This window comes from Heptranchias perlo, chromosome 16, assembly GCF_035084215.1.
Source record: "Heptranchias perlo isolate sHepPer1 chromosome 16, sHepPer1.hap1, whole genome shotgun sequence".
NCBI lineage: Eukaryota > Metazoa > Chordata > Chondrichthyes > Hexanchiformes > Hexanchidae > Heptranchias > Heptranchias perlo.
Window position 1 is genome coordinate 19,146,193 of NC_090340.1, and position 70,630 is coordinate 19,216,822.

The 70,630-nt window shown below is 44.3% G+C and overlaps 1 protein-coding gene across 1 annotated transcript; it reads left to right on the top strand.

Annotated features, from left to right (window-relative positions):
- The first annotated feature begins 20,836 nt into the window (after positions 1–20,836).
- On the top strand, positions 20,837–45,924 carry LOC137333410 (uncharacterized). The gene is made up of 8 exons (XM_067997562.1): positions 20,837–20,895; positions 21,529–21,568; positions 36,532–36,648; positions 36,739–36,769; positions 40,717–40,870; positions 41,942–42,092; positions 42,958–43,101; positions 45,919–45,924. Exons 1-8 carry the CDS (start codon positions 20,837–20,839, stop codon positions 45,922–45,924), a joined length of 702 nt encoding a protein of 233 aa, XP_067853663.1.
- The last annotated feature ends 24,706 nt before the right edge of the window (positions 45,925–70,630 follow it).

Here is a 70,630-nt window from a genome sequence, read left to right on the forward strand (position 1 = left end):
AGCCCCAACCAACCATTTACACTCAGGAAGCTTCCTTCTCTTAAAAGCTGGGCTGCAGAGATCTGGTTTACCAGTAAGAGAGGGAGGTGATCTTACCTGCTGGCAAGGGGCTTCCTGCTCCTGTCCACCCATGCTCTGTGACTCATCACTTATGCTGCCTTCCTGCTGGCTATCTAAACCTTCGGGAGTGGATGTATTGGAGTTACTGAATGGTTAGGGTAAGTGCAGTGTTGTGACGTTAGGTGAGCGCTATTGATGCTACCGCTTCTTATTGGGCTGTTTTTAAACTAGTCCTGGGGGGAGCCAGTTCTAGAAACCAGAGGCGATTCCACAAAGGCACAAAAAGGGCAGTAATCCAAAAGAAGCCTAGAATAGTAATACTAACATGGTGCAGCCAAGCATTTCCCATGGTCCTGCTCCTGGATAGTCTGATAGGATGTTAGTGCACAATGATCTGGAAGGAGCCTTGGGATAAAAACCCATTTAAAGGACGTGCCCTCCTGTTTCTCCACCTGCCACAAACTCCAGGATTCAGTGTCCCTGGAAGGCAATGGCCCAGTCCTTAAAGGGGTGAGGTCCCTAATGGCTGTTTCCCCGTCTCCGGTTGCCAAGCTCTGCTTTCTAATGTGGGCTCCTTTCTCCTATAAGAAGTTAAACAGGGATGAGAGTTATTACGTACTGAAAAGTAACAGGTACAAAGCACATTGTCAGAAGGGAGATCGGGGCTGGTGAGAAAGTGAAGCGTGTCCTGACGATGAGGAAGTAATCAAGCTTGGGAGCTTTACTCAGTGGGCATTCTTGTGCTATCGGAATGAGTACTGTTCAAAGAAGATGTAGAAAGGTGAAAACAGGTGGGTTTCAGGACCCACACAAAACCACACAGACTGTGAGGGACAATGTGAGATGCACACAACAATCACCATTTCCTTAGTGAGAAGCATCGCCAGCCAGTGCCCTATAATCCTCCTTTCTAGTGAATTTCTTTTGGCACTGTATCCATGTGTACTGGAAGGTACAGTCACAGTTCAGTTCCACGGCAATTTGCTGCCACGCATTGCATCCAGCTGTTTTAGAGATTTTCCAGCCTGAGGAGGAGTACAGCACTGCCCTGCACCTCTCTCAGCCTGCAGCAGTGCATCCGTGCTTGTCTTATCAAATGGAGATGGTGCTGATACTATCCTATCCTGCCAGAGAACTAGAAAAACAGTATCAAGAGATGGAATATGAAAATCAGCAGGAGCACTTACAGCAAGAAAGACTTGAATTTATATAGAACCTTTCACAACCTCAAGACATCCCAAAGCATTTAACAGCCAATCAAGTACTTTTTGAAGTGTAGTCACTGTTGTAATGTAGGAAATACAGGAATTAATTTGAGCACAGCAAGGTCCCACCAACAGCAATTAGATAATGACCAGATAATCTGTTTTAGTGATGTTGGTTGTGGGATAAATGTTGGCCAGGACACCGGGGAGAACTCCCCTGCTCACCTTCAAATAGTGCCATGGGATCTTTTATGTCCACCTGAGAGGACAGATGAGGCTTTGGTTTAACGTCTCATCCAAAAGACAGCACCTCCTACAGTGCAGCACCCCCTCAGTACTGTACTGGAGCATCAGCTTAGATTTTGTCTCGAGCCTCTGGAGTGGGGCTTGAACCCACAACCTTCTGACGCAGAGGCGAGAGTGCTACCACTGAGCCGATGTGCTCCCAATCTTCCTGTCAGCTGTGAGCTCGATACCAATGCTGCGCCTCCACATGTACCGGAAGACTGCATTCATTATGCTGAAGAGAGCCACCAGGAACTTCCGGTGCTAATTCCCTTCTTGGGGCGCAGTACACTTCTGGTGCGCTGAACTCCTGTTGCCCACAAGCAACGCCTGCCCAAGAAAATCGGTCCTCATAAATGTCCAAATTATTTTAGCGTTAGTTGTACAATGGGATATATTTTCCTTTTGATAATTCTGGTGAAAAGTCAGTGTGAGTACAAAATAGCATTTCCTGACTTTTTGCTAACATCAATGAACCAAGGAAAACTTGCTTCAGTATCTTTTTTAAAAAATTAATTCTTGCGATATGTGAGTTGCTAGCAAGGCCAGCATTTATTGCCCATCGCTCGTTGCCTTTGAGAAGGTGGTGGTGAGCTGCCTTCTTGAATCGCTGCAGTCTGTGTGGTGAAGGGACTTCCACAATCCTGTTAGGTAGGGAGTTCCAGGATTTTGACCCAGCGATGATGAATATACATCCAAGTCGGGGGATGCCATGTGACATATGATCCCATGCCTCTGCTGCCTAGGTGATAGAGGTCGCGGATTTGGGAGGTGCTGTCGAAGAAGCCTTGGCGAGTTGCTGTAGTGCATCCTGTAGATAGTACACATTACATCGGGGAGAGCGGTACCTGAGTTTGCTGGGTCTAATGGTTAGAGTGAGCATGGATGGCCATGATGGTCTTTTCCCATCTTTCTTTTGTACGTACATATCTCTAAACAACTCTTAAGATTGTGTGACAGGATGAATATATAATATCTTACAAATGTTTTCTAGCATTAGGCCCAGCAGAGGGTCCAGCTGGTGCCAGGGTGCCTCCAGGACCTGCTAATGGCAAAGGACAGGAAATGTGGCCACTCCTGGGCTTGCATGTGGAAGGGAACTTTGAGTGTATTGTGGGAGCTTTTGCTTCAAATCCTGAGCAGTTTAGTTCCAATTTCAAGTAGGAATCTTCATTATAGGCCAAATCAAATTATGCTTATGTAGAACATGTTAACATATTTGCATTTAAAATAAATTTAAGTATTTTATATAATACCATAAATACAGATTATATCATGACAAGGACTGAAGTGTGATAAATAAGTATCATATTTGGAAAACTTGCCCAGAAAAGGCCAAATGGTGTAATTATTGCTGCTATGACTTGCCACACCCTCCATCAGCATAACACGTCACAGCAGTGGTGGAAAGTCAATGGGGTAGATTTTGACTTTGTCCGATAGTGTAAAACGGGTGATGGTGAATCAGCAGCCCGTTTTACATCTTTCCCGTTTTACACTATCACACTAAATCCACACTAATGAGTGACTTTATGTTTTTATTATCCGGCACAGTGTTAACTGTCTGTTTTATTTTACAGCCTGGAGTCCTCTCTACATAAAGTGCTGATGAAAATGGATCTTTCAGAGAACTATAAAAACTTTGTAACTCCGAATGTCAAGGCTGCAGTTATCAAAATGGATCAGAACAGCAATTCAGAATTCGTTGTTTCTGCCAATTTCTCTTGGGTAAGTGTTTCCACGAGGTGGTGATTAAAAGTGATGGAGAAAGAAAATGTTACACTGCGTGTCTGGTGAATCTATTTCTTGATCAGTTATCCCATGGGCAGGGATCACACCACACTTTGACTGCAACCTTAACAGCAGACTCCATCAAACAATTTAAAACTGGATCATTTTTAAAAAAGAACAATAGTTAGAAGAAAAGTGCTGTGATGAGCTCTGACCCTACAAGGTTTTTTGAATTGATACGAGAACGTGCATGTATATAAATAAGCACCACTAATAAAGAAGAATGTCCTGAGGACCTTCAGAGAGGGATAAAGGGAAAAAAGGACACTGCATGAAAGGAGATATTAGATGGGGTGACCAAAAACTTGGTTAAAGAGGTGGGTTTTAAGGAGACTCATAGGAATCACGGGAGGTGGAATTGCTTAGGGAGGGAATACTAGAGCGTGGAGTCTAAATGACTGAAGACACAGCCGCCGTTGGTGGGTGACATGAGGGGAGTTCACAAGGCCAGAGACAGAGGAATGGAAAGTTCAGGAAAGGGGTTTTAGGGCTGGAGGGGGTTACAGAGATAGGCAGGGCTGAGGCCACGGAGGGATTTAAACAGAAAGATGAGAATTTAAAAGGTAATGCTGCAAGGAGTGGGTGTAATGATTTGGAGCCAATGTAGGTCAGTGAGGACGCGTGACGGGCAAGGTGGACTTGGTGTAGGACAGCGTACGGGCAGCAGAGTTTTGGATGAACTGATGCTTACAGAGAGTAGAGGATTGGAGAGCATTGAAGTGATTGAGTCCGGCAGTGAAAAAGGCATGTCGGATGATTTCAGCGACAAATAGGCTGATGTAACCACAAAGATGGACAATGTTCGGTGTTTTTTTGTCATGGAGATGATATACAACAACAACTTGCATTTATGTAGCGCCTTTAACAGAATGAAACGTCCCAGGGCACTTCACAGGAGCGTTATCAAACAAGATTTGACACCGAGCCACATAAGGAGAGGTGACTAATAGCTTGGTCAAAGTAGTAGGTTTTAAGGAGCATATTAAAGGAGGAGAGAGAGGTAGAGAGGGGGAGAGGTTTAGGGAGGGAATTCCAGAGCTTAGGGCCTAGCCAGCTGAAGGCACAGCCACCAATGGTGGAGCGATTAAAATCAGGGATGCATAAGAATTGGAGGAGCGCAGAGATCTCAGAGTTGTAGGGCTGGGGGAGGTTTCAGAGATATGGAGCGGCGAGGCCATGGAGGGATTTGAAACTAAGGACCAGAATTTTAAAATCGAGGTTTGGAAGCTCAGTTCAGGGTTGTGGCAAAGGTGGATGATGTTACGGAGATGAAAGTAGGTGGTTTTTGTCATGGGGGTGATATGGGATTGGAAGCTCAGTTCAGTGTTGAACAGGATGCTGTTGTTGTGAACAGTCTGGTTAAGTCTGAGACAGTAGCCAGGGAAGTGGATGGAATTAATGATGAGGTTATGACGTTTTCAGAAGGGCTGAAGACACTTGTTGATTTCTGCCAGGCTCCAGAGCAGTGGTGGTGGGAGAGGTGAGCAATCCTTCAATAGGCAGACTGAGAAACACTTTATTGAGAAGGGGCTGGTGCGAATTGTTAAGCTGCTTCAGTTTACAGATAGATAGTCAACATACAGAATAATAGGAGTGCGATTATACAACAGCACAGATTTGACCGAGAGTCAATTCTACTACCTTGGAAACCAAGAGAGTGCAGCAACATGCACAAAGGCAACACCTGACCTGCAAGTATCCACATCACAGGGTCTACAGACTATGGAGGACCGATCTGGATTTTTCCTTTAGGCAGTGTCAGAGCCTACCGAGTGGCTGAATATTTGCCTTTCCTCCACCCATGGCCATTCTTTGCCTCTGGTTGTGCACGTGTTTCTCCGTTGCATATAACACAAAGATTTAGACATGCTACAGACTAATTCACCATGTCTGTTCACTTAGGTGTCTGTAGGCATTCCTGTGTGAACATGTGCAGGCATTGCAGCAATCTCTTCACTTCTCTCTCAAACACTGCAGAGAATGTGATATTATCTCCACCCCAGCCTCTGAGAATCTTGGGACCTTGGTCATTGCCGATCCCTCATGTGGTGCTTCTTCTTCCGCCATCACTTGTTCAAGTCCAGGTCCAGCTCTCTTTCTGTGTCTATCTCCCCCCTGCCCCCCCTCCACCTTCAGAGGATTCTGATGTGATTGTGGCCATTTCAGCTGCAGCAGTCCTTTAACTGCTGCGGTGGAACTAAATATCGGAGGGGCATATAATAAGCAGCTGATGCGATGCCGCCCTCTCAAGATGAATTTCTACAGCACAGTGTATGAGCTGGACAGCTAGCTCAATGAGTGATTCACCAGTAGGACAGCGTGGGAGACAAGAGTTGCATCCACTGATCACCTAGAGAGATATTTACACAAGAACTTCCTGGGTCGGTTCATTTACATAACCATCGGCGTAGTAATAGGTGTAAAAGCTGTACAAAATGGGTGTAATCTGCTGGGGTGCATGGAAAATAGAGTGCATCTTTTAAAAAGCTACTTCTGGCTGAAGATTGCTCCAGCAGTCTGAGGGAGCAACAAGTAGAATTACATAGAATGTACAGCATAGAAACAGGCCATTCGGCCCAACAGGTCCATGCGATTGTTTATGCTCCACACGAGCCTCCTCCCTCCCTACTTCATCTAACCCTATCGGCATGTCCTTCTAAGTAAGATAAGTAAAGAATAGTGCTTGGCTCGATCAGCTGATTGCCAACTATCTTGACTGCATGTCTCTTGACTGTTTTTGTACAACATTACAAGAATGTCAGACACAAAACAACCTGGCAGAGGCAGGCAAACAAGGGACAAAGGCAAGGTGTAGAGGCAGAGAAGATACCATAATTTCGCTGAGTATGACCTGCAAAACCTCCTCAATGAAATAGAACACAGAAGAGACAGGGTGCGGGGTGTCCGTGATAGGAAACCGACTAAAATGGTCACTCATGCTATGAGGAGGGAGGTGGCACTGACATTGAGGGCCAGAGTGACCTGACCAGAGCAGGCAAGGTAATGTACCGGATACTCTTGCTTTCCTTTGAGCAACAGCACACTCTTTGCCATATAAAAGTAACAGCTGTACAACTAACTCTTTACTGTGCACTGTGCTTAAGGGTGGAAATAACTTGGAATCTTACAGAATGGCTACCCATCTCCCCTAACAGTAATTAATTGCATGCACAACCCTAGAACCCTTTCCTCCACTTTAGCAGGGTGATACTATCACATCTCTTACTTCAGCTCTCTTCTGCCACTTTGCACAACCCTTTCAACTGCTAGACTTAAACCAATTTACTCAATCTTGTTGCAGGACAAAGTGATGCACAATGCCCACGAGAGTTAAGTCACCAGAGAGGGCAGCACCGACCTGAAACACAGCCAGCCTCAGAGGAGCAGGCCATGGAGCCGATGAGCAGGCATTGTGCTTTTGATGTGTGAAATACCCAGGCCCTCCCACCCCTTCGTTATGTCCTTAATCGCAAGGGGGTAATGCTCACCCATTCTTAACTAGTACCCTCCTTTCCTCATCAGAGAGACTTTCAGTAATGTCTGATCATATTAAATCTATACAACATCTGTAATAACCAGGATGCTCTTCACAATTTAAACCTACAACAGCCCACTCATCATTAAAGGCAGACGGTCAGTGAGGTTCCAAGTCCGCAAACATCTTTTTCTATTCTGTTTCCAACAAAAAAATCATAATTTTATACACCTCAATTAAATCTCCTCTCAGCCTCCTTTGTTTCAAAGAAAATAACCCCAGCCTATCCAATTTTTCCTCATAGCTAAAATTCTGCAGTCCTGGCAACATCCTTGTAAATCTCCTCTGTACCCTCTCCAGTGTAATCACATCATTCTTGTAATGTGGTGACCAGAACTGTATGCAGTACTCTAGCTGTGGCCTAACCTGTGGCTTATACAGTTCTAGCATAACCTCCCTGCTCTTATATTCTATGCCTCGGCTAATAAAGGAAAGTATCCCGTATGCCTTCTTAACTACCTTATCTACCTGTCCTGCTACCTTCAGGGTTCTGTGGACATGCACTCCAAGGTCCCTCTGTTCCTCTACACTTCTCAGTATCCTACCATTTATTGTGTATTCCCTTGCCTTGTTTGCCCTCCCCAAATGCATTACCTCACACTTCTCCGGATTAAATTCCATTTGCCACTTTTCTGCCCACCTGACCAGTCCATTGATATCTTCCTGCAGTCTACAGCTTTCTTCCTCACTATTCGCCACACGGCCAATTTTAATTTTTTTTATCATCTGCAAACTTCTTAATCTTGTCCCCTACAATTAAGTCTAAATCATTGATATATACCACAAAAAGCAAGGGACCTAGGACTGAGCCCTGCAGAATCCCAATGGATACAGCTTTCCAGTCACAAAAACACCCGTCGACCATACCCTTTGCTTCCTGCCACTGAGCCAATTTTGGATCCAACTTGCCACTTTCCTTTGGCTTTTACTTTTCTGATGAGTCTACCATGTGGGACATTGTCAAAAGACTTGCTAAAATCCACGAACACTACATCAAACGTGCTACTCTCATCAATCATCCTTGTTACCTCCTCATAAAATTCAATCAAGTTAGTCAGACATGACCTTCCCGTAACAATTCATGCCTACTGTCCTTGATTAATCCGTGCCTTTCTAAATGACTATTAATACTGTCCCTCAGAATTTTTTGCAATAACCACCGAGGTTAGGCTGACTGGCCTGTAATTACTCGGTTTATCCCTTTCTCCCTTCTTAAACAACGATACAACATTAGCAGTCCTCCAGTCTCCCGGCACCACGCCTGTAGCCAGAGAGGCTTGGAAAATGATGGTCAGAGCCTCTGCTATTTCCTCCCTTGCTTCTCTTAATAGCCTGGGATACATTTGATCTGGCCTTGGCAATTTATCTACTTTCAAAGATGCTAAATCCCTTAATATTTTCTCTCTCACTATGTTTATCCCATCCAATATTACACAATCCTCCTCCTTAACTACAATGTCTGCATCATTCCCCTCATTTGTGAAGACAGATGCAAAGTATTCATTAAGAACCATACCCACATCTTCCACTTCCACACACAGGTTACCATTTTGGTCTCTAATAGGCCCTACTCTTTCCTTACTTATCCTCTTGCTCTTTATGTATTTATAAAACATCTTTGGGTTTTCCTTGATTTTTCTTGCCATTATTTTTTTTCATGCCCTCTCTGCTTTCCAAATTTTCTTTTTAATTTCACCTCTGAACTTTCTATACAGCCTTGTGTTGGTTCTATCTGGTGCAGGTGCAATCTGGCTGCTATGTCCTTCAGCATTCGGTCAGCTTGGTCACTCCTGGTTGTGGTCCTTTAAGTTACATGATACTTTGCAAAGTCTACATCTGCATTTTTCTGTTCTGAGAACTGGTTTGGACATTGTCAATGGGCTGGTGAAAGTGGTGAATATCTCAGCAGTAACTGGGACTGTTACAGCCAGGTAGGGCTGGAAGAGCATCTGCTTTGTGTGGTTGACGTGTCTTCTGATTATATACTTATATATATATATGTATATGTATATATGAGAGATAAAATGTCTTCCTGCCACAGCACTATGTGGAACGATGTATGTCCTTTTTATGGTATATATTATTGGAATTTCTATTAAATATTTTTCATACCACATGAAACTGACATGATACCACATTCTAATCAAAAGAACATTCAAAGGATGAATCTTCAAAACCCACATTTCACGACAAAAAACTAATGAGCACTTCAGCTGCATTGATCCAATCCAGAGAGGAAGACTGTGCACCGTTCAACACAAGTTTTACCTAATTACATTGGCTTGATTACTTTTTGGTGTCTGGGGCAAATGGAATATATTCTTCCTAGATGCCTCAGTTGGTAAAGACACAATGGATTCGATTTTCCTCTGCAGTCCTACCCTAAATCAGACAGGGTGGCAGTGGAAAAGGCGAGAAAATTGGGCAGCGAGGCCTATCACTGCATTCCCAGCCTGAACTCAATTTGCCTCCCCACGTCCCAGCTGGGAAGGTTGCCGTTGCCTCTTCGCCTCCCATCACACGTAAATGCCAGCTTGGAGATGGGACCTAGCAATCTGTCTAATTTTCCCTGCCTTTCACCGCTACTCCTCGCCAATCCCAAGGATCATCATGAAAAAGTGTTGGTGGTCCCTGGGGCAGGGGCAGATGGCCCATTGTGCCCTTTTTGGAGGTAGGGGGCCCAGCAATGGGCTCAACTCATTCCCCTCAGGCCTCAGTGACAGGCCCAAACTGAAGGCCAAAAAAATTCCCTCCCCCATCTTCAGGACTCTTTTTCCAAATGGGTTGTGGCCATGGTTGGATTGGGGCAGCAGGTAAAAGTCTCACCCACTGCAATACCACCAACAGGAAGAAAATCCAGCCCAATGTAACTGAGCATATAGACCAGAAGGTCTCAGGTTCAATGCCAGGTCTGCGCTGAGTTAGTTGACCTGAGCAGAGGTGGCAGATGGGGTATTGTAACTGGACTCAGCGCTGGAGGAGGAGCATTGACCAAAGTGCCTGCTCCTGATGACCATCTGTTGACCTGCTGAAAGGCGATGTTTGCATTTCGCATAAGGACAAGATCTAGTTTGACTATGATGGTCCCTTAGACCGCTAACACTTTTTGTCCAGGCTCATAAATTAAGAATAAATACTTGGTTGAAGTATTAGAGATTTGCAAGTAGACCTATACTCTAATATGAGTTAGGTCCTTCAGGAGGATAGAAAACTGACACTAATAATCAGACTATATTCTAAGGACCCGCAGGATGAAATTTATATCCCACTATTGGTGGGCACCATAATTCACATATAACTTTGGTTGTGATTTTTCAACAGCCACTAATGGTATATGAACCCAATCTGAACAGTTTTCAGAATATCTCCCTTCCGTTTTCTAACCCTATAGGAACATAGGAACAGGAGTAAGCCATTCAGCCCCTCGTGCCTGCTCCGCCATTTGATAACATCATGGCTGATCTGTGATCTAGCTTCATATACCTGCCTTTGGCCCATATCCCTTAATACCTTTGGTTGCCAAAAAGCTATCTATCTCACATTTAAATTTAGCAATTGAGCTAGTATCAATTGCCGTTTGCGGAAGAGAGCTCCAAACTTCTACCACCCTTTGTGTGTAGAAATGTTTTCTAATCTCACTCCTGAAAGGTCTGGCTCTAATTTTTAGACTATGCCCCCTACTCCTAGAATCCCCAACCAGCGGAAATAGTTTCTCTCTATCCACCCTATCCGTTCCCCTTAATATCTTATAAACTTCGATCAGGTCACCCCTTAACCATCTAAACTCCAGAGAATACAAACCCAATTTGTGTAATCTCTCCTCATAACTTAACCCTTGAAGTCCGGGTATCATTCTAGTAAACCTACGCTGCACTCCCTCCAAGGCCAATATGTCCTTCCGAAGGTGCGGTGCCCAGAACTGCTCACAGTACTCCAGGTGCGGTCTAACCAGGGTTTTGTATAGCTGCATCTGTTCATTACACTTCAATGATCTATGTACCTGAACCCCTAAGTCCCTTTGGACATCCACAGTTTTTAACTTTTTACCATTTAGAAAGTACCCTGTTCTATCCTTTTTTGATCCAAAGTGGATGACCTCACATTGAATTCCATTTGCCACAGTTTTGCCCATTCACCTAATCTATCAATATCCCTTTGTAATTTTATGTTTTCATCTACACTGCTTACAATGCCACCAATCTTTGTGTCATTAGCAAACTTAGATATGAGACTTTCTATGCCTTGATCTAAGTCGTTAATAAATATTGTGAATAATTGAGGCCCCAAGACAGATCCCTGCGGGACTCCACTAGTCACATCCTGCCAATGGGAATACTTACCCATTATCCCTACTCTCTGTCGCCTTTCGCTCAGCCAATTTCCTAACCAAGTCCGTACTTTTCCCTCGATTCCATGGGCTTCTAACTTAGCTAACAGTCTCTTATGTGGGACCTTATCAAATACCTTCTGGAAGTCCATATAAATAACATCCATTGACATTCCCCTGTCCACTTTAGTCACCTCTTCAAAAAATTCAATCAGGTTTGTCAGGCACGACCTACCTTTCACAAATCCATGCTGGCTCTCCCTGATTAACTGAAAATTCTCGAGGTGTTCAGTCACCCTACCCTTAATTATAGACTCCAGCATTTTCCCCACAACAGATGTTAGGCTAACTGGTCTATAATTCCCCGGTTTCCCTCTCTCTCCTTTCTTAAAAAGCGGAGTGACGTGCAATTTTCCAATCTAGAGGGACAGTTCCTGAATCTAGAGAACTGTGAAAGATTATAGTTAGGGCTTCTGCAATCTGCCCACTACTTCCTTTAAAACCCTGGGATGGAAACCATCTGGTCCTGGGGATTTGTCACTCTTTAGTGCTATTATTTTCTTCATTACTGTTGCTTTACTTATGTTAATTTTATCGAGTCCCTGTCCCCGATTCAATATTAGTTTTCTCGGGATTTCCGGCATGCTATCCTCTTTTTCTACTGTAAATACTGACGCAAAGTAATTATTCAACATGTCCACCATTTCCCCATTGTCAATGACAATATCCCCACTTTCAGTTTTTAAGGGGCCAACACTGCTCCTGACCACCCTCCTTTTCCTAATATAACTATAAAAGTTCTTTGTATTGGTTTTGATATCCCTTGCGAGTTTCTTTTCATACTCTCTTTTTGTAGCTCTTACTATCTGTTTTGTGACCCTTTGTTGATCTTTGTATCTTTCCCATTCGCCAGGATCTGTGCCATTTTTTGCCTTTTTGTATGCCCTTTCTTTACGTCTTATACTGTCCCTTACCTCTTTAGTTGTCCATGGCTGTTTTTTTTGGCAAGTAGAGTTCTTGCTCCTCAGGGGTATAAACCGGTTCTGTATCTCGTTAAATGTTTCTTTAAACATTTCCCACTGATCATCAGTCGTTTTACCCATGAATAGATTTGCCCAATTTACTGTGGACAGTCTCTGTCTCATCCCATTGAAGTCGGCCTTACCCAAGTCTAGAATCTTAGCAGCTGACTCACTTTTTTCCCTTTCAAACACTACATTGAACTCGATCATGTTATGATCGGTTTTGGATAGATGTTCACGCACAGTTAAACTGTTAACTAAATCTGGTTCATTACTCATTACTAAATCTAGTATGGCTTGCCCCCTTGTTGCCTCTAGGACATACTGCTGTAGAAAACTATCCCGGACACACTCAAGAAATTCACTTACCTTTCTGACAGTTGCTAGTCTGCTTTCCCCAATCTACGTGAAGGTTAAAGGCCCCCATTAAGACCGCTATGCCTTTCTTACACGCTTGTCTAATCTCTGCATTTATACAATCTAGCATTTCAGAGCTGCTGCCAGGGGTCCTATACACAACTCCAATTAGTTGTCAGACTTGGCTCAGTGGTAGCACTCTCAACTCTGAGTCAGAAGTTTATGGGTTCAAGCCCCATTAAGCACATAATCCAGGCTGACACTCCAGTGCAGTACTGAGAGGGTGCTACACTGTTGATGGTGCTGTCTTTCAGATGAGACATTAAACCGAGACCCTATTTGCTTTCTCAGGTGGACATAAAAGATCTCGTAGCACTTTTGAAGAAAAGCAGGGGAGTTTTCCTGTTGTTGTGCCAATATTTATCCCTCAACCAACATCACCAAAAACAGATTATCTGGTCATTTATCTCATTGCTGTTTATGGCATCTTGCTCTGCACAAATTGGCTGTCACGCTTCCCTACATTACAACAGTGATTACACATCAAAAAGTACTCCATTGGCTGTGAAACACTTTGGAACACCCTGAGGTCCTGAAAGATGCTCTAGAAATGCAAGTTCTTTCTTTCTTTCATGAGTAATGTATCTTTCAATTACAGGTTGTAGAATCCTTTCAAATTGACTGTCTGCCTGCTCCAACTTGTCACTGTGGAATTTAAAAAAAAACAGTATTTTATTGTAGGTGGGTTGTTCAGCAAAATGCAATCAAAAGCATTAAAAAATATGTTGTTGTAATTGTTGTACAGATGGGCCCTGATGACCAGACGATGAATACTGCTTTTCAGATTAAATTGCCATATAATTTGGAACAATCTCCTAGAGCCGTTATCACTCAGTTCAAGACCAAAACCTCATTCCAGGTAATAGAGCTGAACTACTCCATCTGAATCTGCAATGATTGGATTCCACACTGTCAGTGTTTATATTTGTTATTAAGTTTGTGGTTTCTGTGTGGGTATTATTCACTCTTTATCTGTAACGTGATGATTGTACAGTATTTTTGGAGTGGCTCCTACTTACTTCGGCTACAGCCATTGTTTAATTCATGGGCCTCAAGTGAACGAGCCTGTAAATTTGAAAATTTCCTCACATCAACTGAGTATATCTGAGTTCATCCATTACATCTCCTTCCATATACCACGAGAATATAGTTCTGTACCCACGAAACATCTACCTACAGTGCATATTATTTATCCAGAAATGTTTACGATGCCCCGTCCAGAATCAGGATTTAATTGAATGAAAAGGGGGAGACAGGGGTCCCTAAATTAACGGGGAGGTGGGAAGGGTACGGGGGAGCTCAGTAGTGGGTGAAGAACCTGGCAAGGCCGGGTACTGCCGACCTTATCGGCGAGGCCTCATTTAAATAATTCCCGCCCGACAGCTGGCCAGATTGACCGCCTGGATGGCGGGTGGGAGCAGAAATTTAGCGGCAGGAGGCCGCAGCCAGGGACCTGTGGGGATGGTCCCTGGCAATCAGTGGTGGTGGGGGGGGGGGGTAGTCGGGGGCGGGAGGGGATGCTTTAGGCTGTGATCAGGAGGGGGGGAAGGAAGAATCCGGGCCACGATCGGGGGGGAGGGAAGGATCCGGGCCACGATCGGGTGGGGGGGGGGGGGGGGAAGGATCCGGGCCGCGATCGGGTGGGGGGGGGGGGTGGGGAAGGATCCGGGCCGCGATCAGGGTGGGGGGTGGAGGAAAGGATCCGGGCCGCGATCGGGAGGGGGGGGAAGGATCCGGGATGTGATCGGGAGTGGGGGAACCTGCTGATAGCCGCGATCGGGCGGCGGGAGGTCAGGGCTGGTGAGACTGAAGCCTTCCTTGTGAGGCCTGGGGGAACACTCCTGGCCCACAAGGTGGTTAAAACCAGGCTAAGTTCTAAACATTACGTCGGTCTCTTCTGGCCTGTCGACTCCTCCCACCAGGATAACGGGCATTGTTTGTATCAGTCAAAGTCGGCACTCCCATGAGTTCCTTTGCAACTGGATCTTTTCAGGCAGCATCTGGTAATCTTTGCCACATCAGTCAGGCTGCAGCTCACTATTGCATTAAGAAGGTCATTGATGCTTTCTTCTGGTGGGTCGTGCACTTCACATCCTTCCCAATGGAAGCAGAGAAACAAAGAGAGAGTTATCCAATTCTACTGACGAGCAGGATTCCCACAGGTGCAAGAAGCAATTGATGGAATGAATGTGGCACTCAAAGTCTCTTATAATAACCCCCACAATTTCATTAACAGGAAAGGCTTTCATTCTATTAATGTGCAGCCAATCACTAGATCCTGTACATGAATGCCCACTATGCAGGAAGCTGGCATGACGCCTTCATCATGTGATAATCTACCATACCAGCTCTGATATATAAGCTGTCACTAGTTTTAGTGATTTGTGTATCTGTACCCCATGATCCCTTTGCTCCTTTATGTCAAAGCTCACGAGGCCCGATGTCTATAAAGGTTCAGTACTTACTGGTCCTTTCTCAGTTCTGTCTGGGACAGTTTGGTGAGAGTACTTGGTGTGAGAGAGTAATTTGGAGGAACCCCACGATGAGCAGCAGGAGCAGTACATCTCCAGCCATGTGACAACCAGATGTGTCATGGAGCAAGCCAGTGGCAAGCTGAAGTGGCACATCAGGTGCCTGGACAGGTCTGGGGGCTCCCTTCAGTACTCACCAGTGACGGTCTCCAGGATAATCGTGGTGTGGTGTGCTGGGTTCTGCAAAACATAGTGCAGCAGTGAGGACAAGAGATGTGGGAGGAACGAGGCTGACGACCTCTGGGTGTTGGAGCCTGTGAGGGCCCTGCCAATGACTGCTCCACCTGCACTTGTGCAGGGGCAGATTGGACCAGCGGGAGAGGAGTCAGCGTGTTGGGTACCGGTTGAGGTGGGGGTGGGGGTGGGCAGCAGGTGAGATGTACAGACGCTTTGAGAAGAGTGCGCACTTTCTCTCCCTTATCACCATCCCTCCTCCCCTGGGCCAGCGGCATATCTCTCCTGACTCTCTGCGGGAGAGCAGCTTAGAGGAGATCAGTGTCGTCTTGAAAGCCCACGTCTGATCTATGCCAGCCGTCTGGAAGCCGGTAGACATGTTGACGTTCAGAGTTTGCAAGGCCATCGTCTGGGCCTGCAGGGACTCATTTGTGCGCCCTGATACAACTTCCATAGAGGAGGCCAGACTCTCAGTGGAAGATTGTACCTTTTGAAAGGGCCTGCAAAATCACCCCACAAATGTTCGAGCTGAACTCCTCCATCCTCTGTGCCACTGTGGAACGTGTGCCTGGCAGGACTGCCAATACCTCGCACAGTTGCTGCTGAGCCTCTAGCATTCTCCTTTTAATTGATTGCCCCCCAGGTTCATCATCTCTGTCCAGCTGAGCAGAGCTTGGAGAGGATGGTGCCCTCTGACATGGACTCTCCACACCTGTCCCTGCCACCACTCTCTGCTCATGCTCCCATGCGATTTACTGGGTGAAATCCCACCTATCTGTCTTGTAGGAGATGTGGGTGTGAGAGATTAATGCTGTCACCCTGCTGCAGTGCAATATCAATCTCGCCATCTCTGATGCTTAGGGAGGTAGATATGCTGCTAATCTCCAAAGCCGCCTCCTCTGCCGGGTAAAGTTCCATGATCTGTGAGGATCTGCCTCCCCGTCCTCTGCCTGCCTTTCACTGCTCTCTTCACCTGCAAGGGTGGCCCGACAGATCTATAATTGGCTCTGATGCATGTGTACATCCAATGGATGCAGTGCATTCGGCGAGGGTGACAATCAGGCAGATGCAGCACAAGTGGCACTGGCATGCATTTGAGGAACGTGTTGACAGTGCCAGTTTAGAATGTGTGCTGAGAATCGGGAGAGCTCACTGAGGTGTTATCAGGTTACATGAGGATTGGGGTGAGTAGCAGTGGTGGATGTAGCAAGGGGGAGATGAGGATATGCATTGAAATGGAATGATGGGTGCTGCTGAAAGTGAAGTGGGTGTGAGGAGTGATTTGAATGGAGTGCACTTGACAAGACAGAGTGAGAGGGGGTGACCTACAGGATGTAGGTAAATCTGCAACTTTGCTCTTCTTTCCTGGTTAGGTCATTGAAACGCTTCCTGCACTGGATCCAGATCCTCATGGTCACATTCCTGCTGCTCACTTCCTGGGTCAACTCCAGCCATCCCTTGTTAGCCGTGGCACCAGGTTTCTTTTTTCCATTGCTTGGAAAGAGGACCTTCCTCCTAGCCCCTACTGCACCCAGCAGAACATCCAGAGATGACTCACTGAACCTGGGTGCAGCCTTTGCTCCCTTGACAGACATGTCCCTCAGTTTTCTCCTTCAAATATCTCACTATCAATCTCCAGACTTCCTCCTCCATGGCAGCTGTGAATTGGACCTTTAAATAGTCGAGGTGAAATCGCGTCATGTGGGTGCACGTCACGCCCGCTCACACGTAGTGGAGACATGAAATCCAATAAAATGATAATGAGGCATCCCCGTTGAAATCGGACACTCCAAAGTGTCCCACGATGTTACGCATTTCTCTCCCGCTACCGCCCCCCGGCTCCATCCCCGTCTCCGCGTTAATATCGGGGCCATTGTATCTTGCTCCATCGCAATGAAGAAAGGCTTGCTGCTTACAGAAGGTGATGAAGATGGGGAGAAGGTCCTCTCTATTCATAGCATGAGGAGGGTGCACAGGAAGGGGAGGACATGGAAGGGGACAGCCAGCAGACAGAGAAAGTTGCACACAATCTGTAGCCAGTCCTATCAATAAATAAAAGTTGACACAACAAATAAAGGTCATTTCATATCTTCCTGTTCTCCCCACCACACTGTCAGAGTCCCTCATGATCAAAGACTACAGCTCTTACCTTCCTAAGACAGCAGTTTACATTTCCCCTGCCATCACTCAGTTACCAGAAATTGCAAACACACGCAGAGATGAACTCAGAATTCTATGTGGTCAAGCCGTGATTACTTTACAGAACAACATTCCTCCAAAGATGCCCACAAATGCATTCATCCTATCTACAACTACATCTTCACACTGGGTCTACCCTGTGCCCACTAACTAACTTGCTGTAGCTCCTAGTCTATTACTTCTATGAGGTGCTCCCTGAGTGAGAAGAGGTTGAGTGATGGGCGTTGGGATGGTTCCCCTGGAGCCTTAGAAGTCTGAGGTGATTCTCATCTTAGCGAAGCAGCTGTCCCAAAGCGACCAGCTTCTGGCAGCCTTTCTCTTGAGTAACGAGATGTACCAGGCCCTACTCTGAAGCTCCTTCATGTGCTGGTATTGGAGGGGGCCTTAAGAAAGCAGGTTCATTGCCACTCTCCAGGGAGACAGCAGCATCTGTGACCACTTTTTCTCACTGGTGCTGGGCACAGACCCGGAGTTGCTGCTGGTTGGTGTCATTACAGACCAAATATCCCCAATCAGGCCTTGGGAGTCCTGTGTAAAAGTAGCGGTCAGGCTGGCCCTCAAGGCATCTATTGAAGCATTGGTAGCTGCCACAGCGGAAGCCACCAGTCTTTACTACTTCCTCCAGATGCCTTGTTAATACAAAAGTCCCAATGACTGTCACTGTCTCCAGGATGTTCTGCATATTGTGAGAACCTTCCTGCGTTGTGTTGCGGATGTTTGTGGTGAACTCCTCTCACTTCTTCACCGTCTCCACTGTCTGCACATGATTTCAATGCTCCCAAATCATAGCTCTTTTAAATATTGAGACCTGAGATCTGGATCCTTAGGCTCCTCAGCTGAGGGTAGTTGTTTTTCTGCTCAGTGGCAAAATGGCTCCCTCCCTCCCTTCATCTTCCAGGTTCTCATGCTCACAAGTGCTCAGTGTTTCATTCACTCAAATCCCTTCTGACTCATTAATTACTTTCTCCCAAGTGAGTGTCTCTGTGCTGGTGCTTGCACAGGTAAGATGTCACGTCCTGCTCCTATTTCTTATGTTCTTATGCATTGTCCCTTTAAATGAATAGTCCTTGAAGACTAGCAGAATTCCTTGTGGAAGGCAGAGTTGACAGAGTGGCTGTGAGTTCAGATGGTGCTTGAATGTTTGAAGAGGTTACCCAGGTGATGACAGTGACATAAGGAGATGAGTGAACTCTCTATCAATGGTACTGGATGTGGATTGACAACAGTTCCTTGACTTATCTTGGCCCCCCTTGTGAGGTGATTGAACCTCTTCCTGCACTGTGTGGCAGTTCTTGGAGCGGTGGAGATTTCACTGACTGCCTCAGCAAACTCGTTCATACAGCCTGAACCACTTATGGGGCTTCCTACCCTCGGTGCTCAACAGTCGATCCCTTGTCAGCCAGCAACACCTGCATGGAATCATCAGACAGTCTGGGAGCCCTTAGTGCTGCTGGCCTCCTGCAGGGCTGCTGTTCTAGCAGTTGTGCATCCTGCCGCTCAAAAAGTGATGAACCCCTCTAATTAGTTGCTGCCTTTTAAAGGCTGTATAAACACTGCAGTTTCATCCCTCCCAATAACGGTAACCCAGTGACACAATTCTCGTGGGAGACAGAGAGGGCGATCTTCCACTCATCCAAAATGTAGCAGGGAAGCAGGTAATCGATCATATTGGGGATTGATCACCTTCGAGAGATGGCCAGACAGCTCCTTTGGGAATAATTGAGTCAGGCCTCTCTGGCCTATAAATTTGGCCACGCTGCACCCGTTTTTCGGGCTCTAATTGGCCCACAAATCCCCCAATATGGCGGGCAATAAGTGCGCCCTTTTTAGTTGACCAGTAGTTAGTTTGTTTTTTAGTTAGATCCCTTTTATATGTAAATAAGGGGCCTAACACCTGTTTGAGGCCTCCACTTCAAGATTGGTTTGCCCTGAAGCAGCCAGCGCCGGCTGCGCTCAGTAAACCCAGAGCTTGGGATCGCCTGCGACACGAAAAGGTCAGGTTTTCACATTTACTTACCTGAATATGGAGCCCACATTTAATGAAAGTTCGCTGCTGCTCCCTCCCCCACAATTGGCGCCCCTCCCTCCTCCCGCAATTGCTGCCACTCCCGACCTCTCCCCAATCCTCGGCCTCCGCTTCTAACCCCTGATTCTCTCGACCCCGGCCTCCGATCCTTCCCTCCCAGCTTCCAATCCTCTGCCGACCCCCAATCCTCTGACCACCGACCTCCTGTCCTTCCCCCCCGCAGCCTCCGACCTCGACCCCCCGGCTTCTCTTGCCTGAGCGCCGCTGCAACACTACCAACGGCCCAATCTTGGTCTCCTCTCCGCCGGGTAACTTGATCCACGTTGGCTCCGTTGTCATGAGGCCCAAGACCCAATATCGGGGGGGTCGAATCGGGCCTCACCATAAAGGCACAGGCCACATATCTTACGTCCCCACGTCCCAAAATGTGCGCGCCCGAATTTCTAGACCTGTGTCTGGACATGGTGTCACTCTGACATTCTGCCCCCCAGGGGTGGGTGTCACTGATGTGCTTTTACATGTTAATGACCCCATCACCGCAATTTGGGACAGGGTCTACGGAAGGTTTCTTGGGTGGCTTCGAGTTGTGGTTCACTGCACTTCTGCCAGCAAGGCGGCCTCCTGGAATTTCAGCCCCATAGAAAATATTTGTTGCAATGAGAAAAACCTGCAGTTCTCACCATCACCACACAAATTAACACCATTGAAATGTTTCTGTGTGTGATGTAAATCCTAAGTAGATTTACAGTAATTAATTTTTGGTGTTGTTATAGGGTCAGGAGAGGAACCCTGTTTCACCCAACGTTCGAGTTAAAGTGGGGAGTTCAAGTATTGATGACCTCACAACCCCTCTGACAATTACATTTCAAGGCCTGTGGCACTGGCAGGTAAGATTAAACCGAACAATATCATAGAGCTCCGCCTGTGTGAGGCTATTTATGGGATTCGATTTGTGCAGCACAGCCTGTATTATAATCTCCAGTGTAGATGTGGAAATTAGGCTGAATGGCCCTGGAATTCCATGGCCCTAGGGCTGTAAATGGAGCACTTTCTGGGCAGGTGGGGCAGAATTTGGAGTAGGTCTCCTTGCCTCTTTGATGCCCATCAGAAGTTCCGATCATGATGGGGGTGTGTGCATATTATGATGCCATGCAAATGAGGAAAATTGTGTCTTGTGACATATTTTCCTTCACTCAGATCCTGAAATTCCAATGGAGGATTCAGAAGGGTGGATCTGGGACAGGACAGAACTTTTGACCACCCAATGGATCTGGACCTGGCTCCATCCAAAATCCTGGGGTCAGGGGCGTTTACATATTGCAGGTGGGTACCCACAATATCCTTGGTACAACAGGTTGCCCACCTCAGGTGAGGTGCCGCTGTTTAAGCAGGTTTGCAGAGCTGTGGGGAATAAAAAATAATTGAAAATGGTCACGTCCTGGTTTTGCCACTTTACGAAATGCAAGAACGTCCCTTGTACCAGCATTGCTAGGGCACAAATGGAAGAAAGAATTTCAATGATTTATTTTGCTCCTTTGCATGGCATCAATAGGCCTCCCCCACCATGGTCAGAATTTGAGACGAGCAGGTAAAGGGCAGGGACTCAGCGTAACCAGACGCTGCCACTTTAATCATCCCATCCACCCAAAAAGCACTCCATTTACAGCCCTAGGAGCACATTCTGGAGCCGTCATCTTTACTTCAGTAGCATGCTCCCCATTTCAATAAAATGAGTTTCCCAAATTCCATGAAGGCACTGTCCACTTTTTGTGGTATTAATGAAATTACAGAAACACTGATTTCACAGCCATCACTACATATCCTCCTCCTAAATCCACGCTTTACCCCGTTAGATGGGCAAATTAAAAGTATATAACTGTTTAAGCACTTACACAGCTGATTAAACTGTTTCAGTGCTGGTGAATCTAATGGTAACATTTCTCTTCTCCATTTTAGAAAGACTCTGGAGAATGCAGGTTTAGGATTTCTGATCAAGGTAAATAAAGAATTTTATAAAAGGCTGACATCATTGAGTTACATTGAGGCTACAACACAGAAACAGGCCATTTGGCCCAACTGGTCGATGCCGGTGTTTATGCTCCATACGAGCCTCCTCCCACCCCTCTTCGTTTAACCCTATCAGCATACCCTACTATTCCTTTCTCCCTCACGTGCTTATCTAGCTTTCCCTTAAATACATTTTATGTTATTTCCCTCAACTAATCCAGAGGTAGCACATTCCACATTCTTACCATTCTTTGGGTAAATAAGTTTCTCCTGAATTCCCTGTTGGATTTATTAGTGACTGTCTGTCTTACCTTTATGACTTCTAGTTTTGGACTCTCACCAGTGGAAACATTTTCTCTACGACTACCCTATCAAATCATTTCATTATCTTAAAGACCTCTATCAGGTCACCCCTCAGCCTTCTCTTTTCTAGAGAAACAAGCCCCAGCCTGTTCAGCCTTTCCTGATAAGGATATCCTCTCAGTTCTGGTATCATCCTTTTGAACCTTTTTTGCACCTTCTCCAATGTCTCTATATTCTTTTTATAATATGGAGACCAGAGCTATGCATCGTATTCCAAGTGTGGTCTAACCAAAGTTCTATACAAATTTAACATAACTTCTCTGCTTTTCAATTCTATCCCTCTAGAAATGAACCCCAGTGCTATGTTTACCTTTTTAATGGCCTTAATAACCTGCTACACTACTTTTAGTGGCTTGTGTATCTGTATCCTGCGGTCCTTTTGCTCCTCTGCCCCATTTAGACTCTTATTATCCAAGCAGTATGTGGTCTCCTTATTCTTCGTACCAAAATGTACCACCTCTCACTTATCTATATTGAAATTAATTTGCCAATTACATGCCCATTCTGCGAGTTTATTAATGCCTTCTTACATTTTGGCGCATTCTTTCTTTGTATTAACCACACCCCCAATTTGGTGCTGTCTGCAAATTTTAAAATTGTATTTCCGATTCCAGAGTCCAAATCGTTAATGTAAATTGTAAACAACAGTGCTCCCAGCACCGATCCCTGTGGAACACCACTTCCTAACTTTTGACAGTCTGAGTAGCTACCCTTAACCCCTACTCTCTGTTTTCTGTTTTGTATCCAGCTTGCTATCCATTCCGCTACCTGTCTCCTAACTCCACATGCTCTGACCTTACTTTATCGAAGATCTTTTGAAAATCTAAATATATTACATCTACTGCATATCCCTTGTCTACGCTTTCTGCTACTTCTTCAAAGAATTCAATAAGGCTGGTCAAGCATGACTTTCCCTTCTGAAATCTGTGCTGACTATTCTTTATTATATTTTCATTTTCTAGATGTTTTTCTATTACATCTTTGAGTGAAGATTGCAATATCTTTCCTACCACCGACATTAAGTTAACTGGTCTATAGTTCTCTGGACTTGTTCTATCTCACTTTTTAGATATAGGAATCACATTAGCTGTTCACCAGTCCTCTCGCACTATTCCCTTTTCTAATGAATTTCTATGTATATGTAATAATGCCTCTGCTATCTCTTCCCTAACTTCCTTCAATATACACAGATGCAATCCATCCGGACCAGGAGTTTTATCCTCTCTAACATCAGTTGTTGGGAATCCATTATTAAGGACGTGGTAACGAGGCACTTAGAAAATCATAATATGATTAGGCAGAGTCAACATTGTTTTATGAAAGGGAAATCGTGTTTGAAAATCTATTAGATTTTTTTGAGGATGTAACTAGCAGGGTAGATAAAGTGGATGTAGTGTATTTGGATTTTCAACAGGCATTCGCTAAGGTGCCACATAAAAGGTTGTTACACAAGATAAGGGCTCATGGGTTTGGGGGTAATATATTAGCATGGATTGAAGATTGTTTTCTGTCCATTAACCAGAGAGTATGAATAAACAGGTTTCCTTACCTAAGGAAGGATACACTGGCCTTATAGGCGGTGCAACAAAGGTTCACTGGATTGATTCCTGCGATAAGAGGGTTTTCCTCTGAGGAGAGATTAAGTAGAATGGGCCTATAGTCACTGGAGTTTAGAAGAATGAGAGGTGATCTCATTGAAACATGTAAGATTCTGAGAGGGCTTGACAGAGGAGATGCTGAGAGGATGTTTCCCCTGGCTGGAGAGTCTAGAACTAGGGGGCATAGTCTCAGGATAAGGGGTTGGCCATTTAGGACTGAGATGAGGAGAAATTTCTTCACTCAGAGGATTGTGAATCTTTGGAATTCTCTACCCAAGTGGGCTGTGGATGCTGAGTTGTTGAGTATATTCAAGGCTGAGATTGATAGATTTTTGGACTCTAGGGGAATCAAGGGATATGGGAATCGGGCGGGAAAGTCGAGTTGAGGTCGAAGATCAGCCATGATCTTGTTGAATGGCGGAGCAGGCTCGAGGGGCCGTATGGCCTACTCCTGCTCTCATTTCTTATGTTCTCATGTAACATGGACCACAAAAACTGAAGCTTCCTCCTCCCTTTCCAGTTCCTCTCCAGTTGCTCCGAGATATCCTTTACCCTTGCACCAGGTAGGCAACTCATTCTCCTGGGCTCTCGGCCGTGACTGCAGAGGACACTATCTATGCCCCTAATTATTGAATCCCCTATGATTACAACCTTTCTATTCTGTTCCTCCCCACCTGCTCCATGGTGCCATGGTTGGCATTCTGGCAGCCTGCACCATTATCCTCACAGATGGCAAGTACATTGTACCTGTTGGATAGGACCAGTGTCTGTGGGACCTTCTTCTCCACCTCCCCTTGATTCCCCCTACATTGCTGATGAGCAGTCAAACTCTCTCCTTCCTGTACCTGTGCTTTGCTCTGAGCTGTGACTGTACTCTGGAGAAAAGTATCCAGAAATTCATCCCCATTCTTACGTGTCAGAGTGTCTCTAACTCGCATTCCAGCTCAATGACTCTGAGCCGGAGTGTCTTGAGCCAGAGCCATTTCCTGCAGATGTGGCAATCCGGGACAATCTCATTGTCCACAAATTCCCACTTAACAGTCCTGACACACAGCCTGCACTGCCATCTCTAGTCTCTTTTTATATATTTATTTATTTGTTAGTAGTAATTTAGTTCTAGAACTAATAGAAACACTTAAGGTCTAGATTATATTTAATAGATAGATTTTAGCTTGATTTTAAATTAATTAGTAATCAATTATTCTGAATATTTATGTAACTACTTATTCATAGTTTATAGTTAAAAATAGTGTGTCCAGTAAATTAAACACTTAGCTTAATATCCTCATGTTCCGCCGCTCCCCCCTCTACACTGACCATAATGTCATCTTTTGAGATTTTCCCCTGGGTTTGTTCAACTGCTGGGCTGTGCTGCCACTGGGCTCCTTTTAAACTGCTCCGGTCAGTACTGCAATGTGTAAATGAGGTAATGATTCTTATAATTAGCAACTCTCCATTACAGAAAACTGGATTCAGAATGGATGTAACGTTAATAGAGGAGTCAATTCCATCACCAGCAGGTGTGACCATTTGGGCTTCTTCTTTGCTGTAACACTGGAATCGGAGGTATGAATAATACTCATCTTTACATTTCAAAAAAACTTCAATATAACTTTACATTAGACTGGGAGTTCAGACTGGCTTTCACCTTCTCACTGCAGTCCAGTAGGGCATTGCCCAGGTCTTAAAGTCCCCCCTGCAGAATATTTTATGGTCCTCCCACCCCAATTTCTGCAATGTTTAAGCCATTGCCATTGGCACAGCCTCTAGAGAGACCCACGGAAAGTCTGGGCTGGATTATCCTTAAAAAATAGGTCTGTTTTCAGATGGTCTGGTGAGCAAAATGGGGCGGAGAGGCCTTCTGCTGAAACTCTACCCAGAATAAAATGGCCATCTTGATTTTCCTCCCGTGACCCTGTTGCGCCCCTGATCCACCTGCCATCCCTCTGCATTTAAATGAAGTGGGGGCATGGCCAGAAGTGGGGGCATGGCCAAATGTCTGAGATTTCCCTGCATTTCCACCCACTCATCACAACAGTAACAACAAATTGCATTTATATCACACCTTTAACATAATAAAACTTCCCAAGACATTCACAGGAGCGTAATCAGACAATTGAAACTGATCCAAGGAGACATTAGGTCACCAAAAGCTTGGTCAAAGAGGTCAGTTTTAAGGAGGGTTTTAAATGCGGAGAGACGGAGAGGTTTAGGGAGGGAATTTCTAGGGCCTGGAAGGTTGAAGATAGGGTTGCCAATGCTTGGGGAAAGGAAGTGGGGGATACATAAGAGGCCTGATTTGGAGGAGCACAGAGTTCTTGGAAGGTTGTAGGGCTGGAGGAGGTTTCAGAGATAGGGATGGGCCAGACCATGGAGGGATTTGAACATGAGGGGGAGAATTTTAAAATCGAGGCGGTGCTGGACTGGGAGCCAATGTAGGTCAGCGAGTACAGGGGTGATGGGTGATTGGGACTTGCTGCCCCTTCAAATCACCACTGCTGACAAGGTGGCGGTACTGAGCATGTAGGGTGTCCCACTGGCGGTAACAGATCGGGAAGGTGAAAGGTCACACAGGAATGCGATTCTACAACATTGTTTTGACTGGGAGTCACTTCAACTACTTTGAAGCTGTAATTTCTGATCATTTAAAGGCACTTTGTGAAACTTGCAGGGAATTTAATAGCGATTATGCAAATTGAAATAATGGACTTCTCTCCCGGGATTCCATTATTCCTGTGCTTTGAGGAGGAGGAGAAAGGATGGAAGGCAAGAGAGTGCAGCAGTATGTACAAAATTAACACCCGACCTGCAGGCATTCACACCACAGGGTCTACACACTATAGAGGACCTGTCTGGATTTTTCCTACAGGAAGTGTCTGAGAAGGCTGTGTTTTCCCTCTGACACCATCACAGAGGTCTGCCAGCTGTTGGAACCTGACTTGCAGCCACTTTCCACCAGGGCATGTTGTTGTCTGTGATTGTGAAGGAGCGAGCAGCCAGAGAGAGAGAAAGAGAAAATCAGATTAACAGGAGCGAGCAGCCAGAGAGAGTGAGAGAGAATCCAGGATACCTCTACAGCTCAGCCACAGTGCATGAGCAGGGACACCCACTTCATCCTTTTTGGGAATCCAAGACAGTGGCTGCAAACAGGTTCAGTGAGGCCTTGGGTGCTACCAGGATTATTGTGGAACACCATCAAAATCATCTTGTCCAGTTTCTGATGCCTGGACAGGTCACGGGAGCCCTGCAGTATAGTCCAACAAGGATTTTCTGAAATGTTGTGGATTGCTATATCCTCCATAATTTGCCATTACGAAGGGATTGGGCCTTCCAAGCATTGATGGTGAAGAGGAAGAAGGTTCTGGAGACCAATCCCCTGCTCACGACAAAGAAGTGTGTGCATGTGTACTTCAACCTTTCTGTGGTTTGTTGGTAAGATGAAGAGAAGAGTGTGTGAGTGTTTTTGATCAATGTGAGTGCTTTATTTCCTTGGTTACTGAATGGTGAAATGTTTGTTGAGCAAATGTGCACATGTGAAGTACATTTACCTGTATTGTGTGAGTGTGTGTGAGACGTTTTCTACTAAAATTAGTGCATGTGGATAAAACGTTGTCGCCACAATTTGTGGCTAGTCAGCAATTTCTATTGGACAACACTGGACTAATTTACAATGTCTAGATTCCCAGGTGTCTGCATACACTCCCTTGTGAACATGCCATCAGGTTCAGGCAATACAGCAATCTCTTCACTTCTCACTCATGTATTTCAGGAAATGTGACGTGGGACAGTTGAATAGTAGGAGAGGAGGTGTACCCATGAGGGGCTGATGGGCATCTCTTGTGCCTATTAAGGGTCTCATTCATTTCTTCTTTTGCACTATGTGGTCCTGGATTGTTGGCGGTGAGTCGTGCTTCCAGCAGTATCTCAGCATCTGCATGGGCACTTGTTCCTTCACTTAACTTGGCCAGCCTGGTGAGGTCATTAAAATGTTTCTGGCATTGAATAGCTGTTTGTGGAGTCATCGAGTTTGCACTGGCAGCCAGTGGCAGCTCCCTCCAGACTGCCAGCACATCCTTTTTCTGAAGCATAATTCCCTGGGTGCCAAAGGGCAATTGTCTTTTGGCCCTTATTTCTGCCAACATTATCTCCACTGCAGCTTCTGAGTATCTTGCGGACTTGGTCATTGCAGACCCCTGTCCCCGATAGTGCTCTTTGTTCTGTTATTGCATTTCAATATTCAAGTGCTGCTGCAGCTCAGTCTCTCTTACTCCCCTGAGTCACCTGCTGTGCTTTTGGCCATTTCAGCTGCAGCTGCCTTTTAACTGCTGTCGCTAGTTCCACATTCCCTCCCTCCCAGCAACGAAGACCCAGTCAGTTGCAGGATTCTTGCTGAGATCCCACCCTGCATATTCAGTGAGGTTCCCCCCGCCCCCCCCACCTCCAAGGAAAATGCGATCAAGTGCCTGTGGGATTATGTGGACAGGTGGGAGTCTTGCCCTGCCTAAATTGTCTATCTCTAATTTTCTATCCCCTTGTTCTGGATTCCCTCACTAGAGGAAATAGCTTCTCTGTATCCACCCTATTGAATCTCTTTAGCATTTTAAACACCACAATTAGTTCACCCCTCAACCTTCTAAGCTCAAGGGAATACAAGCCAAGTTTATACAACCTGTCCTCATAATTTAACCCTTTAAGTCCTGGTATCATCTGAGTGAATCTGCGCTGTACCCTCTCCAAGGTCAATATATCTTTCCTGGGGTTCGGTGTCCAAAGCTGAACGCGGTACTCCAGATGGGATCTGAGCAAGGCACAATACAACTGAAGCATCACTTTTGTATTCCAATCCCCTTGAGATAAAGGCCAACATTCCATTAGCCTTTTTGATTACTTCTTGTGCCATTTTTTGAACATCTTCTATAAATTGACAATCCTCTCCCCTCAGGGATCCCACTTTGTTTTTAACAATTCTCTTTTTACTGATATATTTGTAAAATACCTTACTGTTCCTTTTGATGTTTTTAAAACTATTTTCTCATGTTCTCCTTTAATTTTCTCATCATTATTATTCTTGTGGTCCTCATAGGCTGTCTTCTCCAAACTGTTGATACCCAGTCCTGTGTGCCCCTTTTTCCATCCATCTCACCTCGACTAACTCTGGGTTGGCAACCCTCCCGGATTGTCTGGGTGTCTCCTGGGATGGAAGATGAATCTCCTGGGCACTGCTGCTGGGAGAAAATTAGATCGTTCCACTTCTGTGACCCGGGGTGGGTGGGCCGGGAGGGCTTTTAATTCCCCGCCGCAGCAGCGGGCCTGCTCCGAGTCCTTTCAGCCTACAACCTTTTCTTGCCTAATTTGGAGCTGTATATTCAAGGTCACTGAATGACTGGTGCTGGCAGCCACCAGTATTTATTTCTTATAAATTCTAATTTGTAACAGAGAGGCGAGGCATGTCCACATGGCCCGTTGCTGCAAAGAAACCGCCTCCCGCTTGGTGACGTCACCCCCTGCTGGAGCCCGTCTCGTGTCGGCTTGAAGTATATATAATGGGGGAGGGTGGGTGAACACGGTAAATTGTGGCAGGTAATCACCAATAAATCCAATGGGGAATTCAGGAGAAACTTCTTTACCCAGAGGTTGTTTAGAATGTGGAACTCGCTACCACATGGAGTAGTTGAGGCGAATAGCATAGATGCATTTAAGGGGAAGCTAGATATGTACATGAGGGAGAAAGGTTATGCTGATAGGATTAGATGAAGAGTGGTGGGAGGAGGCTTGTGCAAAGCTTAAACACCTGCATGGACCAGTTGGGCCAAATGTCCTGTTTCTATGCAGTCCGTTCTATGTAATTCTATGTAATGTTTTCAAATCCCTTCATATCCTCGCCCCTCCCTATCTCTGTAACCTCCTCCAGCCCAACAACCGTCTGAGAACTCTGCTTGCCTCCAATTCTGGTGTCTTGTACACCCCCGATTTCTTTCGCACCTCAACTGGTGGCCAAGCCTTCAGCTATCTAGGCCTTAAGCTCTGGAGTTCTCTCCCTGAACCTCTCCACCTCTCTACCTCTCTCTCCTCCTTTAAGATGCTCCCTAAAACCTACCTCTTTGACCAAGCATTTGGTCACCTGTCCCAATATCTCCTTATGTGGCTTGGTGTCAAATTACGTGTGATAACGCTCCTGTGAAGCACCTTGGGATGTTTTCCTACATTAAAGATGCTATATAAATGCAATTTGTTGTTATTAGTTACTGGTGCAACTTCAGTGAATTACTATTATTTATTGGAGGAATCAAAGTTCCTCCCACTTCTGGTTTCACCCCTGCAAATCTCTCCCCACCAATGGTATCCCCTCTTCCCTGCCATTGGCCTTTTGGTCCTTCACCCTCCCTCATTGATGTGTCCTCTTCCTCTTGTTTCTCCTACCTTGTTCACTGCCCCAATAATTTTCACCTCCTTCCCCCTCCCCAACCACTCTGTTTCTCCTCTATCCCTTCCCCATCTGGGTCTTTGCCCCCCCCCCACTTGTATCCTGCTAAGGTGTTCATTATCCATGTGTGAGCTTCACCAAGCGATTCACCTTGTAAGACGTAACAGCTGATCCTGATTCTATCTTCACCCGAGATCTGTTTACAGTTTCCAGCAGGGGTCACTGGATATTGATCAGGATCAGGAACCGGGGCTGCTGTTCCCGCTCTCTATCCCAGGGTCACTGGATATTGATCAGAATCAGGAACCGGGGCTGCTGTTCCCGCTCTCTATCCCAGGGTCACTGGATAGTGATCAGAATCAGGAACCGGGGCTGCTGTTCCCGCTCTCTATCCCAGGGTCACTGATTATTGATCAGAATCAGGAACCGGGGCTGCTGTTCCTTCTCTCTATCCCAGGGTCACTGGATAGTGATCAGAATCAGAAACTGGGGCTGCTGTTCCTGCTCTCTATCCCAGGGTCACTGATTATTGATCAGGATCAGGAACCGGGGCTGCTGTTCCCTCTCTCTATCCCAGGGTCACTGGTTATTGATCAGGATCAGGAACCGGGGCTGCTGTTCCCTCTCTCTATCCCAGGGTCTCTGGTTATTGATCAGAATCAGGAACCGGGGCTGCTGTTCCTTCTCTCTATCCCAGGGTCACTGGATAGTGATCAGAATCAGAAACTGGGGCTGCTGTTCCTGCTCTCTATCCCAGGGTCACTGATTATTGATCAGGATCAGGAACCGGGGCTGCTGTTCCCTCTCTCTATCCCAGGGTCACTGGTTATTGATCAGGATCAGGAACCGGGGCTGCTGTTCCCTCTCTCTATCCCAGGGTCACTGATTATTGATCAGGATCAGGAACTGGGGCTGCTGTTCCCTCTCTCTATCCCAGGGTCACTGGATAGTGATCAGAATCAGGAACTGGGGCTGCTGTTCCTGCTCTCTATCCCAGGGTCACTGGTTATTGATCAGGAGCAGGAACCCGAGCTGATATTCTCACTCTCTATCCCAGGGTCATAGGAACAGGAGTAGGCCATTCAGCCTGGAAGCAGACTGTTTCCAGTGGTTGTGGGGTCTAGAATAATGGGCCGTAGGTACAAGATTAAACATAAGAGATTTGGTGTGGCGATGCCGGTGATGGACTGGGGTTGACAATTGTAAACAATTTTACAACACCAAGTTATTGTCCAACGATTTTATTTGAAATTTACAAGCTTTCGGAGGCTTCCTCCTTCCTTCGAGGAGTTCCTGACATTTACCTGAGGAAGGAGGAAGCCTCCGAAAGCTTGTAAATTTCAAATAAAATCGTTGGACTATAACTTGGTGTTGTAAAATTGTTTACAAATAAGAGATTTGGAACAGGGCAAGAGAAACTTCTTCACACTGAGTTTGTAGGCTCTGGAATTCACTTCCAAGGTTAGTGGTTGAGGCAACTATGTCAACATTGAAGATTAGATTGGATAGGTGGATGAAGGAAAAGGGGATGAACAGGGTGGGTAAATATGATTAGAGCTATTTACACACGGGGAGGGTGAATGCTGACATGGACTGTCTGGGCCGAATGGCCTGTTTCTGTGTTGTAACTTATGTATTTGGAAAGGAGAATAGTGGAAAAGATTGGGGGACGGTTTGGGAGGAAATGTCCAATTTAGGAGTGGAACTTTCAAACAAAGCCACATCATTGTGGAGCCACATTTGGGACTGATACAGATCTGTATGTGCTCTTCAGCTCCAAAACAAATTGATATTAAATATTAAAAACATATTCAAAAGCAGCAGTCCCAAACAAATACTGAATTTGCATTTTCATGGGAACATAGGAACAGGAGTAGGCCATTCAGCCCCTCGAGCCTGTTCCACCATTCAATTAGATCATGGTTGATTTGCATCTTAAATTCATTTACCCGCCTTTGCTCCGTATCCCTTGATACCCTTACCTAACAAAAACCCATCGATCTCAGTCTTGAAAGCTTCAATTGGCCCAGGATCTACAGCCTTGCCGGAGAGAGATTTCCAGATTTCCACTACCCTTTGTGTGTAGAAGTGCCTTCTGATTTCATTCCAGGATTGCCTGGCTCTAATTTTAAGATTATGCCCCCTTGTTCTGGAGTCCTAAACCGGAGGAAATAGTTTTTCTCCATCTACCATATTGAATCCTTTATCATTTTAAACACCTCGATTAGATCACCTTCTGTATTCAAGGGAATACAAGCCAAGTATATGCAACTTATCTTCATAATTTAATCCATTTAGCCCCAGTATCATTCTGGTGAATCGGTGCTGCTCCCCCTCCAAGGCCAATATATCCTTCCTGAGATGCGGTGCCCAGAACTGAACTCGGTACTCCAGATGGGGTTTGGCCAAGGCTCTATACAACTGAATCATAACTTGCTCCCCTTTTTATTCCAGCCCCATTGAGATAAAGGCCAACATTTCATTAGCCTTTTTGATTGACGTTTGTACCTGGCCATTTGCTTTTAGTGATTTGTGTACATGAAGCCCAAAATCTCTCTGCTCATCCACAGTTCTTAGTTTCTCACCATTTAGAAAATACTCCGATTTGTCTTTCTTGGATCCAAAGTAATGACCTGATATTTCCTGTAAGGAGTCTTACAACACCAGGTTATAGTCCAACAGCTTTATTTGAAATCACAAGCTTTCGGAGCTTTGCTCCTTCGTCAGGTGAGTCACCTGACTAAGGAGCAAAGCTCCGAAAGCTTGTGATTTCAAATAAAGCTGTTGGACTATAACCTGGTGTTGTAAGACTCCTTACATTTGTCCACCCCAGTCCATCACTGGCATCTCCACATCCTGATATTTCCTAACATTGAACTCTATTTGCCACAGTTTTGCTCACACATTTAATCTGTCTATATCCCTGATTAACTTTTAGGCTCCAATCTGTATATTTACTGTGCCTCTCAACTTAGTATCATCTGAAATACAACTCTCTATTCCCTCATCCCAGTCATTAATAAATGTGGTGAAAAGCTGAGGCCCCAGTACTGATCCCTGGGGAAGACCTCTTGTCACATCCCACCAATCAGAATACGTACCCTTTATCCCTAATCTCTGTCTCCTACCTCCCAAACAACTTCCAACCCATGCTGCAAGGTTGCCTCCAATTCCGTGGGCTTTCATTTTTGCTAATAATCTGTTGTGTGGAACCTTATTGAATGCCTAATGGAAGTCCATATAGATAACATCCATAGACACTCCCTTATCCACCATGTTAGTGACCTCCTCAAAAAATTTAACTAAATTAGTCAGACATGACTTACTCTTCACAAATCCATGCTGACTCTCTCTGATCAGCTCAAATTTGTCCAAGTGCTCAGTCACTTTGTCCCTAATGACAGACTCTAGTAATTTCCCCACAACTAATATTAGATTGACAGGTCCAAAGTTATCTGGTTTTTCTCTCCCCCCACTCCTTAAATAATGGGGAGGTATGGAAACTGTCAGGTCCTGGAGATTTGTCTATCTTAAATCTCATTGGGCCGGTTATTGCTGTGAGTGGCGATCGACCCATTCTCACTGCTCCTTACCTACTAACTTACCCAAATTGTATCCGCGGTCTTTACTGTGGTAAGTTGCTCTAATGGGAACCTGAAAACAGTCCATCGTTAACTCCCGCGAACCTAGGACCTATGTGGGCATTGAGAAGAGCTCTCTTTCCCCATAACCAATCAGTTTGCAGCATCCTTGACAAGCAGCAAAGAGTCAAAACCATGAAGTGCAGGCTGCAACAGTAAAATCAATTGTAAAAACAGTTAGAGAAAGCGAAATAAAGAGAGAGTGAGAAATATCGAATTACAACATAGAGGTAAAAGAGACAGAAAGAAAAAGTTAAATGTCCAAACAACTATTAAAATGAGAATTCACATTTTCAAAATGTAATTTTCAGTGCCAGAGAGATTGTTCGGCAATCATTAATACTTACCATACTGTTAAAACTTAATTTAGACCTAAAAAACTCAGCCTACCTGTTTTGTGGCAAGATTAGTTCATTACCAGCTGGACAGGAGAGCAAGTTGGCGCTGGTCCATCGATTGCAGCCGGCGAGGTCCCTTTAACACAAGGCTTTCAGATCACCGGTAAACCAGGATGAGCAAGTTCCGGATTTCCACGTTTGACTGCGCGTGTGTGGCTGTCGGAACTTGCTCTTCGATTTCACCATTAATAACGGTGAACACTGTTAGGTCCACCGTTTTTTTAAAAGCAATTTCTGGATCATTATTTTCTCCATTACCATTTGTTTACTTATATTAAATCTAATAAGTTCTTTCCATAGATTTAGTTTTAGTTTCCATTGCATTGCTGGTATTTTGTTCTCTTCCTCTACTATGAAGATGGATGCAAAGTACTTATTTAACAAGTCTGCCATTTCCTGATTGTTGATTACAGCACCACCTGCATCTGTCTTTAATGGGCCCACATTTCCCTTAACCACTCCCTTTCTCTTAATATACTTATAAAAGCTTTTACTGTTAGCCTTGATATGCCTTTTTTTAGTATTACTTTTTGCAGCTGTTAATACTTTCTTTGTGTCTCTTTGTTACTTTTTATGTTTCTTCCAGTCTGCTGGATTTCCACTTTACTTTGTATTTCCATAAGCCTCTTCTTTTAGCTTTATACTGAACCTTACTTCATTTTTAACCACGGTTGCCGAACTACACAAGTGGAGCTTTTGCCTTTTAGGGGTATGTACTGGTTTTGTATTGGACCAAATACTTCTTTGAATACCTACCACTGTCTATCTGTAGGTTTACCCATTAACAATTCAGCCCAGTTTACTGTGGTCAGATTATATTCTCATTCTTTCAAAGTCTGCATTCATTCCTGGGATGAGAGGGTTGTCCTATGAGGAGAGATTGAGTAGAATGGGCCTATACTCTCTGGACTTTAGAAGAATGAGAGGTGATCTCATTGAAACATACAAGATTCTGACAGGGTAGATGCTGAGGCGCTGTTTCCTCTGGCTGGAGGGTTTAGAACTATGGGGGGCATAGTCACAGGATAAGGGGTCGGCCATTCAAGGCTGAGATGAGGAGGAATTTCTTCACTCAGAGGGTTGTGAATCTTTGGAATTCTCTATCCGAGTGGACTATGGATGCTGAGTCGTTGAGTTTTTAAGGCTGGGACGATAGATTTTTGGAATCTAAGGAAATCAAGGGATGTGGGGATTGGATGGGAAAATGGAGTTGAGGTCGAAGATCTGCCATGATCTTATTAAAAGGATTGAGGGCTGTATGGCCTACTGCTGATCCTATTTCGTATGTTCTTATGGGATTGGTGCTGGGACCACTTTTGTTCACAATTTACATTAACGATTTGGATCCAGGAATTGGAAGTACAATTTCAAAATTTGCGGACAACACCAAATTTGGAGGTGTAGTTAGTACAAAGGAAGAATGCGTCAAAATGCAAGAGGACATTAATAAACTTTCAGAATGGGAATGTAATTGATAAATTAATTTCAATATAGATAAGTGTGAGGTGGTGCATTTTGGTAGGAAGAATAAGGAGGCCACATACTGCTCGGATAATAAGAGTGTAAATGGGGTCGAGGAGCAAAGGGACCTCAGGGTACAGATACACAAATCACCAAAAGTAGCATTGCAGGTTATTAAGGCCATAAAAAAGGCAAATCAAGCACTGAGGTTCATTTCTAGAGGGATAGAATTGAAAAGCGGAGAATTTATGTTAAACTCGTATAGAACCTTGGTTGGACCACACATAGTTCTGGTCTCCATTTTATAGAAAGAATATAGAGTCATTGAAGATGGTGCAAAATATATTCACAAGGATAATACCAGAACTGAGAGGATATCCTTATCAGGAACGGCTGAACAGGCTGGGGCTCTTTTCTCTAGAAAAGAGAAGGCTGAGGGGTGAGCCGATCGAGGTCTTTAAGGTAATGAAAGGGTTTGATAGGGTAAACGTAGAGAAAATGTTTCCACTTGTGGGAAAGTCCAAAACTAGAGGTCATAAATATTAAATAGTCACTAATAAATCCAAGAAGGAGTTCAGGAGAATTACCAAAGAGCGGTAAGAGTGTGGAAAGCGCTACCATAAGTTGAGGCAAATAGGATAGATGCATTTAAAGGCAAGCTGGATAAGCACATGAGGGAGAAAGGAGTAGAAGGGTATGCTAATAGTGTTAGATGAAGTAGGGAGGGAGAAGGCTTGTGTGGAGCATAGACCAGTTGGGCAGAATGGCCTGTTTCTGTGCTGTAGTTTTGATTTAACTTGATGTATATTTTTTCTTTTTAGAATTATTTTGATCTGGGTAAAGTTCATGCCATTATTTTTTGATGAGTGAAAAGTTAATTTATGCACTAAAAATAGAAAGGACAGCCCTTGATAAAGTAGTCTAATTACTCAGTGAGTATCCTTGACCTGTTGCCAAAAGGTAGTAAATTAAACAATCAGTATTACTTAATAAGTTCAAAATATTTGCTGTACGAATCTTTAGTTTTGGAGGATTTGTTGTAATATTGTTATTGTGTTTCTTTACAGGACCTTTTTGACGATGACCTAGATGGTGATCCATTTAAAGTTACAACATGGAGTAACTATTCCAGTAATGTCAATGTCACCACACCAGTGGCAGACATCCCTTGTGAAACCTCCCTGGTAAGGCAGAATTAACATATTTCACCTACAGGTTCTTAAAATAACCTATTCCATTGAAAAATTATCTGATATTATATATTTCCACTTTAGGAATCAACAAGCAATATCCCCTCTTCAACAGGTAAATAAATGTTTTTATAAAATCTGTCTTCAGTTCTGGAAAATGTAAACCTTAAGCAATAGCTGTTTTAATGGATGACTTTTTGTTACTGCTGGGAAGGAGAGGAGAGGAGAGGGGAGAGGAGAGACCCACGTTAATAGCAGATTTTATAGTTGACAATATCCTCCACATATTTTCTTATAAAATATAGTTCCAAATATTTCAGCTTCACAGTTCATCTATGCCCATAGTTTTGGTAATGCTGTAAAGCCACAATGCCGTTGTTTTCAAGCTTTCATAGAACAGAATCAAACTTGAGATAATAATGACGATGGTACTTTATATTCGGAAGTGCTTCTCTCTTACAGTTTCCAACTATCTCCTCAGCTTCCCATAACCAGTCTCTCCCAGTTTCCCAGTTTGCACCAGATCCCTTCTATTTGCACTCATTCATTGCCCCGCCCCCCAGCCTTTTCTTACATTACACAAAATTGAGTTCTAACCTTATAACGAGAAAGCCCCACACCCTTCTTTCTAAGAAATATCTGAATAAATGTTCCCCTTCCCTGAACTGCAGTTGTAAGCAAGTCTTTTTGAGTTGTGGGTAGTCTCTTGATCTTTGCAATGTTATCTCTGTTGTCCTGCACCTCAGGATTTCCAAGTAGTATCAGATCTAATTCCAGGGAGCATTTTTCTTCTTTGCTTTGATTCCCCCCCCCCCCCCCGCTCCCCCCCCAAAATTGTTAGGTTGATGGTCTCTGATAGTCTCTTTTCCCACTGCTTTTGGGATAGGAGCAAGGTGTTGAAGCTTGCTATTATACTGTTCCCTTAATCTTTAAATCTATCACTCAGACAAGGGTGTCTTCATTCAGATGTGTTAATATTGGTGTCTCAATCTCTTTCAAAAATTATAGTTTTTCACTTGACTGAACATAAAAACATAAGAAATAGGAGCAGGAGCGGGCCACATGGCCCCTCAAACCTGCTCCGCCATTCAATATGATCATGGCTGACCTTTGACCTCAACTCCACTTTCCCGCCTGATCCACATATCCCTTCATTCCCTTAGAGTCCAAAAATCTATCGATCTCAGTCTTGAATATACTCAACGACTGAGCATCCACAGCCCTCTGGGGTAGAGAATTCCAAATATTCACGACCCTCTGAGTGAAGAAATTCCTCCTCAACTCAGTCCTAAATGTCCGACCCCTTATCCTGAGACTTGTTATCCTCCCTTGTACTTACTTGTACTACTCCTTGCATTCCTTCTTTTCACTTGGCTATGTGCTTGGCTAACTGTGTCCATTGAAGAGTGTGATTTGCTGGTAGCATTGGCACGGTTATTCTCAGCCAGTTTCTATTGGTAATTCTGCCAGGCTGTAGCCATTTGCCAATGGTATAGATGTTATAACAGATAAGTATGAGCTCTTTGTAGGCCCTTTATAGACTTCAATCTCTTTTGGCTTTCCCATTATTCTGTGAGTATATAGGACCCTCAGCTGCCGAACTCTAGGATGGTGCTATTCAGGAATTATGTACAAAGGAATGCTGCTTTTTGAGGACTGTCAGTTAATTGGAGTAGATTTTCGTCTTTACCATTTTCTGCCTGGAATCTTGTAGTTCTCCATTTTGTGATGGGGAGGAGAGGGCAATTTCTCTGACCGCCTCCCCTACATTAAGGGGAAGTTCCCAGACTAGCGTGGAATTTCCACTCATTCCGCCTTTATAAAGCCTTAATGGAACTCTTGCCATCTGAGAGTTGGTGTGAATTATGCTGAAGCCTTTTGAAAGACCCCAACCTTTAGCAAACAAAGGTAATCAATCCCGGACTAAATCAATTACCTTATTGTAAAATAATCCCGTTTTAGGAATTGTTTCTTCAGCCATATAATGGCCTCAGGAGGGCTTGTGATTGAGTGTCTTTGGTGAAGGGCACTCTTATTATACACATCTCCTCACTAAGGTCCTCATATGACCTGTATTCTGTAGAGATGGGGGATTATCTGGCGCTGTGCATCCTCCTTGAACACTGCCAGATTTTTCTTTGCTCCAACCTGTGCTGATCCTCCTCCTTTTCCATGATAATGGTTTACGAGGGTGTGCCCATAGAATAGCCATCAATGTGGATGGGGAAAGGATGGTGAAAATCTCATGGTGGTCTGACCCTGCCAGAAACAGTGATAAGCAAGTCCAGGTCTGTGTAAGCAGAAGGGCAAAAGAAATCACTGCAAAAAGTGGTTCCCAGCTGCAGGAATCACGAATGAAACATTCCAGACTCTTCATGCTCAGCAATTCCTCACTTTTGCCTGTCTCAGCTAATCCTGGCAAGGGCTGTGCCTTATAATTCTCAGTCTAAGTTACCACGAGTGCTTCACGAATGTAAGAGCAAGAAACCGAGAGCCACTGGCTCTCATTATCATGGCCTAGAAATTAATTCGTGCAACGCCCTTTTTTCGAGTGCTACTCAGACTACTAAGGCCCCAATATGGCAGGCAGGAAGTTTGTGCACATTTGCAGCTGGAGGTGCACTGGCCGCCATACCGGTAAAGGACAAAAAATAGTCCTTTACCCACCCTGGAAACAAGCTACAGTCCCTTTGCATTTGCAAATAAGGTGCCTAGCTCTGGTTTGAGATCACCGCTCCAGGATTGGTTTGCCCTGAGGCAGCCGTTGCTGGGAAACTAGGCCTAGGGATTGCCTTCTAGGGCCAATCAAGAAGATAAATAACTTATCTGAATGGGGAGCCGAGAGGAGCCGTTTGCTTTTCAGGTATAAAATGCACGGCCGGGTGTTGAATTTCTCCCTCAGACTGTCTGGCCAGGAAATGGGCAGGTGACATCTCTAGTTGTGCACGTGCCTTACCATTGTGTGCTGTTCCAATTGAAGGAATGGTAATGGTGGAATTTATCTGACCCTCTCAGTAACACAGTTTAGAATCAATAATGCCCTGGACTTTGGGAAACCTGCAATGTGGAAGAATTACAGTATGCTGTTATTCTGATGCCATTTATCCATGGGGGAAAGTGACGAAGATATTTGCCCTGCTGAACAATACATCAGTGATTTTTTGATGTTATTGTGCATCTTCAGATTAACTGGTGTTGCAATGGTCCTCTGAGGTAGCTTAGAAGGAGCTGGATGCATAATAGTTTAGTGCTGTGGTGACCTTCACAGGTACTGGCAATGCAGTCCTGGTTGTGGATGTTGTCTGCAGGTCAGATTTTAGCAGATATCACAACTCAGTAGTTGCTTCCATGGTGAAGTTGAGTCTGCAAAGACAGTTTATCCTCAGACATTTGCAGATAGGTATGCCTGGGTCTGTAGATATGGGTTTGTGGATGATATCAGGGAGAGGCAAGTCTGTGTCTGGTGCAGGCAAACCTGCTTTATAACCATTCTTTCATCCTCTTCTTCCATCCCCCAAAAAATCAAATAGAACAGAGCCATCAATTCAGCAATGAAAAAACCCAATGACATAGCTTTAAATACTCATTTCCTGGAAAGGCAGGACGTGCTTGCTCTTTATGGCCCATTTTATCTGCGCAACTAAATGTGTAGTGCATTCTCGGTGAGAAAATTGAGGAATCACAGCATCAGGTAAATCATGTTTATTTGCTTTGCAATTAGGGCTTTAAGAAGTCGATTTCCCATCCCTGCATACACGTTCCATGCTGGTGGCACAGATCGTGTTATCCGGAAAACCTATCCTACTTTCTCAATACAGTTATCAACTATGACCGTGTCAGAAAATTAGCTACAAAACTGTTGCCAGCTGCACCATGACATTTATCCATTGGTACGCAGAGTACGAGCTTCATCTTTCCTCTGTAATACAGAAAGCAGGAGATCTTCAAAAATGCAGATGCCTCTTACATTCAGATCCACCGGATACTGAAATTACTCACCAATTAATTCAAAGCACTTTACTTGTATTTATTTTGTCCCCTTCCTGTTCCTTCTCCGTTCAGGTAAAAATCTGACCACCCGTAGTTCAGACCCCAGCCAGATGTGCCGAGACTTGGAGCAGCAACTGATTTCCACAAAGAGAAATGGAAGCGGTTATGATGCATTCAAAATAGTGAACACACTCATCGAAAAATGTGATGGTTACATTTCAGATAGGTAGGAATCAGTGTTCCCAGAACAGAATCCACGGTTTAGATTTTCAACTTGTCGCCATGGCGTAAACTGATATTGCTAATTGGCCGCCCATTATAGAAACTGTCTAATTTTCATTTCCATTGATCCAAAATGCCAATTTTATGCCTGGACGGCAAGTTGAACGTCTACCCACAAGTGTCCATGTAAACGTTAGATAGAAGACAGTTGAGGGATTATTTTCCTTTTAGCCACAATGACAGTGGATCATTTTGTCTGCCCTTGCCTGTGCTCCTGATCCAGGCTAATTTCTCTGTTTGAAGGGGTGTCTTACTGTCGGCATTATAAAATATGTTGTTCTTCAATTCTCCAGGTGCCAAAGGGAAGGAACCCCCATCCTCCTCACTGCCCAAGCAGCAGCCCATTGTGTGTGTCAGTAAATGAACATGTAAAATGCTGCCAGGCTGTGTTGGAAGAATTTGGTGATAGAAGGCCCATTAAGATTTTAACATTTCAGATATAAGTTGCAGGCTGTAAACATTCCATGCTGCTGAATGGCCATGCATGCTAAGCATTCAAAAATCTACAAAGTTGCTTGGCAGCTTTGAAGGATGAGCAGTAAAAGATTAATGGGTTTGGGACACACTTTGTGGCATGCAGACTTGGGACAGATGTTTGATACAGGAAACAGCTGGGTATCATTACCTTGGCACTATTCCTCAGGTCTGTCATCTTCTCCACCCTCTCTTGCCACGTGTTTTGGACAACTGTCCCTCGGGGAACTTGCCATGAATAAATAGGTTCAAACCTGGAAATTCTGTTGAGAACAGCCTCACTTTACAAATAGTTGGGATTTTCCACAGTGCACGCAAACAGAAAGTTTTACCTTACAATTTCAGTCAACTGTATTGATTTCTGGTTAAGTAATATATAATTCCAAAAACTCACTTCTTGAGCTACTTTCATTATTTCAGAAAATCAAGTGTTAAAATCACTTTTTAAACCAAATTTGCATCTTATATTATGATTTTTAAAATTTTCTTTCATTGGTTATTTCCTTGTTGATTGTTTGCTGACACTATCATTCTTTTGCAGTAATACAGTCAGCTTAGGTCTGGACAGAATACTCATGGAGATTAAAATTGAAGGAGAAAATCAATCCTTCTCAACACCAAATATATTTGCTCATGTTCTTAAAATAAGACCTGAAACATTCACGGGGATCCACTTTCCTGATTCAGATTTGGTAAGTGTTGTTTTTGGGTGTGCATTGTGAACAATGGCAGTAACGTGGTGATACCTGACACCACTTTTAGAGAATTGTAAACAATTTTACAACACCAAGTTATAGTCCAGCAATTTTATTTTAAATTCACAAGCATTTAGACCACATCACTTTTAGAGAAGCAATAGGGAGATGCCTGTAGAACCTTTCTCAGTATTGCAGTTTTAAAATTATTGTTAATTCCCCCTTTTAAATTCAAGTTGTCACTGTATTCTAGACTTTCCTATATTCCATTCACTGTTTGTTGACTAACAAGACAAGTAGTTGACTTGATCCCAAGCCTCTACCAAAGCTGCTCTTGAACTTGCCATCAGGAGTTACAAAGGCTGAATTGACTTGTAAAGTTGTCAATCCATCTCCTGATTTTTTTTTGTTGGTCCCTTTTCTCAGCAGGGATAAAACCAACTGGACATTCCTTTTAACTGCTATGTTGATTTTCTCCTCGGACACAGTTGGAGTTCAGTCCTTAGTGTAGAGTGTATTTAAGTTGCATTCAGGCAGCCTCAGCATAGAAATATGCCTTACTGTAACCCAGACCCACTTAGTTCTTAGACAGACTTTCCATCCTTACCTAATTGATTGCTGTAGTCACTGTTGTGACCCTAACCAGAATGCTGGCAGTCAGTTATCATCTTACTTTAATATGGTAGTTACCGTCAGTGAGTAGCCCTCAGATTAAGTGGCTCGATTTACCAGTGATGAGAAGCTCTTTCCATCCACCCAGAGAAGAATCCAGGCCGTTATCTCCCAAGATTCTTTCAGCAAGCTGCTCCTGAAGTGCCAGTGCACAGACTAGCAAATAATTTCTATTTTTATTATTGAACAGATACAAGAAAAAAATGTCTCTAACTTAGCCCTAAGGACTAAAATTGAACTACCACCAACTCTTCTGGACAATGTTAAAAACCAGCCCAATGCCACTATATCTCGAATCATTCTTGCAATCTATGGAAATACAAAACTTTTCCAGGTAATGTAATCAGAATAATAACTGTTCTTATTGAAATATAAAGTGAGATGGTGAATTTTAAAAATCACAGTAAGAGCATATAATAGTGCTGATAATATCAATAGTTGTTTCACTTGGAACATTTAACAAATTAGCACCTTAATTCAAAGGAGAAATTGTTGTCAAATTGTTTGAATCATTTAAACAGTCGTTTAACTGTATTTTGCCTAGTACACAGGGATTTATGTGGCTGCATGAAAGTTGTGTATTTTCCCTCAATTTACAAACCCAGTTGGTTAATCCCTAGTTTATGACAACACTGAAGCTACAACATTAAAGCATTGGTTTTGAGAGCACTAGGTGCCTGGGAGGACAGTGAAGAATCTGCTTCCTGGATTGCAACTCTTCAGTGGTTGTTTAGAACTCCTCTTCTGCAAAGGATTCGGTGTTCTCCTTTGCCTCTTGACAGATCTCTGAAATAGTTATGCTTTATAGAGGGACACAATAAAGCATAAGAAAGAAAGAAAGATTTGCATTTATATAGTGCCTTTCACAACCTCAGGACGTTCCAAAGCTCTTTACAGCTGCTGAAGTACTTTTGAAGTGTAGTCACTGTTGTAATTTAGGGAAACGCGGCAGCCAGTTTGTACACAGCAAAGTCCCACAAACAAGAATGAGATAATGACCAGATAATCTGTTTCAGTGATTTTGGTTGAGGGATAAATATTGGCCAGGACACCAGGGAGAACTTCCCTGCTCTTCTTCGAAATAATCCTATGGCATCTTTCACTGAGAGGAGGTTTAATGTCTCATTCGAAAGACAGCACCTCCGACAGTACAGCACTCCCTCAATGCTGCACTGAAGTGTCAGGCATAGATTTTTTCAAACTGGAGGCCTGTGTCCAGCGGTGTGCCTCAGGGATTGGTGCTGGGTCCGCTGTTATTTGTTATTTATATTAATGATTTGGATGAGAATTTAGGAGGCATGGTTAGTAAGTTTGCAGATGACACCAAGATTGGTGGCATTGTGGACAGTGAAGAAGGTTATCTAGGATTGCGACGGGATCTTGATAAATTGGGCCAGATGGAGTTTAATTTAGATAAATGTGAGGTGATGCATTTTGCTAGATCAAATCGGGCCAGGACCTACTCCGTTAATGGTAGGGCGTTGGGGAGAGTTATAGAACAAAGAGATCTAGGAGTACAGGTTCATAGCTCCTTGAAAGTGGAGTCACAGGTGGATAGGGTGGTGAAGACGGCATTCGGCATGCTTGGTTTCATTGGTCAGAACATTGAATACAGGAGTTGGGATGTCTTGTTGAAGTTGTACAAGACATTAGTAAGGCCACACTTGGAATACTGTGTACAGTTCTGGTCACCCTATTATAGAAAGGATATTATTAAACTAGAAAGAGTGCAGAAAAGATTTACTAGGATGCTACCGGGACTTGATGGTTGATTTTTCGGGAGAGGTTAGATAGACTGGGACTTTTTTCCCTGGAGAGTAGGAGGTTAAGGGGTGATCTTATAGAAGTCTATAAAATAATGAGGGACACAGATAAGGTAGATAGTCAAAATCTTTTCCCAAAGGTGGGGGAGTCTATAATGAGGGGGCATAGATTTAAGGTGAGAGGGGAGAGATACAAAAGGGTCCAGAGGGGCAATTTTTTCACTCAAAGGGTGGTGAGTGTCTGGAACGAGCTGCCAGAGGCAGTAGTAGAGGCGGGTACAATTTTGTCTTTTAAAAAGCATTTGGACAGTTACATGGGTAAGATGGGTATAGAGGGATATGGGCCAAGTGCAGGCAATTGGGACTAGCTTAGTGGTATAAACTGGGCGACATGGACATGTTGGGCCGAAGGGCCTGTTTCCATGTTGTAACTTCTATGATTCTATGATTCTATGATTATATGCTCAATTCTTTGGAGTGGGGCTTGGACCCACTGATTTGAGGCAAGAGTGCTCCCACTGAGCCAAGGCTTGACATATAATACCATACACCTGAATAATACCATAAGCCAATACCTTATCAAATGCCTTCTGAAAATAGACTATTTCTTCTGCAATTCCCTAATCTGTTACTTTAATACCCTGGAGTAGAAACCATTAGGTCCTGGAGATTTATCTATTCCAATCCTATTGTTTTCTCCATTACCATTTTGTTACTTATATTGAATCCATTAAGTTCCTGCCCTTGATTTATTTTTAGTTTCACTTCTATCACTGGTATTTTATTCTTTTCCTCTACTGTGAAAACAGATACAAAGGGAGTGATTTTAAACCCCAAGAATGGATGGGTTGGAAATAGTTGTTTTTTTGGGTCCCGACCGCAAAATTTTCGGGCTTCGCATTCCCAGTGGGAAGCCTGTACTTTTTCGCCCAGATGTTAAACCCGGAAATAAAGCCGGGTTGCGGTCACGACCCAAAAACAACTATTTTCAACTCCCACCTGTCCCCAATCCACCCGTTCTTGGGGTTTAAAATCACCCCCAAAGTACTTGTTTAATAAATCTGCCATTACCTTGTGTATTACAGTATCATCTGCGTCTGTCTTTAATGGGCTCACATCTTTAGCCACTCTCTTACTCTTAATATATTTATAAAACTTTGACGATTAGCCTTCATATTACTTGCAAGTTTATATTTTGTATTCCCTTTTGCAGTCTTAATATTTCCTTTGTTTTCCTTTGTTGCCTTCTATATTTCTCCCAATCTGCTGGATTACCACTTTTCTTGCCATTTGTGTAAGTCATTGTGTTCATGCAGCCTTCAGATTTATACTCTGTTTTACCTCATGATAACCATAGTTACTTAACAAGTGGAACTTTTGCTCTTCAGGGTTAACGTGTTCGACTTCCTTCGAAGTTGGCCTTACTTAAGTTTAAAAGTTGACCTGTTTTCTGTGCCCCTGCACGAACAACATGATTGAGGGTTGGAAAAGCTGACTTTTCTGATCCAAAAGCGGACAGTTGGTAACTATGAGTATAGCTAATAGAAAACCCAAAGGAAACTATGGGCGGAGTACTTTCAATGTCAGTTTCCCTCATCCTTTGCATCGCTTTAACTTTTCAAACATAAATCTCTCTCACATGCTGGATCTCCATTTAAAGATTTTTCCACCACTCGCCAATACATGTCTACCAACTGTTTCCAATCTCCACGAATGTTGGAATATTATGCATTTGTAAAAGAACTGAGAAGCAGAGTATTATGGGGCACTTTCAACTAACTTGGAAAATAACTGAAGTTGTGGCTCCTACGTGAACAGTGCAAATGGGGATAGAAACACTGACCACCCATCTATGGGAATGCAAATCTCTTTCCAGTTTTGTAACCTGATGTCAGGTCAATTAGAACACAGGTAGTTGCAGGGTAAGTGTCTCTTTACTGTGTACCAAGATCAGGAGATCACTTCCTGCCACAAAGCATGAATTTTTCTGCTCCCCACGTTCATCTTCCTGGATAGATAGTCTCCTATTAGATAGAAGAGACTCTTATTTGAACAATAGAGTTGGATTGGAAACAGGGCCCTCAAAGATGAAAGGATAATGTGCTAACCCAGTCACAATCAGCTTTTTGTAATGTTGGTGAGGAGACTCCTACACATGCATCCAAATTGAGGCCCTAGTCAGAAAGAAGAAGGAGGCATATGACATGCATAGGCAGCTGGGATCAAGTGGATCCCTTGAAGAGTATAGAGATTGCCGGAGTAGAGTTAAGAGAGAAATCAGGAGGGCAAAAAGGGGATATGAGATTGCTTTGGCAGATAAGGTAAAGGAGAATCCAAAGAGCTTCTACAAATACATAAAGGGCAAAAGAGTAACTAGGGAGAGAGTAGGGCCTCTTGAGGATCAACAAGGTCATCTATGTGCGGAACCACTAGAGATGGGTGAGATCCTAAATGACTATTTCGCATCGGTATTTACGGTTGAGAAAGGCATGGATGTTAGGGAACTTGGGGAAATAAATAGTGATGTCTTGAGGAGTGTACATATTACAGAGAGGGAGATGCTGGAAGTCTTAATGCACATCAAGGTAGATAAATCTCCGGGACCTGATGAAATGTATCCCAGGATGTTATGGGAGGTTAGGGAGGAAATTGCGGGTCCCCTAGCAGAGATATTTGAATCATCGACAGCTGCAGGTGAGGTGCCTGAAGATTGGAGGGTAGCAAATGTTGTGCCTTTGTTTAAGAAGGGCGGCAGGGAAAAGCCTGGGAACGACAGACCGGTGAGCCTGACATCTGTAGTGGGTAAGTTGTTAGAGGGTATTCTGAGAGACAGGATCTACGGGCATTTGGAGAGGCAGGGACTGATTAGGAACAGTCAGCATGGTTTTGTGAGAGGAAAATCATGTCTCACGAATTTGATTGAGTTTTTTGAAGGGGTAACCAAGAAGATAGATGAGGGCTGTGCAGTAGACGTGGTCTACATGGACTTTAGCAAAGCCTTTGACAAGGTACCGCATGGTAGGTTGTTACATAAGGTTAAATCTCACGGGATCCAAGGTGAGGTAGCCAGTTGGATACAAAATTGGATTGACGGCAGAAGACAGAGGATGGTTGTAGAGGGTTGTTTTTCAAACTGGAGGCCTGTGACCAGCGGTGTGCCTCAGGGATCGGTGCTGGGTCCGCTGTTATTTGTTATTTATATTAATGATTTGGATGAGAATTTAGGAGGCATGGTTAGTAAGTTTGCAGATGACACCACGATTGGTGGCATTGTGGACAGTGAAGAAGGTTATCCAGGATTGCAACGGGATCTTGATAAATTGGGCCAGTGGGCCGATGAATGGCAGATCGGGTACGGTAGCATAGTGGTTATGTTACTGGATTAGTAATCCAGAGGCCTGGACTAAAATCCAGAGTCATGAGTTCAAATCCCGCCACGGCAGCTGGCGAATTTAAATTCAATTAATTAAATAAAATCTGGAATTAAAATACTAGTATCAGTAATAATGGCCATGAAACTACCGGATTGTCGTCAAAACCCATCTGGTTCATTAATGTCCTTTAGGGAAGGAAACCTGCCGTCCTTACCCGGTCTGGCCTATATGTGACTCCAGACCCACAGCAATGTGGTTGATTCTTAATTGCCCTCTGAAATGGCCTAGCAAGCCACTCAGTTGTAAAATCTCGCTATGAAAAGTCATAATAAGAATAAAACCGGACGGATCACCCGGCATTGGACCACGAGGCACCGGACACGACAACGGCAAAACACCAAGCCCAGTCGACCCTGCAAGGTCCTCCTTACTAACATCTGGGGACTTGTGCCAAAATTGGGAGAGCTGTCCCACAGACTAGTCAATCAACAGCCTGACATAGCCATACTTACAGAATCATACCTTTCAGCCAACGTCCCAGACTCTTCCATCACCATCCCTGGGTATGTCCTGTCCCACCGGCAGGACAGACCCACCAGAGATGGCGGTACAGTCAGGAGGGAGTGGCCCTGGGAGTCCTCAACATTGACTCTGGACCCCATGAAATCTCATGGCATCAGGTCAAACATGAGCAAGGAAACCTCCTGCTGATTACCACCTACCGTCCTCCCTCAGCTGATGAATCAGTCCTCCTCCATGTTGAGCACCACTTGGAGGAAGCACTGAGGGGAGCAAGGGCACAAAATGTACTCTGGGTGGGGGACTTCATTGTCCATCACCAAGAGTGGCTCGGTAGCACCACCACTGACCGAGCTGGCAGAGTCCTGAAGGACATAGCTGCTAGACTGGGCCTGCAGCAGGTGGTGAGGGAAAAACTTACTTGACCTCGTCCTCACCAATCTACCTGTCGCAAATGCATCTGTCCATGACAGTATTGGTAGGAGTGACCACCGCACAGTCTTCGCACTGAGGACACCATCCAACGTGTTGTGTGGCACGACCACCGTGCTAAATGGGATAGATTCAGAACAGATCTAGCAGCTCAAAACTGGGCATCCATGAGGCGCTGTGGGCCATCAGCAGCAGCAGAATTGTATTCCAGCACAATCTGTAACCTCATGGCCAGGCATATTCCTCACTCTACCATTACCAACAAGCCAGGAGATCAACCCTGGTTCAAGGAGGAGTGTAGAAGAGCATGCCAGGAGCAGCACCAGGCGTACCTAAAAAAAGATGAGGCGCCAACCTGGTGAAGCTACAACTCAGGACTACATGCATGCTAAACAGCAGAAGCAACATGCTATAGACAGAGCTAAGCGATTCCACAACCAACGGATCAGATCAAAGCTCTGCAGTCCTGCCACATCCAGTCGTGAATGGTGGTGGACAATTAAACAACTAACGGGAGGTGGAGGCTCTGCAAACATCCCCATCCTCAATGATGGCGGAGTCCAGCATGTGAGTGCAAAAGATAAGGCTGAAGCATTTGCAACCATCTTCAGCCAGAAGTGCCGAGTGGATGATCCATCTCGGCCTCCTCCCGATATCCCCACCATCACGGAAGCCAGTCTTCAGCCAATTCGATTCACTCCACGTGATATCAAGAAACGGCTGAGTGCACTGGATACAGCAAAGGCTATGGGCCCCGACAACATCCCAGCTGTAGTGCTGAAGACTTGTGCTCCAGAACTAGCTGCGCCTCTAGCCAAGCTGTTCCAGTACAGCTACAACACTGGCATCTACCCGACAATGTGGAAAATTGCCCAGGTATGTCCTGTCCACAAAAAGCAGGACAAATCCAATCCGGCCAATTACCGCCCCATCAGTCTACTCTCAATCATCAGCAAAGTGATGGAAGGTCTCGTCGACAGTGCAATCAAGCAGCACTTATTCACCAATAACCTGCTCACCGATGCTTAGTTTGGGTTCCGCCAGGACCACTCGGCTCCAGACCTCATTACAGCCTTGGTCCAAACATTGACAAAAGAGCTGAATTCCAGAGGTGAGGTGAGAGTGACTGCCCTTGACATCAAGGCAGCATTTGACCGAGTGTGGCACCAAGGAGCCCTAGTAAAATTGAAGTCAATGGGAATCAGGGGGAAAACTCTCCAGTGGCTGGAGTCATACCTAGCACAAAGGAAGATGGTAGTGGTTGTTGGAGGCCAATCATCTCAGCCCCAGGACATTGCTGCAGGAGTTCCTCAGGGCAGTGTCCTAGGCCCAACCATCTTCAGCTGCTTCATCAATGACCTTCCCTCCATCATAAGGTCAGAAATGGGGATGTTCGCTGATGACTGCACAGTGTTCAGTTCCATTCGCAACCCCTCAAATAATGAAGCAGTCCGAGCCCGCATGCAGCAAGACCTGGACAACATCCAGGCTTGGGCTCATAAGTGGCAAGTAACATTCGCGCCAGATAAGTGCCAGGCAATGACCATCTCCAACAAGAGAGTCCAACCACCTCCCCTTGACATTCAACGGCATTACCATCGCCGAATCCCCCACAATCAACATCATGGGGGTCACCATTGACCAGAAACTTAACTGGACCAGCCATATAAATACTGTGGCCACGAGAGCAGGTCAGAGGCTGGGTATTCTGCGGCGAGTGACTCACCTCCTGACTCCCCAAAGCCTTTCCACCATCTACAAGGCGCAAGTCAGGAGTGTGATGGAATACTCTCCGCTTGCCTGGATGAGTGCAGCTCCAACAACACTCAAGAAGCTCGACACCATCCAAGATAAAGCAGCCCGCTTGATTGGCACCCCATCCACCACCCGAAACATTCACTCCCTTCACCACCGGCGCACTGTTGCTGCAGTGTGCACCATCCACAGGATGCACTGCAGCAACTTGCCAAGGCTTCTTCGACAGCACCTTCCTAACCCACGACCTCTACCACCTAGAAGGACAAGAGCAGCAGATACATGGGAACAACACCACCTGCACGTTCCCCTCCAAGTCACACACCATCCCGACTTGGAAATATATCGCCGTTCCTTCATTGTCGCTGGGTCAAAATCCTGGAACTCCCTTCCTAACAGCACTGTGGGAGAACCGTCACCACACGGACTGCAGCGGTTCAAGAAGGCGGCTCACCACCACCTTCTCAAGGGCAATTAGGGATGGGCAATAAATGCTGGCCTCGCCAGCGACGCCCACATCCCGTGAACGAATAAAAAAAAAGATGGAGTTTAATTTAGATAAATGTGAGGTGATGCATTTTGGTAGATCGAATCGGGCCAGGACCTACTCCGTTAATGGTAGGGCGTTGGGGAGAGTTATAGAACAAAGTGATCTAGGAGTACAGGTTCATAGCTCCTTGAAAGTGGAGTCACAGGTGGATAGGGTGGTGAAGAAGGCATTCAGCATGCTTGGTTTCATTGGTCAGAATATTGAATACAGGAGTTGGGGTGTCTTGTTGAAGTTGTACAAGACATTAGTTAGGCCACACTTGGAATACTGTGTACAGTTCTGGTCACCCTATTATAGAAAGGATATTATTAAACTAGAAAGAGTGCAGAAAAGATTTACTGGGATGCTGCCGGGACTTGATGGTTTGACTTATAGGGAGAGGTTGGATAGGCTGAGACTTTTTTCCCTGGAGAGTAGGAGGTTTAGGGGTGATCTTATAGAAGTCTATAAAATAATGAGGGGCATAGATAAGGTCGATAGTCAAAATCTTTTCCCAAAGGTAGGGGAGTCTATAACGAGGGGGCATAGATTTAAGGTGAGAGGGGAGAGATACAAAAGGGTCCAGAGGGGCAATTTTTTCACTCAAAGGGTGGTGAGTGTCTGGAACGAGCTGCCAGAGGCAGTAGTAGAGGCGGGTGCAATTTTGTCTTTTAAAAAGCATTTGGACAGTTACATGGGTAAGATGGGTATAGAGGGATATGGGCCAAGTGCAGGCAATTGGGACTAGCTTAGTGGTATAAACTGGGCGACATGGACATGTTGGGCCGAAGGTCCTGTTTCCATGTTGTAAACTTCTATGATTCTATTGATGTGCAGAACTCTGCTGCCTCTGTTTTGGTATGGATGGGTAGTTTAACCATGGCTGCCCACTCACACTATTCAGAAATGCTTCAGATTCTGCTTCGCTTCGTGTCGTACAACGAGGACAAAAGTGTCTGGTTTTTAAAAAATGTGAATCATAGGAACAGGATCCAGCCATTTAGCCCCTCAAGCCTGTTCCGCCATTCAACAAGATCATGGCTGATCAGTGACCTGACTCCATATACCCGCCTTAGCCCCATATCCCTTAATATCTTTGGTTAACAAAAATCTATCAATCTCAGATTTAAAAATGAACAATTGAGCTCGCATCAACTGCCATTTGCGGAAGAGAGTTCCAAACTTCTCCCACCCTTTGCGTGTAGAAGTGTTTCCTAACTTCACGCCTGAAAGTCCTGGCTCTAATTTTTAGGCTGTGTCCCCTAGTCCTAGACTCCCCAACCAGCAGAAATAGTTTCCCTCTATCAACCCTATCAGTTCCCCTTAATATCTTGAAAACTTCAATCAAATCACCCTTTAATCGTCTAAATTCCAGGGAATACAACCCTAGTTTGTGCAATCTCTCCTTGTAATTTAACTCTTGGAGTCCAGGTATCATTCTGGTAAATCTGCACTGCACTCCCTCTAAGGCCAATATATCCTTCCTAAGCTGCGGTGCCCAGAACTGAACACAGTACTCCAGGTGTGGTCTAACCAGGGCTTTGTATAGCTGTAGCATAACTTGTACCCCCTTGTATTCTAGTCCCCTAGATATAAAGGGCCTTTTTGATTAGTCTTTTTGATTATTTTCTGTACCTGTCCATAACATTTAAATGATCTATGTACATGGACCCCATAGCTTCTTTGGATCTTCATTGTTTCGAGCTTTTCACCATTGAAAACAATCCTGCTTTCAAATTTATTCTGGTCTAAATTAACCAAAAATACACAGTACTTAATTTTAATATAAATTACTCCATCTATGTTGTGTCTACAGGATCAAAAAAACAGCTCTGTATTAAACAATCTCGTAATTGAAATAAAAGTGGTGAATGTGACTATTGAAAATCTTAAAGACCCAGTGATTATTATGTTTCGGAATGTAACATTGCCGGTAAGAAAAAAATCATTCACTCTTCAACTTACTAAAATAAATTATTTAAGTGATTGACAGTCCTACATTATTGTAAATCAATTTCATTTTAGAATAATTCAGTTGGAAAATGCGTCTTTTGGGATTTCGAAAAAGGTAAGAAAGCATTTTATAAAATATTTAATTAGTTGTGGAATTGATAAGTAAAAGAACAGCCTCTGATTTTGTAACTTTTCATTATAGGAAGCGCAAGTAATGGTCACTGGAGTGAGTCTGGCTGTACGACAGAAACCAAATCTCATAACATCATCTGCAAGTGCAACCACTTGACCTTTTTTGCTGTGTTACTGGTACGAATGATACAGTGCAATAATATGTATGTTTCATCTTATTCTGTTCTTCACCATGTTGTCTGATCAGTCTGTCCTCTCACTGTAGTTTGAGCACAGTGAAGTCAGCATTTACCATATGAATGAAATCCATCCTTGTGTGACCACAAGAGTACCATTGATGATTATCAGAGACTGTCATGTTGGCAATATTCAAGATAGAGGCATTTCCAATTCAAGTGATTGGTGCAGGTTGCCTTTAGCTCGTGCACCCTTGTTCATATTTGGTTATACTTTGTTGCATTTAATTTGCACTACACACCAGTTAGGGCCAATTTTGCTCAGTCTCATGGCCATGGTGCACCTCTTTTAGAAGCACAAAATGCAGGAAATTTGAAAATTGCACCCTATTCTCACGGTGATAAATTTTCCTACCTGCCTGTTCTTCACGTACAATTAGGGGTAGCTGAAATAAGCAGACATTTAAGTGATGTGTAAATAAGGGTCATCTGATATCACTCCTACATGTGACCAGCTTCTGTACATTCCTGCTGCTCGCAGATCAGGAGCAATGTCCAGCCATAAAACAGAGTGCAGGCTTTCTGCAGGCAATGTCCCTGCAGTGTAGTTCTAAGGAAGGTGGATGGCCATTGCCCAGAGAGTACTGGTAATGCATTTTGCTGATTTTACTGCTAAAGATTTTAGTTCCTGTTTGAAGGTGAGCACCTTAAAAACCTGAATCCATCCTGTGGGAAAGGCTTGCAGTTGCAGTCCCTGATGGGGGTACCTTTTGGAATCCCATTGGAGCTAGTTTATTTGGAGGAGGAGAAAGATGCACATTTGGATGATGGGGCCGTCAGGCAGCACATAAGAAGCAGAGCACCTACTTGGCATTACTTCCATCCAAGGATTTAGCGGGCCCACAGAACAATTCTCGAACTTACTGAGGAGCACTGTCTCCGAAGGCTTTGTTTAGCAGGGATGGGGGGGTGGCGGGGGGTTGTTACGAATTCGGGTTTGCTACAGGTGTCTACTCGGGTTCGGTGGTGCCAGTCATTCCTTAAAATACATAGGATAATTAGGAACAGCAATAGGCCATCCAGCCCCTCGAGCCTTCTCTGCCATTCAATTAGATCTTGGCTAATCTCCTCAACTCCATTTTCCCACTTTTGCTTCATATCCCTTGACACACTTACCTAACAAAACTCTATCCATCTCAGTCTCGAAAGCTCCAATTGTCCCAGCACCCACAGCCTTTTGGGGAGAGAGTTCCAGATTTCTGCTACCCTTTGTGTGAAAAAGTCCTTCCTGATTTCTCTCCTGAATGGCCTAGCTTTAATTTTAAAATGATGTCCCCTTGTTCTTGATTCCCTCACCAGAGAAAGTAATTTCTTATATATCCTATCAAATCCTTTTAACATTTTAAACACCCCGATCAGATCACCCCTCAATCTTCTATACTCAAGGAATACAAGCCAAGTTTATGCAACCTGTTCTCATAAGTTAACACTTTAAGCCCCGGTTTCATTCTGGTGAATCTGCGATGCACCCGTTCCAAGGCCAGTATATTATTTTGAGATGTGGTGCCAAAAACTGAACTCAGTACTCCAGATGGGGTCTGACATGGCTCCATACAATTGAAGCGTAACTTCTACCCCTTTGTATTCCAGCCCCCTTAAGATAAAGGCCAACATTCCATTAGCCTTTTTGATTGCTCTTTGTACCAGGCTACTAGCTTTTAATGATTAATGTAGTTGGACTCCCAAATCTCTTTGCTCCTCTACAATTCCTAGTTTCGCACCATTTAGAAAATACTGAAATTATCTTTCTTGGGGCCAAAGTGGATGACCTCACACTTGCCCACATTGAAATCCATTTGCCCATAGTTTTACCCATTCACTTAATCCATCTATGTCCCTTTGCAACTTCCTACTCCCATCTGCACTACTTATTGTCCCTCCTAACTTAGTGTCATCTGCAAACTTGGATATACAACTTTATTCCTTCATCCAAGTCAGTAATAAATATGGTGAAATGTTGAGGCCCCAGAACAGATCCCTGGGGAACACCATTTGTAACATCCCACCAATCAGTGTGCCTACCCTTTATCTCCACTCTCTGACTCCTAACTCCCATCCTATTTCCAACCCATCAAAAGGTTACCTCCAATTCTGTGCTCTCTCATTTTTGTTAATAATCTCTTGTGGAACCTTATCAAATGCCTTCTGGAAGTCCATATATATATAACATCCATAGACAGTTATATATATATATATGGACTTCCAGAAGGCATTTGATAAGGTTCCACAAGAGATATATAACATCCATAGACAGTCCCTTATCTACCTTACTATTGACCTCTTCAAAAAATTCAACTACATTAGTTAGACTTGACTTACCCTTAAAGCCAAGTTGGTTCTTGCTGATAAGCTCATATTTCTTCAATTGTTCAGTCACTCTATCCCTAATGACAGATTCTAGTCGCTTCCCCCTACGAGAGAGGGCGGTACTGGACCTAATTCTAGGGAATGAGTCCGGCCAAGTGGAAGAAGTGCTAGTAGGTGAGCACTTTGGTGACAGTGACCATAATTCAGTGAGATTTAAGGTGGTCATGGAAAAGGACAGGGAGGGGCCGGAAATAAAGGTTCTAAATTGGGGGAAGGCCGATTTTAATAGGATAAGGCAGGATCTGGCCAAAATGGACTGGGATCAGCTGCTTGTAGGAAAATCCGCATCGGAGCAATGGGAGTCTTTCAGAAGGGAGATTGAGACCATACAATGGCAACATGTTCCCGTAAAGGTCAAGGGTGGTTCCAAGAACTCCAGGGAACCTTGGATGTCAGGGGATATACGAGAATGGATTAGGAAAAAAAGGAGGGCTTTTGGCAGATACAAAAGGCTAAGGATGGAGGAAGCCCTAGAGGAGTACAAAAAATGCAGGGGGATACTTAAAAAGGAAATTAGGAGATCAAGGAGGGGCCATGAAAAAACTCTGGCGAGCAAAATAAAGGAAAATCCTAAGATGTTTTATAAGTATATTAAGGGTAAGAGGATAACTAGGGAAAAAATAGGGCCCATTAGGGACAAAAATGGCAATGTGTGTGTGGAGCCGGCAGATGTAGGAGGGGTTCTAAATGAATTTTTTGCATCTGTTTTCACTATGGAGAAGGACGACGTAGACAGAGAAATACGACAGGGGGACTGTGATATACTCGAACATATTAACATCGAGCGGGAGGAGGTATTGGCGGTTTTAGCAGGCCTAAAAATGGATAAATCCCCAGGCCCGGACGAAATGTATCCCAGGCTACTGTGTGAGGCAAAGGAGGAGATTGCGGGGGCTCTAACACATATATTCAAAACCTCTCTGGCCACAGGGGATGTGCCAGAGGACTGGAGAACCGCTAATGTAGTACCATTATTCAAGAAGGGGAGTAGGGAAAAACCGGGGAACTACAGGCCAGTGAGCCTAACATCAGTGGTAGGAAAATTATTGGAAAAAATTCTGAAGGACAAAATTAGTCTCCACTTGGAGAAGCAAGGATTAATCAGGGATAGTCAACGTGGCTTTGTCAAGGGAAGATCATGTCTGACTAATTTGATTGAATTTTTTGAGGGGGTGACGAGGCGTGTGGTTGAGGGTAACGCAGTGGATGTGGTATACATGGATTTCAGTAAGGCCTTCGATAAAGTCCCCCACAGGAGACTGGTCAAGAAGGTACGAGCCCATGGAATCCAGGGTGCCTTGGCACTTTGGATACAAAACTGGCTTAGTGGCAGAAGGCAGAGGGTGATGGTCGAAGGTTGTTTTTGTGACTGGAAGCCTGTGGCCAGTGGGGTACCACAGGGATCTGTGCTGGGGCCCTTGCTGTTTGTGGTCTACATTAATGACTTGGATATGAATGTAAAAGGTATGATCAGTAAGTTCGCTGATGATACAAAGATTGGTAGGGTGGTAAATAGCGAGGAGGATAGCCTCAGTCTGCAGGACGATATAGATGGGTTGGTCAGATGGGCGGAACAGTGGCAAATGGAATTTAACCCGGAAAAGTGCGAGGTGATGCACTGTGGAGGGACTAACAAGGCAAGGGACTACACAATGAATGGGAGGACCCTAGGCAAGACAGAGGGTCAGAGGGATCTTGGTGTGCAAGTTCACAGATCCCTGAAGGCGGCGGAACAGGTAGATAAGGCGGTAAAGAAGGCATATGGGATACTTGCCTTTATTAGCCGAGGCATAGAATATAAGAGCAAGGAGGTTATGATGGAGCTGTATAAAACACTGGTTAGGCCGCAGCTGGAGTACTGTGTGCAGTTCTGGTCGCCGCACTACAGGAAGGATGTGATCGCTTTGGAGAGGGTGCAGAGGAGATTCACCAGGATGTTACCAAGGCTGGAGCGCTTCAGCTATGAAGAGAGACTGGGAAGATTGGGTTTGTTTTCCTTGGAGCAGAGGAGGCTGAGGGGGGACATGATTGAGGTGTACAAAATTATGAGGGGCATAGATAGGATGGATACTAAGGAGCTTTTTCCCTTCGTTGAGGGTTCTGTAACAAGGGGGCATAGATTCAAAGTAAAAGGCGGGAGGTTTAGAGGGGGTTTGAGAAAGAATTTTTTCACCCAGAGGGTGGTTGGAGTCTGGAACTCACTGCCTGAGAGGGATGTGGAGGCAGGAACCCTCACAACATTCAAGAAGCATTTGGATGAGCACTTGAAATGCCATAGCATACAAGGCTACGGACCAAATGCTGGAATATGGGATTAGATTCGACTGGGCTTGATGGCCGGCGCGGACACGATGGGCCGAAGGGCCTCTATCCGTGCTGTATAACTCTATGACTCTATGACTCTAACTGACGTTAAACTGACTGGTCTTTACCTGGTTTCTCTCTCCCACTCTTCTTAAATAATGGAGTGACGTTAGTAAATTTCCAATCTAACAGCACAATTCCTGAAGCGAGAGGTTTGAAAGATTATGACTAACCCTTCTGCAATTCCATGGTTGCTTGACTGTTCAAATGGAACTTTTGCTCTTATGGGGTATGTATTGGTCTAGTATTGTACTAAATACTTCTTTAAATATCTCCCACTGTTTTTCTGTAGGTTTACTTGTTAACAGCTGAGCCCAGTTTAGCATGTTCAGTTCACATCTCATTCCTTCAAAGTCAGCCTTAAGTTTAAAGTTTTTGTTTATGTGTGATCCTTCTCCATTTCAAACTTAATGTCAAACTCTATCATGTTATGGCCACTATTTGCAAGATGTTCCCTTACTGTCAGATTATTAATTAATTCTGGCTCGTTACTTATACTAAATCTAGTATGGTCTGTTCCCTTGTTGGTTCAATTTTTTCAGAAAACTGTCCTGGATACACTCGAGAAATTCATTGCCTTTATGACTTGAGCTGTTTTGCATCTCCCAGTCTTTTTAAAAATTAAAATCTCCCATTATAACCGCTTTGCCTTTGCTACATGCTTCTCTCACCTCCGTGTTTATGCATCCTGCTGCTGTATCACTGATGTAAGGAGGTCTGTAGATAACTCCCACCAGAATCTTACATCCTTTGCTGTTTCTTGATTCTACCCAGAGTGTTTCCACTGTCTGCTCACCCTGGCTGACATCCCTTCTTTCAACTGCTGTAATATTGTCTTTTAGTAGTATTACTTCTCCTCCTCCTTTCCCTATTTCCAGTCCTTTCTAAAGACCTTATAGTCTGGAATATTAAGCTCTCATGGGAGAGAGAAACCAGGTAAAGACCAGTCAGTTTACCGTTGGGAACCCTGATTTGGTTAACAGTCCCCACACTGCCCATATGCGCTGATGGTGTTTTTCTCAGTTTTTAAACTTAGTACATTTTTTCTTATTTTTCAACATTTCTGTTTTATTTATACCAGGTATATTAATAATTCCTATATGATTATCTGAACTTGGATTATTTATATCTCTTTTTGCACTCTGAATTTGCTGTCATCCCTTTTTTTCTCATCTTTAAGTTGTTATCAGTTGTATCATTATTTCTAGCCGATCCCTCCCTCCCCCCCCCCCCGCCCCCCCCAGCTTTATTGGTATAAAGTCCTTTTTACAGCCCTATTTATCCTTTCAGCTAGGACCATGGTCCCAGCCCAGTTCAGGTGCAGCCTATACCAGTGGTACAGCTCGTTCCTGTTCCAGTCCTGGTACCAGTGTCCTGTAAAATGGAACCCCTCTTTCCAACACCAGTCTTTCATCCATGCATGCACTTACCTGATGTGTTTGTCCCTTTACCAATTAGCACGTGGCTCGGGTAATAATCCTGAGATTACTACCCTCAGGATCCTACTTTTTAATTTAGCTCCTAGCTCCTGATACTCTCTCATCCCGACCTCCTCCTTGTTCTTTCCTATGTCCCTGGTCATGACATGGACCACGACACCCTAGGTTCCTTCTGGGTTCCTTTTCCAGCTGTTTTGAGATATCACTTACTCTGGCACCAGGTAGACAATACACCCTTCGGGACTCTCAATTGTGACCGCAGAGGATGCTGTTTATCCCTCTAATCCTCTAATTATTGAATTCTCTGTTAACTACAACTGTTCTGTTCTTCTCCCCCCACGCCTTCCTCCCCCAATGCCCCCCTCCCCACCCCGGCTCCTGCCTCCTGCTCCATGGTGCCTTGCTTGGTATTCAGGCTGTCCTTTCCACAGCCTGTCTCCTTATCCTCACAGGTAGCAAGTACATCACACCCGTTGGGCAGGACCAGATTCTGCAATTCCTCCTTCCCTGCCTCCACAAGATTCCCCTTATCCTGCTGACTGTTAGTCACACACTGCTCTTCCTGTACCTGGCATGACTGTGATCTAGAGTGAACTCGCCAGATATTCCTTCCCCTCCCTCTTGTGTTGGAGTATCTCTAACTCACGCTCCAGCTCAATGACTCAGAGCCAGAGTGACTCAAGGCAGAGATGTTTCCCACAGGTGTGCTCATCCAGGACAGTCTCACTGTCCACAATTTTCCACACTCTGCAGTCCCTACACACTGCCTGTGCTGCCATTTTCTATTCATATTTATTTACTTATTTAAAGTTTATTTTGAAGTTATTTATTTATCTTTATCTTAATCCCCATAAATGTTAAATTAGTTTCTTCTACTGCTCAGTTTATTAAATTTATCCTGTTAGGTCTATTTATGTGTTTAAAGTTGATAGTTTGGTATTTACTCTTGCCTAGTATGTATTATTTTGAGTTAGCCCCTTAATCAACTATAACCAACTATATAGTTAAAATTAGAGTGTGGATAATAAATTATATACTTAGCCTCTACGTTGACTATAGCATAACTTGTTCAAATTTTTCCCTCCTTCCGTTTAAACTCTCTGTTGCTGCTGCTCACGCTCTTTTTAAACGAACTCCACGGCCTCTCACGCGATCTTCTTCTTCTTCTTCTGCTGCTGCGGCTCCGCGCTCATTTTAAATGAACTCCGGGACCACTCCCGCGATCAGTGGTCAAGTTGCCTTTTAAATCAAGTGCCTCCCACTGCCCTGTATCTTATCATGTGATAACGGGATTGGGAGTGTAACGTGGACCAAATTAACACCAGGTGAGATGACATTCGATTCAATTCATAAGCTGGTTTATTCCACAGTGGGTAAAACATACGTATCAATGAGTACTGTGAGAGATAGTTGGTACAACCAGTATAACTTCTATTTACATACAATTATAAAAATAAATGAAGAACATGCACACACTTGCTCACTTCAATTGGCCCTTTACTTAGCTTAAAAACATGAGCTCTCCCGGACCAGGTCAGAAGTTTCCCACTTTCAGCACACCTTTCACAGCGTTTCTGCTGCTTTAATCCTGTCACAACCTTTAAACAACAACAATAACTTGCATTTATATAGCTCCTTTAACATAGTAAAACACCCCAAGGCGCTGCACAGGAGTGTAATCGGGCAAAAATTGACACTGAGCCAAAGAAGGGAGACATTAGGACAGGTGACCAAAAGCTTGGTCAAAGAGCGTAGGTTTTAAGGAGCATCTTAAAGGAGGAGAGAGAGGCGGAGAGGTTTAGGGAGGGAATTCCAGAGCTTAGGGCCTAGACAGCTGAAGGCACAGCCGCCAATTGTGGGGGGAAGGAAGTAGGGGATCCACAAGAAGCCAGCATTGGGGGAATGCAGAGTTCTTGGAGCATTGTAGAGCTGGAGGAGGTTATAGAGATAAGGAGGGGTGAGGTCATGGAGGGATTTGAACATGATGATGAGAATTTTAAAACCAAGGCATTGCTGGACTGGAAGCCACTGTAGGTCAGTGAGCACAAGGGTGATGGGTGAATGGCACTTTTGGTCACCTGTCCTCGTATCTCTTCATGTGGCTTAGTGTTAAATTTTGTCTGTATATGCTCCTGTGAAGCACCTTGAGACGTTTTATATGTTAAAGGCGCTATATAAATGCAATTTGTTGTTGTTGTTCTGCGTCTGTGCGCGAGTTCCTAACAGGTATCATGGGCCACGTGTTCAGGGGATATCATCTTGTCCCCACACAACCAGCATGTCACTCAATGATCTGGGTGGCCAAGAGGGGGGATTGAGGACTGGCGCAGGATAAAGTAATCCTGACAGCTTCCAGGAAATCGTGCACAGACCTGCTTGATATGCTGCTTGTCGTCGCACACCAGCCACACATTCAGCGAGTGGAAGCCCTTCCTGTTCATGTAGACTCCTTGGTGTTATTATGGAGCACGCAAGGCTATGTGGGTGCAGTCAATTATGCCCTGCGATACCGGCAAAGCCCAGAGCCTTGTCTTATTCCATTGCTGACTCCATAGGGAAGATAAACTCGTTTGCTTTGGCCAAGAGTGCAGGTTAATATTGATTATATCACCCACTGCAGCCTGGAATGATGTAGAAATTCAGGGCCACAGTCACCTTCAGAGCCACAGGCAACAGAGTCTGTGACCTGGTGCTGAGTTCCTAATTGCTGCTGCAGGTGACATAGTTCTGTAACAGCCTCCCTGGTGAAGCAGAGTCTCAATGCTCCACATTGGACTAGAGGTGAAATGCTTTTGCCCTGTAAACACAGGTGGAGTAAGACCTCCTATGACCTCCTCTCCTTCACCCTCTTCTCCTTACAGCTTCAGGTCTCTCCATTCTTGCTTGCTGCTCTTTCTCCTCGTGGTCTTCCTGCCACATATGGCACATTGAGGAGCAAAACCATTTTGCCAGAGGAAGCCTCTGGGCAGAAATTCTCCTCCAGATCCAAAAAATAACTTGCCACAAATTTTGAAGTCTGCTACAGCCAGAAATAGGCACAAAAACCCATTGGCAGTTTAAAGCAACTAACCAGGTATTTACCTAACTTCAGCTGAGGATCCCTTTAAACAACGCTGGTACCTTATCCCTCCCAGGCTCTGGTTCCACCCAGGATTTGTGGGTGTGTTTTAGAATGGACGAATTCAGCACCGAGAAAGTTGAAAATGGGTGTAGGACCCTCATTTACATTTCTTTATTAGGTGTCTGCTAAAACACCCTCGCCTCAAAATGGCTTTGGGCACAGTATTAGAGCACATCAGGCAAGTGAGATCCCAAAGCAAAATTTGGAGGCCTTGTGCCCATTTTTCAAACACAAAACAGGTGGCTGAAAATTGCCCCCTATAACTTTTTCATACCACCCAGCATGTCATGACCATTGGCCCAGTCAAGCATGGAACTTTGCATTCCATTACAGGGCAAACTTTTGGATTGTTGACGTTGTTTCCCACCTTTGCAAAGTTTGGCCCTGGACCTGAGCTGCCTCAGATCCTATGATCTAAAGGGACCAAACAGCAAGGCAAGGGAGGCCTAAAAAGATAATCCCATCTTTCATTTGCAGCCTCCTCATGGATCTTCAGGTCTGGAGCCCTTCTGGCTGATGTTCTCAACAATAGCTGGATCATCTGGAGGCCGACAGTCATCCAGGCCTTCAGCTGTGCCTATGTTCCTGACCCCATTTCCGGGTGCAAGGCTCTGCCAAGGGGCACGCCTGCCCCGGGAAGAGGTAGGGGTTAGGTGCAACTGGGCCATCAATATCACCTGGTTCATCAAATTCAGGCATTCTGAGGCCTGGACAGGGACAGTGCACTTTGGCTCTGCTGCACTTGTTCAGTGCCCAGGCAAAAGTGGGAGGAATATTGGGGCAGGTTTCTGCATGCGGAGGCTCCTATTCCCAGAGGAACCTGGGACAAAAGACCCAGTGGCACCACTAATATATGTGAATGCCTGACCTGTAATGGTGGATCTTTCATAAGAACTCCCAATCACAGTATGTGGTGTTTTTCAATGACAGTGGATGAAAGAAAACATGTCAGGGTGATCAACAGCCAATGGATCCGGATTGGCAACACCTGCCGAGATGTCACCATCCGTAATCTGCAGGTCCTGGCACATCTACCTGGTAACAACCATGGGAAACTGTCTTCATAGGGTGTGAGTCATCAACAAGCCAGGTGCAGAGCTCTGCCACCGGCTGCAAGGACACCTGCAACTACAATGTAGCGCAAGACTAGTACAGCCAGCGACAGAAACGTGCCTTCTCCATCTAGGCATGCTGCTGTGCACTTAAGGAGCCATCAAACATAGATTAGTTGCTTGGCTACTCTGTCGTTTGTCTTAGACTCATGCCTATATCTTATGTTTCCTTTCATTTCATTATTGCCTGTTGTTTCTTAATCCCCTGCTCCTTCAGCCATGGAAAAAGCTACTAAAGGGTTGAGATGCCTTTTGAGTCTTTCCAACGGCTTTCAGGAACTTTGTTACCAGCCCTTTAAATTTCACTTACATGAAATTTTCCACCCCACCAGTAGTGTGCCTGCTACACTGCCCAAATCTGCAGCTGGTACTGTGAATAATTTAGGACGGATTGGCATCAGTTCTTAAGCATGTAGAATTAACTTACACCAGGAGACAAAATCAGCCCTGCAATCTTTTTAATACTTAAATTGGATGAAGGTCTTGTACAGGTGCAAATTCCTTCTGAAAATGTTATAGATATCCACTCAATATGCCACATCCGCAAATTTAGTTGCCTCTCCTGAGAATTCCAGATTTGTGGGTGTAACGCAAAAGCCTGACTTTTACCTAATGTGCCCAGCGAGAACGGGGTGCGTTCGGGTTGGACACCTCATTTAAACTCTGCCCGACTTCAACGGAGCCGAAAATCGAGCGGGTGTAAATCAGGGGTCCGACCTGAACGCACTTCGTTATCATCGAGCGCGTTGCGTTAAAATCAGGGCTAATATTTCCTAAAAGCATTCTTTTGATCTAAACATTGGCAGACACCTGGGAACTGGCCAATTGCACTCTGCTTCTGGGCCAGGAAATTATCCATGATGAAAATACATCACATAAAAACAAACATTTTGCACTAAAACTGCATCCGACGGATGATTTTATTTTTGAAAGTCTTTTAATAATTGTTCTGGCTAGATCTTTAATGGTACTTTGATATGGTAACACATAGTATTTTCTTTCCCAAAGGATCATCGTAGTGACAATACCTCACCTATTGCTTTGTCGGTTGATTATATTGTATTGATTGCCTGTGGAGCTTTTATCATTTTCATTGTGGTTACAATTACCTGCTACAAGAAAATCAGGTAGGAGAATCTGTTTCACCTGGAGCTGTAGCTCTCCTCTATCAGTGCATCTTTGCTGAAAATCCATTGTGCTTTTTATTTCCACACTGTTATAGATTGGTCATTCACCAGAAGTGATAAATCATTTGTAGATTGTATGCTCGTATGCTGATAGGGACTGGTTGGGCCGAATGGCATGTTTCCAAGTTTTAACTTCTATGTATTTCTCTGCATCCTTTGACTATCTCTAATTTCTTCATCTAATGGGTGGTATGAAAACTACCAATCAAGAAACAGCAAACAACTATCAATAAACAATTGGCGAGGAGGAGAAGTGGAACCAAGGAAACCATTCAAAATACTTTTGGCTACCATCGTATTTTGATAACCTAAGAATATAATAGAAAAAATTCCAATGTGCTTGTCTATTTGGAAATTTGTGCAACCCCAGCCTACAAATTTTCATCCATTGAAGTTAGTGGATGGAAAATCACAGGCAGGGTGTAAACAATTTTACCATATGGACTCTCGGCATATGCCACGAGCAAATGCATCAGGACAACAGACAGCGTTTGTCCATATCTCAGCTTTGCTTGCCATTTTTAGGAATTTATTTTTGCTTTGGGAAGATACTAAGCTGCGGTTTAAATTGCCAGAGTGAGGGACTCTTTGTTCACCATTGCATTTTCAGCCACTACCCACAGTAAGGGATACTGCGTTTCCCTTTTGCGGATTCACCTGTTTGTAGTCTTGACAGAGGAAGTGGTGGAGGAGAACAACGGAGTGTGAGGCAGCATTAAAGTAGGATGAGGCCAACCCACTAAAGGTTCACCTGGACAGAGTGCAGTGAGGAAGATCAGGAAGGGGAGATTGCACACCCTTTAAAGAGCATGCCCGATTTTCCTTCCATTTAAATTATGGGCATGCATTCCACTCGGCCGATTTTCCTCTCTGCGTTCCACCTATGCAATACTTAATGCCCAGGCGGTGAAGACAAAAATTTACCTGAAGTTGTACCCCTAATCATGGAGGAGACATAGAAATCTGTAAGGCAAAATATGCGTGTTTATGTCTGAATATGGAAAAAAAACTTGCTTAAAACAGGGAGCTGTAATGTGATTTGATGTAATGCGTGACTTTGTCAGATTTTGACGTCCCCTCCACACATTCCATGCTGAATAGTTACGCCATCTTGTTTTTGACTCCTTTAACTGCTGTGAGTCTCCAGTGTTTGCTTTCCTTGTTGAATCAATCATCTTTAGTCAATCTTCCTGTCCTTTACATCATTGAATTTGTTTCTGACCTCTTGTCAGGTTCTTTCATTTATAAAGATTGCATTCATTTTTTGCTCAATCTTTCTATAGTCCTCCCTGCTGCTGCATGGGTTTATGGGATTGCCACCAGTGCCAAATATTAACAACTTTCTATCAATGTCCAGCTTCTGCTCTGTGAATTTTGCTTTCCCTCTATGGACACAAATGTCATCATTTCATCTTTGGCAATGGTACAATCACACGTTAACTTATAGGAGTCAAGATCTTCATTTGGTGCTTGTTGAGGTGTTTATCCAGCATCATTATTGCATCCGTACAATCACCGATGGTCTCAAATTTCTGCTGATGTTAAATTTAGTTTCAGGTGTCAGCTGTGGCTCAGTGGTAGCACTCTTGCCTCTGAGTCAGAAGGTTGTGGGTTCAAGTCCCACTCCACAGACTTGAGCACATAATTTAGGCTGACACCTTACTGCAGTACTGAGGGAGTGCTGCACTGTTAGCGTCTTTTCGGATGAGACGTTAAATCGAGGACCCGTCTGCCCTCTCAGGTGGACGTAAAAGATCCCATGGCACTATTTCAAAGAAGAGCAGGGGAGTTATCCCTGGTGTCCTAGCCAATATTTATTCCTCAACCAACATCACTAAAACAGATGATCTGGTTATTATTTCATTGTTTGTGGGAGCTTGCTGTGCGCAAATTGGCTGCCGCATTTCCTACATTACAACAGTGACTACAATTCAAAAGTACTTAATTGGCTGTAAAACGCTTTGGGACGTTCTGAGGATGAGAAAGGCGCTATATAAATGCAAGTCTTTCTCTTTTTCAGTGGCCCAGAATATCTGGTGTTAATGGCTTGATAGTAAGACGCTGAAATTACTGGGTTCCCACTCCATTGTTGGAACTGCAATCAGGTGGGAATTCTGGCTGCCGACTCTTCAGGCTGTTGGCACCATCCTGTATCCTGGGGGCGGGGTCATTTTGATAATAGAAGCAGGTGGCCTGTACCTGTAGAGGTGCAACATGGCACACCTCTCTCCCTCCCCCAGTCTCCAGCGAGAAATTGGAGTGGCACCCTGCCCCTTCAATGGGGGAAGCCAGAAGCCCTTAATGGGCTGAAGGGAAACTAGAGCCTGCACTTAATGGATTGATCATCGTTGTACTGCGGTATTCGGTAGGCCCATTACCGAGCCCACACCTGCCTTTAGCAGGCATGGGATCTGCTCGACCTAAGAGTGACGTGTTTGCCAGAATTCCAAGGCTAGCCTGTGAACATTCCCTGACATGGCCTCAAACTTCTGTCGGAAGGTAGGGGGCGTGGCCGGAAGATGTAGCCGCCTCCCTCCCAATCGGGATTTCGGATGCAACTTAACTGAGGCAGAAACCGTCCCAAATTCCTATCCCTTGCAGGAGATCCAATCAAGTTGCGCCCTCCCTAACTCAGGAATTTCGGGCCCCCAATTTTTGTCTTTATTGGCAGAAAGTTGTAGCTTAAAGCCCAACAATATGAATAAGGGTTCCACAATGTTTGGAACAAATGGCGAGATTAAGCTAACTAACCAGTTCACTCTGAAATGAGTCATTGTTTTTTGTGTCTTCTTTTATAAGATGTTTGATTTTTTTTTTCTCAACAGCAAAATGACAGATAAATCAGCGAAACAGACAGGAGGTTTCACGTCCAAAACAACAGAAACAAAATGATCCCTGATTATATGTCTGCATTATCGTTACATTCTGGGGGCAGGGGACTTTTCCAATAGCTAAGTTATTTCCAAAACCTCTGTTAATAAAGAGACACAAGAGATGTCAACTAGAGGTGATACACTGTATGTAATAGTGCATCGTGAATACATGTAACAAAACTACAACTCCTTCAGTATTGAAGGAGTTTCATCCAGTGGCATGCTTTCCAGTGAAGTCAGTATTCCTTTTTTAAATTGATCTTGTCAGAGTCCTTGCTTAGCTTGGGGTGTGGGAGAAAAAGGAGGAGGAATTTAAAAATTCCTCTATCTTAATGTTGCACTGCATCTCCCTTTTAGAGTGAAGTGATGGCTGGTTATCCATCTTGAATTAGGAATGCACACTTCTTTCTATCCACTGCCTCCCCCCCCCCTCCCCCCCCCAACTTTTGTTTCAAGATACATGACTGTGCAGGTCAAACAGCATTGCTGAAATCCAAGAAGCACACTGATGTAGTTGTGAAATGGACAGCTGCCTGGCCTAATGGCTTCCTAATGTAGATGAGGGTAATGGAAAACATGGAAGTGGATCCTTGGAGGCATTCAGTTTTTATCATTGAAAAGCCTGCATGCCGCTGATTTCCTATTTTCTCTCACCCCCCACCCCCTGCCCCCTCCTCCCTCACACGCAATAGCAAACTTTCATTATTGTACTAAAGGTTTATCTACTCTGCAATCTTTTAAACATTCACTTTGCATTGTAGATGCAGCATAATTAAAGCTGGTCACTTAAGTCACCTATTCTGAAAATTAATTTCAAGTGAAAAATCTCTAGTGGGAGGCTTAGGGAGAGAGAGAGGTAGCTTTCCTTTTCTTAAATCTAAATCCCCTTGCTAGTTTGTCCTGGGTGATGCCATGTGCTGTGGTTAAGGGAGTAGTGTGGGTGGGCTGTGTGGCTGTTCCCAGTCACCACCAAATTTTGTGGGTTTTTTCTTTGCTTTTCCTCAGGATTGTTGCCTGAAGTTATTTGTGGTGAGGTGTCCTGCAGGCTTTTGGTTTCACAATGCTGAGCATATACTCTACAAAGAGGATCCTGAATTGCCTGTAGTGACTCCAAAACAAGGGGTCATAAATATAAGATAGTCACTAATAAATCCAATAAGGAATTCAGGAGAAACTTCTTTACCCAGAGAGTGGTTAGAAAGTAGAACCTGCTACCACATGGAGTTGTTGAGGCAAATAGCATGGATGCATTTTAAGGGGAAGCTAGGTAAATACATGAGGGAGAAATGAATAGAAGGATGTGCTGATAGAGTGAGATGAAGTAAGGTGGGAGGAGGCTCGTGTGGAGCACAAACACTGGCATTGAGCCGAATAGCTTTTTTTATGCTGCAAGTTCCATGTTTTGCTGCCAAAATAAGTTCACATGAATATCTGGATTGCTTTGCACTGCAAAGTGAAAGCCAGCTGAGTGATGGTGGATGTCATTCACGACGCAAACCTCTAGAATATAATGTTACGACTCTCTGTTACTTCTTGCTGAGCTGTTTTACAAGATAGGAATTGAAGCATTCCGTCTGCTTCTACTAATTGAAAAGCACAATGTAAACTTTCAGTTCTCCTTGTTTTCTGTTACGCATCTTTAGTTAGGGTGAATGTGAAGAATTCTGTTTTGTTTGGTGTGTGTACTTTCTATTATTGTGATACATGATTTTTCAATGTAATGGTGGTGAATTCCTGAGGGGTTCTCCTGCATTTATGCCCTTTTTCTGGAGTTTCCGCAGTTCTTCCACCAAAGCTGTGGCGAACGATTGGGAGAACCCCCACAGAAATTGACCCCAATATTTAGCTGTACACAAAATAATTATTGTAACAAAATGTGTGCCATGGTGTGTTTACTATGGATGTTGAGTACAGGAAAATTATGGTTTGCTGTTTTCTTTAGTTAAAGGAGAAAACAAATTTAAAGTAAGCACTTTATATCAATAAACTCCCCCAACTAGATAGGGAGACAAAATCATTAAGAACTATTGCCTTCTTGGAGATCACAGAATAATAGAAAGTTACAGCACACAAGGAGGCCATTCGGCCCATCGTGTCTGTGCCAGCTGAAAAAGAGCTATCCAGCTTATTCCCACTTTCCAGCACTTGGTCCGTAGCCCTGTAGGTTACGGCACTTCAAGTGCACATCCAAGTAATTTTTAAATGAGTTGAGGGTTTCTGCCTCTAATTTGAATTTTTAACTTATTTTCCCCCCAGAAGCATGGGGCCTTGCAAAATGGAGTATCACAAGTTGGCAATTCATCATCTAGTCATAATAATATACACATAACCAAAACTTCCTGTCTACATAAGTTACAAAAGCTTCAGTATTGTTGTCATTCTTAAGTCGAAATGTTAACGTTTTAGAGTGCTGCTGCAGCAGAATCCTTTGATTTAGTCTAGTGATAAATATAATAAAGGGAATTCAAGCCCAACTATAATCCTGCCGCCCCCGCCCATTAAACACTTGAAGACACAGGGCAGTACACTCTATTTAGTGCGCTAAACACCACTAGGGAAACATTCTCCACTGTTAGGCTTTTCAAAGTCCATCACCGCAGTTATCACTGGAAGCACAACCATTCCCAGGAATAGCCAAGGATCTTATCTCCTGGTTACTATGGAAGAGAAGGTGAGCCATTACCCTCCCACACAAAATGTCTTCCTT

Bases quoted from the DNA above. Each gene is read 5' to 3' on its own strand.
- LOC137333410 (XM_067997562.1), top strand. From the start codon at position 20,837: ATGGATCTGGACCTGGCTCCATCCAAAATCCTGGGGTCAGGGGCGTTT. The intron at 36,770-40,716 runs GTAAATAAATGT...TTCTCCGTTCAG, and splicing joins CAATATCCCCTCTTCAACAG to GTAAAAATCTGACCACCCGT. The intron at 42,093-42,957 runs GTAAGTGTTGTT...ATTATTGAACAG, and splicing joins ACTTTCCTGATTCAGATTTG to ATACAAGAAAAAAATGTCTC.